Source organism: Triticum urartu, chromosome 2A, assembly GCF_056163025.1.
Source record: "Triticum urartu cultivar PI428250 chromosome 2A, HENAU_Tu73, whole genome shotgun sequence".
NCBI classification, from domain to species: Eukaryota; Viridiplantae; Streptophyta; class Magnoliopsida; order Poales; family Poaceae; genus Triticum; species Triticum urartu.
Genome location: NC_141874.1, coordinates 739,237,478 through 739,298,473, shown reverse-complemented (window position 1 = coordinate 739,298,473; position 60,996 = coordinate 739,237,478). Strand labels below are relative to the sequence as shown.

General features: G+C 44.9%; 3 protein-coding genes, 1 long non-coding RNA gene and 2 pseudogenes across 5 annotated transcripts; 1 reads left to right on the top strand and 5 right to left on the bottom strand.

The window, feature by feature from the left end:
* Positions 1–9,550: 9,550 nt before the first annotated feature.
* On the bottom strand, positions 9,551–11,139 carry LOC125538315 (uncharacterized; annotated as a pseudogene).
* Positions 11,140–12,467: 1,328 nt separating this feature from the next.
* On the bottom strand, positions 12,468–18,970 carry LOC147987482 (uncharacterized). Its single transcript, XM_087545323.1, has 3 exons — positions 18,450–18,970; positions 17,052–17,270; positions 12,468–13,041 (listed from the first exon to the last, which is right to left on the bottom strand). The coding sequence occupies exons 1-3, from the start codon at positions 18,769–18,771 to the stop codon at positions 12,902–12,904; spliced, it is 681 nt and encodes a 226-aa protein (XP_087401449.1). The 5' UTR covers positions 18,772–18,970; the 3' UTR covers positions 12,468–12,901.
* A 520-nt stretch (positions 18,971–19,490) lies between these two features.
* Positions 19,491–23,242, bottom strand: LOC125534452 (putative disease resistance protein At1g61300; annotated as a pseudogene). The gene is made up of 2 exons (XR_015617665.1): positions 23,074–23,242; positions 19,491–22,441 (listed from the first exon to the last, which is right to left on the bottom strand). The product of XR_015617665.1 is annotated as a putative disease resistance protein At1g61300 (transcript).
* A 1,014-nt stretch (positions 23,243–24,256) lies between these two features.
* LOC147987481 (large ribosomal subunit protein uL14mz-like) lies at positions 24,257–24,511 on the top strand. The gene has a single exon (XM_087542394.1). It carries the CDS (start codon positions 24,257–24,259, stop codon positions 24,509–24,511), a length of 255 nt encoding a protein of 84 aa, XP_087398520.1.
* A 705-nt stretch (positions 24,512–25,216) lies between these two features.
* LOC125540231 (uncharacterized) lies at positions 25,217–27,846 on the bottom strand. Its single transcript, XM_048703807.2, has 7 exons — positions 27,644–27,846; positions 26,897–27,250; positions 26,409–26,589; positions 26,078–26,297; positions 25,777–25,913; positions 25,663–25,698; positions 25,217–25,571 (listed from the first exon to the last, which is right to left on the bottom strand). The coding sequence occupies exons 1-7, from the start codon at positions 27,784–27,786 to the stop codon at positions 25,488–25,490; spliced, it is 1,155 nt and encodes a 384-aa protein (XP_048559764.1). The 5' UTR covers positions 27,787–27,846; the 3' UTR covers positions 25,217–25,487.
* Positions 27,847–33,162: 5,316 nt separating this feature from the next.
* Positions 33,163–37,517, bottom strand: LOC125534451 (uncharacterized). The gene is made up of 3 exons (XR_015617664.1): positions 37,108–37,517; positions 36,388–36,566; positions 33,163–34,016 (listed from the first exon to the last, which is right to left on the bottom strand). It is a non-coding gene; the product is annotated as an uncharacterized LOC125534451 (long non-coding RNA).
* Between the last annotated feature and the right edge of the window lie 23,479 nt (positions 37,518–60,996).

The window sequence follows — 60,996 nt, the reverse complement described above, 5'->3', positions numbered from 1 at the left end:
CTAGAAATCTTCCTATGTACGTGTTGGCTTCGTCTCATCGGAATCTATTCGTTGTCCACTCCAGTTGATTGTCGGCAAGGCTCAACCGACTCCGATGAGCATGCTCAGCCTAAGAAGAAGAAGACCACCACCAAGAGGAAGAAGCGGGCACCATCCACAAGTCCGTCGGCCTCGGATCCAGATGATGCGGACTATGTTGGCGAAGAAGAGGATGACAGTGCACCAAGACAGTCTGTTGGACAGTCCAAGCCCGGTACTCGGAGGGCACCGGTGCCTCAAGTTCGTGGCTCTGCGATGCCCATTGTGCATGGTCGTCGCATCTCCATGGAGCTTCCTGACAGTAGAGGTCGCCCCATTCACGACTTCACAACTGTGGGTGCGGGACAATACCTTCGTTTTCGTCGGGATGTCAATCAATATGAGATGGTGGCTGATGCCGAAGATCCTCGGTTCCGGACTCGTATGCAGCAGGACCTCTATTCCAGTTTCGTCCATGGGCGTGGCCTTGCTTCTCACTCATATGTGGATCTCAACTTTCTGCGTGATAATCCTGCCATGTTCCCTAACAATCCGGTCCAGATCATTGAGGATATGACTCTTGCTTCCGCAATGACTTTCAAGTGTGATTGGAGTGAAGCTGCCATTCTACAGTTCTATGCTACCTGTTTCTTTGGTCCGGATAACACTCTCACTTGGATGACCGATGACACTACACTGAGCATCACCTATGACAGGTTTGTTCAGATTTTGGGTCTCTCCGGTGTTGGTCACTGCATCCACAGTATGGATCCAGAGTACAAGCCCAAAGGGATTGATGCTTGCATGGCACTTGTAAAACCTCCATCTCAGCTCACTGACGAAGAAAAAGAATATCCAGTCAATGAGGTTTCCATTTTCCGTGCTCCCTTCTACATCCTCTATCAGTGTGTGCTTCGCACTCTCTACCCTAAGAAGGGAGATCGCTCGAGGGCACGCAACTATTGCATTGACTTGATGGTTCGTATGCATGACAAACCTACCGAGCCTCTAGACACAGCCAATTTCATTTGGCATGAGATCCGTCTCTGCAGTTTCATTCAGACACGCTAGTTCCCTCATGCTCCATTTATTCAGGCTATAATTGATCACACTGCTCCCTTCGAAGTGGTTAAGACAGCTGTGCACTCCATTTGGAAGCCCCCTCCTCATATGCGCGTGGTAGCTGTTGCTCCTACTCAGCCTAGGAGGTCTGCTAGTGGGAAGACAGCTGCTCCTACTCAGCCCACTGGTTCTCTATTCCATCTTCATCGTCTGCCCCTCGTGGACGCCTTGCCTCGTTCTTCGGCAAGGCTTAGTCTGCTATCATGAAGGCAATCACCTTCAACTGTCAGCAAAATCATGATGTTCAGAAGCGCCTCATCATCTCCAAGAATCAGCTCAAGCAGCGCCTCCATGACCGTGGCAGCCCCGTGAGTGAGGATGATCCTCTTCTCGTGGCTCCATCCACTTCCACCTTCGGATTCCCATCTCGCGCTGACTACCCCGAGTTCTTCGCTGATGATGATGACATCCGCCAGGAGTGACCCAGCCCGTTTTCCCCTCTTTTTCCTTGTTGATGTCAAAGGGGGAGAAGTAGTATCTTAGTATGGTCATGCTATTTGTGTTAATGTGCTACCCTTATCATGGGAAACTATGTTATGAGTTGGCTATTTGTGTTACTGTGCTACCACTGGATCTTGATCATGTGAACCTATATGTTATTATCTTGTGGTTATGAATTATATTGTGGCTATGAAATGTTTTTAGTTCTAGTCTATGAGTTATTATGGTTTCATATGTGCTACATATCCATCTCATGCTCACAATAAGGGGGAGCTAAAAGCAAATAGAAACATTTACGTGTTTTGTACCTTTTTGCTCTCATGATTGTCAAATGCTAAGACTATTTATTGCATCTATGATACTACATGTGTGATTGTCATCAACAAACAAAAAGGGGGAGATTGAAAGAGCAATCATGCCCTTAAATTATGTTTTGATGTTGATGACAATGTACATGTTGGGGGCCTAACAATGTTTGTCAAGTAAATCTCAGGTGTTAGCCCCGGGGTCATCGAAGTGTGTGGATCAAGAGCATACAGAGTGATTTTACTCAAGGATGAAGCATAAAAGTTGATTACATATTTTGTTTTCTTGAGTATAGGATCCCGCACTATTAAGAGGGGATCGATTGGGATAGTTAAAAGCTTGCTCTTGCCACCAAATACCCATGCCACATTTACTCATGACAAAATCTTCATGGCTCTGTTTCTGGGCTGCCGGATGTCCGGGCTTAAGGCCGGATGTCCAGACATCACGCCGGATGTCCGGGCCTCCCGCCGGATATCCGGGCCAGCCATTCCAGAATGCATTTTTGTGCAGCGCCGTGGCCGGATGTCCGGCCCTCTACGCCGGATGTCCGGGCTCCCCGTACTCCCTGGATGTCCGGGCCTCTCGACCGGATATCCGGGCTGTGCCATCCAGGAGCTGCTGTGTTTCGATAAAACATGCCGGATGTCCGGGCTCCTTGCCAGATATCCGGGCATTGCTGTCCAGAAGATGTCTTTATGCTGGGTGGCGCGCCGGATGTCCGGGCACCTGCCGGATGTCCGGGCCTTCCTGTTATGCCGGATGTCCGGGCTTGTGCCCCGGATGTCCGGCCCCTCTGTTCTCGCAGCGTATCATGCCAGATGTCCGGCTCCTTAGCCCGGATGTCCGGCCTGCTCACTCAGTTACACTGCAATGGCCATATTCAAGCTCACACTATATATAGCCCCTCTTCTCCATAAGAGAGGGTTGACCATTCACTCTTGAACAAACCCTAGAACACATCTCACTCTCTCTCATACACCTCCACACCAAATCTTAGATCCCCAAGGGATTTGAGAGCACTTGAGAGAAGTTGTCCACTTAAGTGATAGATCCACTCCTTCTCCATCTTTGCACCAAAGGAATTTGTGATTTGAGCAAGTCTTGAGCTTTTCCCCATCGATCTTGTTACTCTTGAAGGTTGGAGACTCCTAGGCGGTAGGAGTCTTTCGGAGAGGAATCGATCTTTGTGATTACCCCCGGATAAGTTTGTGAGGGTTTGGAGACCACCCCAAGGTCTACCACTAGTGGTTGAGAAACGCCTTCGTGGTGTTGTCTCAAAGGGAGAATAGGGTGAGCCTTCGTGGTGTTGGTGTGCCTTTGTGGCAACATCCACCTCTCTAACGGTGACGTAGCTTCCCTCCAAGGAAGTGAACATCGGCATACATCCTCGTCTCCCAGAGTTGCGGTTATCCCTAACCCTAACTCTCTACTTGTGGTTACTTGTCTCTTAAGCACTTACTTCATCACTTTGTATTTGCCTAGTTCCTACTCGTGTTACCTGCTTAGTACTTAGTACTTCACTTGCAATTGTTAGGCTCACTTTCACATTCCGCATTATTGCCTAAAATTGCTAAGTAACAATTAAAATTTGTAGTTGTACCTATTCACCCCCCTCTAGGTCCATCTCGATCCTTTCATCAATGGCGACGGCGAATCCGGGCGGTGGCTTGAGCATCGGTGGCGGTGTGGGCGGGTACGGAGATCTTCCTGGCCTCGGGGCCGATGCGCACCCAGGATTGGCCGAGGGCGACGACGACAGTTCGTCGTACTACTCGAGCGGCGAGGAAGAAATGGAGGAGGCCCCGCTGACCATGGAGCAGCGCCTGCGGATGGCAGAGATCTGGGTCGCCAACCCTTTCATGAGCCATCACTGGACCCATGGATGTGGTGGGGTGCTGTAAGTCTTCCTCCCTCTCCTCTATTCTTTCTTCCAGTTTGGGGGCTAGGGTTAGTGTTAATGAAAATGTCCAAATTTGCTGGCACTTGTAGTGTGGAGGAGGCTATCTTGGATGTTAGGATTCACTTTGATGCCCTACATAATTTGGATAGGAAGATATGCAGTTCCGATGTCACTTTTCTCAATCTGTATGCACTGTTGCATACACAAGGATTTACTTTCTCTGATGAATTGTATCACATGGAGAGCACATGCATAGGAGAGCAGAGAGAGCATGGCCTATACTTGATTGGCACAAACATTAAATTGCAGCAAATTAAGAAGCAGCATGAGCATACTTTAGTTTTGAATCTGTTAGTTAGAGCAACAGCCACTAATAGTGCTGCAATTCAGAGAAATGCTGAACTACAGACCATTCTTTATGCACCACTAGTTGTGTATGATCTCAGTGAGCCAGTTGTGCTTGCTGTTGATGACCAAGGGGTTGTTTTTAATAGTCAGGACAGTAGTAGTACCAATGTTGAAGCTAGTGGCTTTTGCACACAAGAGAGCAAAAATCTAGGTAAACAAAAGCTGAAATCTGTGATGGAGGATGAAGTTTTGTTGGAGGAGGGATATTACAGTAGTGATAATTCAGAAGGGGCATATGACAGTGACAACTACTTGGAGAAGTACAGGATTTCTCAAGACACAGAGGTAATAGATGGAAAGAGACAAGCAGATAGGAACAACTAGCAGATGATCAAGATGAATATTCAGATGATGAGTCAGAAGAGGAGGAACAACTGCATTATGAGGGTGACACTGAGGTTGAGGATCTGTTTGAGAGGGAGGAGGAAGAGAGTGGGGATGAAGAGAGGGAGGAGAGCTTGGATGTGGAGTTAGCTCAACAGTTGCAGGTAGAACCTCCAAAGAAGAGACAGAAGCTGCCAATTAGGAGGTGCCCCACCACTAGAACACATTCTAGTGTTTTAAAGGAGGTGAAGAAAGATTTCATTCCTTCATCAGATGAAGAAGAAACTGGTTGGCTGATGGATAGTGAAGACGATGGTCATGAGCCACTGCAATTTGTCCTAAAGAAAAGCAAGAAGAGTAGGGCACAGAAAAGAAAACCTAGGATATGGTTCAATGAACAAATGGAGCACCCACACCAGCAATTATGTAAGTACATGTGCTTCACAAATCAGCAACAATTCAGAGATGCTCTGTTGAGCTTGCACATTTCACAAGCAAGAGATTTCAGATATTATAGAAACTCTGACCAAAGGATCATTGCATGTTGCAGAAATGAGCACTGTCAGTTCCACATTGTTGCTGCTGTGATCAAAGGTGAAAAGACTTTTGCTATAAAAAAATGAACCTGGAGCACACTTGCCCTACCACCACATAGTCTTCCATGGTTAGTGCAAAGTGGCTTGCAAAGACATATGAGTCATTGTTCAGGTCTGATCCAACCACTAGCATACAAACTCTGATTGATGCCTGCAATGAGAAGTATGGTGTTGAGTTTCCTAAGCACATGGCCTATAGGGCCAAAAACTTAGCTGTGGAAGCTGTCTTAGGAGAGCACAAGAAGCAGTATCCCAGGTTAAGGGACTATGCAACAACCATCATGCAGACAAACCCTAGAAGTAGGGTTGTAATTACAACTCTAGTTCCTAAAGCAATAAAAAAAATACCACATCCAGGGCCAAGGTTTCATGCAATGTTTTTCTGCTTAAATGGAGCAAGGGAGGGATTTCTCAATGGATGCAGACCTTTCATTGGTTAGTTAGTTGTTTCTTTGCTTTAGTTTCATTGCTATGTACATGATCACACCTTTGCTATAGTTTCTTTGCTATGTATTGACTTAATTGGTTCTTTTTTTTGCAAAACAGGTGTTGATGGATGCTTTACTAAGCTGACCACAGGTGCACAGATCCTTGCTGCCACTGGCAGAGATGGCAATAACAACATTTATCCAATTGCATTTGCCATTGTTGGTCAGGAGGATACACCAAATTGGTGTTGGTTTCTGCACCAACTCAAGATATGTCTAGGAGGAGAAGTTGGCCAATTTGGTCCTTATACTATCATGTCAGATAGACAAAAGGTAAGTACTTAGTTTGTTGGTTTTATTCAACTATATCTGTAGTCAGTAGCTTAGTTTGCTGTTGTAATTTCAACAGGGGCTACTCAATGCAGTGAATAGAGTATTTCCAAACTGCCACCAGAGATATTGTCTTAGACACTTATATGCAAATTTCCAGAATGCTGGTTTTAGAGGGGAAGATATAAAGAAATGCATGGATAATGCCAGTTATGCTTATAATGAATATAAGTTTAATATTGCTATGAATGATTTGAGAAATGAGTGTGAGGATGCTTGGATCTGGTTTAATGCAATTCCTAAGAAAACATGGGCAAGGCATGCTTTTGACACTAACTGCAAGACAGATTTGGTTGTTAACAACCTATCTGAGGTGTTCAACAAGTATATCCTTGATTTTAGGAAAAATCCTATTAGGACTATGGTTGATGGTATTAAGGACAAGCAAATGGTGAGGTGGCATGAGAAGAGAGAGAGAGAGAGAGGAAAGACATCTTTCTGGGAGATCACACCACACTATGCTGAGAAGCTAGAGCTGGAAAAGGAGAGGGCTAGATACTGCAAACCCATTCAAGCCGGTGTTAATTTATGGCAAGTGACCAGTGGGCAGCAAACACACCCTGTGAACTTGGATAATCATACATGTGGTTGCAGAAAATGGGATCTTAGTGGCCTACCATGCAACCATGCAATTTCAGCAATTAACAAGGCCAAGAGGTTTCCAGAGGACTTTGTTTGTAAATTCTTCAGAAAACCATTTTATGTGGCAGCATATGAACCTATGATCTTTCCTGTTCCTGGTGAACATGACTGGATAAGGACACCTGGACCAGACATAGAGCCACCAGAATTTCATGTTAGGAGAGGAAGAAAGCAAGAGAAGAGGATCAAGGGCAACTTTGAAGTGCCAAAGCCAAAGGACAACAGTAGAATGGCCACAATAACATGCTCTAACTGTGGTCTCCAAGGCCATAGATACACCAACTGCCTGAAACAATTGAAACCAGATTTGGCTATAAGGAAAAACAAGCATGTGGTAATACCAAATCTCACTTCTTTTGTATTAGTTGACTAGTGCATTTGTTAATATTTTAATGTTGTCCACTAATACCAATCTCACTTCTTTTTGCAAGAGCAAGAGGTCACAACAGCAACCTACACCTGCAAGATCATAGCCCCCACCTACAAGATCACAACAGCAGCCTCCACCTGCAAGATCACAACAGCAGCCTCCACCTGCAAGATCCCAGCATGCACCAAGATCGCAGCCTCCACCTGCAAGGACTGGTGCAAGATCTGGAGCAAGGTCTGGTGCAAGGACTAGTGCAAGATCTGGTGCAAGTTCACAGCCATCAACTAGTGGTGCAAGGCCATTCACTGCCCCAAGATATGCAACTCCTTCTACATCTTCTGCCCCAAGAAGTCACACTGGTTGGATGACCTGGTTTTCGCCTAGTGGTAATAGATGAGTGTAATGAGTTGTTGTTTCTCAAAACTATGGTACTGATCAATGTTTTGTGTCCTGAACCATGGTTGGATGCTTAGGTTTGATTGTACTGAACCAACAAGTCAAACTGGTTGGATGATTATGTTTGAGTGTACTGAATTGCTATCAACTATCTTACTGTTATGGGCAATGTTATGCTATCAATTTGGTGATTAGTGTTATTGGCAATGTTAAGGTTTGATTATGAGATTTGATGATTACTATTATTGGCAATGTTAAGGTTTGATAATGATTTGATGATTAGTTTTGTTGGCCTTGTCAATGTTTAGGGGGTTCTCGACGTCGACGGAGCCTAAATGCCTAACCACTTTGGTTTAGGGGGTTCTCGACATCGACGGAGCCTAAATGCCTAACCACATTGGTTTAGGGGGTTCTCGACGTTGACGGAGCCTAAATGCCTAACAACTTTGGTTTAGGGGGTTCTCGACGTCGACGGAGCCTAAATGCCTAACCACTTTGGTTTAGGGGGTTCTCGACGCCGACGGAGCCTAAATGCCTAACCACATTGGTTTAGGGGGTTCTCGACGCCGACGGAGCCTAAATGCCTAACCACTTTGGTTTAGGGGGTTCTCGACGTCGACGGAGCCTAAATGCCTAACCACTTTGGTTTAGGGGGTTCTCGATGCCGACGGAGCCTAAATGCCTAACCACTTTGGTTTAGGGGGTTCTCGATGCCGACGGAGCCTAAATGCCTAACCACTTTGGTTTAGGGGGTTCTCGACGTCGACGGAGCCTAAATGCCTAACCACTTTGGTTTAGGGGGTTCTCGACGCCGACGGAGCCTAAATGCCTAACCACTTTGGTTTAGGGGGTTCTCGACACCGACGGAGGCTAAATGCCTAACCACATTGGTTTAGGGGGTTCTCGATGTCGACGGAGCCTAAATGCCTAACCACATTGGTTTAGGGGGTTCTCGATGCCGACGGAGCCTAAATACCTAACCACATTGGTTTAGGGGGTTCTCGACGCCGACGGAGCCTAAATGCCTAACCACATTGGTTTAGGGGGTTCTCGACGTCGACGGAGCCTAAATGCCTAACCACTTTGGTTTAGGGGGGTCTCGACGCCGACGGACCCTAAATGCCTAACCACATTGGTTTAGGGGGTTCTCGACGCCGACGGACCCTAAATGCCTAACCACTTTGGTTTAGGGGGTTCTTGATGTCGACGGAGCCTAAATGCCTAACCACTTTGGTTTAGGGGGTTCTCGACGCCGACGGAGCCTAAATGCCTAACCACTTTGGTTTAGGGGGTTCTCGATGTCGACGGAGCCTAAATGCCTAACCACATTGGTTTAGGGGGTTCTCGACGCCGACGGAGCCTAAATGCCTAACCACATTGGTTTAGGGGGTTCTCGACGCCGACGAAGCCTAAATGCCTAACCACATTGGTTTAGGGGGTTCTCGACGTCGACGGAGCCTAAATGCCTAACCACTTTGGTTTAGGGGGGTCTCGACACCGATGGACCCTAAATGCCTAACCACATTGGTTTAGGGGGTTCTCGATGCCGACGGACCCTAAATGCCTAACCACTTTGGTTTAGGGGGTTCTCGACGTCGACAGAGCCCAAATGCCTAACCACTTTGGTTTAGGGGGTTCTCGACGCCGACGGAGCCTAAATGCCTAACCACTTTGGTTTAGGGGGTTCTCGACGTCGACGGACCCTAAATGCCTAACCACTTTGGTTTAGGGGGTTCTCGACGTCGACGGAGCCTAAATGCCTAACCACTTTGGTTTAGGGGGTTCTCGACGTCGACGGAGCCTAAATGCCTAACCACTTTGGTTTAGGGGGTTCTCGACGTCGGCGGAGCCACAACACCATAGAGTTCAAGCAACTTTGGTTTAGGGGGTTCATAAAAGAGTTCAAGCAACTAAGACAAGCAGCAACTAAGAGTTAACATACTGTTTCACAACAAACTGGTTCACGACAACAACATATTGATTAACATAGTGGTTCACAGCAACTAAGAGTTAACATAGTGGTTCACAGCAACAACATAGTGGTTCACAACAACTTAAAGCAACAACATAGTGGTTCACAACAACTACACATCCATAGTACATAACTTAGTTCAGAACAATACCATACTTCACAAAAGGTCAGCAAAGCAAGCATTCTTCTTCTTCATGTTGATTTGGATCTTGCTCTTCCTCTTCCTCCACATCTTCATTCTGACAAGACGTCCAGGATCCCCTTCAATTTCTGCTTGTTCTTCTCCTCTGACTTCAACAGTTCAGCAATCTGAATCTTTAGCCGATCCCTCCTTGCTGTGAGCTTGTCATGCCCTTTCTTGAGATCATCCATGTGAAGGAGCAGCTGGGTGTTCTCCTGGGTGAGCTTTTCCTCAGATTTTTTGAGTTAATCAACATGGAATTGCAGGTTCCTGGTGGATGTACTAAGCACTTCCTTCTCTTTTAGATGATTAAACTTCAGGTTCCTGATGCAAGTGCCTTGAGATTGTGTCAAGTTCATCAGTACTTTATACTTCTCCTGCAGCTTGAAGATCTCTGCATCTTTCTTCCCCATCTCTATCTTCATGTCAGATACAACTGAATCGGAAACATGCACATTCTGCATCTTAGCCTGCAAATAGCTGAAATCTACCATCCTATCCTCTTGAGCATTGAACAATTGGTGCACATCTTCAACCAATTTGTCATAGTTGGCCTCTAGATTACTTTTTTCTTCAGTCAAATGGTGAATAGTGAGTGAACTCTCCAGGTTATCCTTCCTCCTATCACTCTTGCTGTCATGATACATTTCCCATAGCTTCAACAAGGCATTCTGCAATGTAGGAGGCCACTCTGGGTCAACCCAGAGAACAATACCACAGTTGTCATCTTCCTGCAATATAAACAACCATAGCATGTGCAAAATCAATCTCCTAGGCAAATTATTTAAGCAATAAACTTTGAGCAACTGGCTTTAAACAATGAACTTTGAGCATCTTTAAACAATGTAGGACCCTAAATGACTAGCCACTGAATTAAAAAAAATGAACTTTAAGCATCTTTGAGAAACAACTTTAATAATATAGCCAACTAAAGAATGAACCTCTGACATAAACACTAACTGAATTTTGAGCTTTTGACATTGAATCTCTCTGACCTTAAACAATCAAATAATTTGCAAAGTGAGTACTCTTGTGAGCTAAACAACGATTATCTGCACTGCAAACTAAGTTGTTGATCAATTATAAAATTACTGGCCAAATTAAATATACATGGCAAGCAACAACACATTTTCTAATCCACTGATTAGCATCACAGCTACAAAATGACCATCACAGCTATGGTACAAGAGTACTCATTAAACAATGTGCATCAACACATGGCTAGATTAAAGAACATGAATTCTATGCACTGGACTGGACAATTCTATGCACATGGCTAGATTAAAAAATACAATTAACACAGAATTTGGACAGAATCTTACACTCATAGGACAGACTAAGAACCTCCTGCCCGTGTTAAATGCTTCGAATGCTACACGCCTCTCAGCCGCCACACCATGCTGATGGCAAAGAACTCTGGGTGCTGTCTCAATGCCACTGTAGTCTTGGTCTTCAATGCTAGCAGGGATCTACATGAATAAAAGGAAAACAAAATCCCCAAATCAAATCAAATCCCCCCAAATCCCAAATCTGATAAACCAACCCTAACTCTAACTCTACAACTCACCCGATAATGCATGGCTTCGTTGTCGGAGAGGTTCATGTATTGCACGCTTGAGTCCTGGCTGCTCTCGTCCTCCATGGCGCGACGACGAGCCGGTTGAGGTGGCGGCGGCGGCTGGCGGCGAATCGGAGAGAGGAGGGAGAGCGAGAGTGAGAGTGAGGTCGAGCAAGAGTGAGGCCAGTCCGACCAAGCCCATGTAACCAACCGCACCGGTCTCGTCCTAGTCGGCGCACCGGGCACGCGCCGATTGGCCACCGTGTCACCTGACATGTGGGCCCGACCTGTCGGATACGCGGTCAATACTCACTTATATGGCTGTCAGTCCGTTATGCACCACTTAGGCCCTGAGTTGGTATTGAACTGCGACATGCACGAGTTGTGGTATTGATTCGTGAGTAAGTGCGCAAGTGTGGTACCAACGTGCAATTAACTCACCCTCCTGTTGCACGCCGCAGCAATCGCCGCCGCAAGCAAGCAAGCACTCCTTGCCGGCTTGCTCGTCGCCGTCCCAATCGATGTCGCCGCCGCCAGAGACAAGCCCCCAGCACGCCAATGCTCGCGGGCTACAGATGCGGCGGCCTTGACAGGTCAGCGACGGCGCACATCGGCGTGCTGCTTGAGCGTGAGGGCGGGGAAAGCATCGAGCAGGCGGCCATCCGGCGGGGGAATGCGGCAGGCGGCCGTCGCAGCGCCTTGTGGAGTACAGAGGAGAGGAGGAGATCCATCTCGAACGCCTTACCATGAGCAGACTGCTGTGATTCTTCATAGGTGCTTCCACTGACTGACAGAGGTAGGTGAAAAAGGTCAGGTATGCCATCTTGCTGCGCTCGCTGCATCACTAAACTGAAACATCTGCAGATTTCACAAAGGTGAGAAAATGGTGGTATGATGTCTCGAGGTCTGCCTGAGACCATGAGCGCTTCCAGAGCTTAATTGTTTTTGCTCTGCTGAGACTGCAAGATGCCTAGGCCTTACACTTCTTAGTAAGTAATTTAGGACAGTCTCTCAAGTCTCAACCAAAAAGGGCTACCATTCTGCTTTTGCACGGGTAGGTGATTTTGATGATATAGTTACCATGTGGGCTTCATCCAATTTTGGTCAATTTGGTTAAAGAACATTTTGAAGAATCTCAAATGGAAATCAAGGGCAAAGGGCCAAAGGCCATGGGTGCCCGTGGACCTAAGTCAGCCTAAACATAAATTAACCGGGATAAGGTTCAGGTTAAATAGTTTCACGTTCGATGTAAGATTATAGTTCAGTGTTCACGTCAGTTCAAGAACATAAATACTCCTTTCGCTTTATATTTCTCTACTTTGTGAAGTTATGCCACTCTTTTTGTTAAGGTGTCACTCAACTTTGCAATCTTTATATGTACCAAAACCAAATCTCTGTTTTATCTCGAAATAAAAGTAAAAACAAGACATATAATTGACATATTTTTTTTCCAACCGGGCTCACAACCCCTTTCCATTAATTTCGCAATCAACGGAAATACATCAGTCTGTATCCAAGTTCTTAGAGTCTAACCACTACATTTAGCAGAATGAAAGATAAAACCTTGAGACTCCAATGAGACTGAAGGGGGGGGGGGGGGGGGGAGCGAGTTGGCACATCATTAGGAAACCCACCGGAAGATGATCCTGGAACGGACCATCCGCCATGGGGCGAAAACCTGATGACACTCACAAGCTATAGCCCAATGAAAACAAAAGTTCCCAGGATGAAAACGCTTTGGAAGACTTCTGCGACTAAGCGAACCGCTACCAGGAGACATAATTCCAGCCGGCATCAAACCCCAGTGGGAAATGGAGAGCAAAAGGAACCGAGCACTGAATCACACCTAACCAATCTGGACCCCATCTCTGTCTCCTAAGAGAGGTCTGCCTCGAGGAAGAGATCTGTCCGCCAGCGCAGCAACCGCGTGAGCCAACCTCTTCACTCCAGCCTGTAGCTTCACCTTCTCTTCTTCCTTCAACAAACCTGCCCAATACAACATAAACAAGCAGGCAGTGAAAACAGCCTCTAGAGAAGAACGAACAACATGTTTATCAAATGTAACTTTATTGTGGAGAGTCCAAACCCCCCAGCATATTGCGGCAATGATCATCATATAAAAATGCTTCCCACCCGGAAAAAACTTATAAAGCCAAGCGAAGCTTTGCCAAAGAGAACGAGGACAGCAGGATGCCCCAGCCGTCATGCCCAACACTCCCCACACCGAACGAGCAAGTGGGCAGGTAAAGAACAAATGATTTGCCATTTCAACATCAGTACAGAAGGAGCACATGGGATTTTCAGGCCAATTCCTAATACGCATGTTATCACGAGTAAGAACTGCATTCTGAAACAACTGGCAAAGGAAAATTTTAATCTTCAGCGGGATGGGTGCTTCCCACACCATCTTATAGTTAAGACCTGATAGATTCCTTTCCAACCATTCATATAAGGATTTAGTCGTAAATTTCCCTTTACTGTCAAGGACCCATAAAATCCTATCTGGGGAGTCGTTCAACGACAGTTTTTTAGCTTCCATAACCATCCAAGCCCACTACTCGCCCAACCCCCCAACCAGTCTACGTCTGAAGCCAAGTTCATAATTGCTTGCAGCCCAGGATGCAACAGTGCATTCCTGTTCCTGACATATACTAAAAAGATCAGGGAAATGGTCTTTCAATGCACTATTCTCAACCCAAGGATCATACCAAACCCTAGTAAGGTTTCCACTTTCGATCTTAACTTTTCTACCCACCATATATGATTCCTTGACCTTCATAATCGCTTTCCAGCAGGGGGAGTCTGAAAAGCGACTCTGGATGTTAGCCACTGTTTTATTCCTGAAATATCTAGCTCTTACTATACGTTGCCATAACCCATCACTCGTTTCTAATTTCCACCACCATTTAACGAGAAAGGCAATATTTTGTTTATGAAGATCTTTAATCCCTAGTCCCCCAATTTTTTTAGATCGACATACTCTTGTCCACTTAACCATGTGGTACCCATGTTTCTTATTTTTTTTTCTCCTCCAAAAGAAACGTCTGCGATGTTTATCCAACTTCTCAATAAAAGTTTTGTTGAAGAGGAACATCGACATAAGGAAAGATGGAATCCCATCCAAACTGGACCCTAACAAAGTCAGCCTAGCTCCAGAAGATGCCGCATAAGCTACCCAGGCATCAAGCTTTTTGATCATTTTACCGTCAAGGAAATCTAGATCCGCATTCTTGAGGATAGAGTAAGTAACAGGAACTCCGAGATATTTCATAGGAAGTGTGCCCCACTTGGCATCCAAACATGTTGGCATAGACCAAATCAGTATCATTATCCCTCCAATACTAAATATCTCACTCTTCTCAAAATTGATCTTAAGCCCAGACATAAGTTCAAAGAGATATAGCAATAGTTTGATATTTACAGCTTTGTCAACATCATGTTCAAAACAAAGCACCGTGTCATCCGCGTATTGCAGGATGCCAACACCATCCTCAATAAGATCAGCAGCTAGCCCTTTAATGAGACCATTCTTTTGAGCTGTAAGTACCATTTTGGTCAGGCAATCAGCCGCCAGATTAAATAAGAAAGGGGAGTGAGGATCCCCCTGCCTCACCCCCTTAGCACTTTGAATGTATGGTCCCACCTCATCGTTGATCTTGACACTAACCGTGCCATTTTTTAGGATTTGAGAGACCCATCCGCACCACTTAGGACTAAACCCACGCTTCCTATGACAATAAAGCAAAAAGTCCCAATTGACTTTGTCATACGCCTTCTCGAAATCAAGTTTGAGAACCACTCCCACTTGCTTTTTAATGTGAGTATAGTGTAGAACCTCATGTAGAGATAAGATTCCATCAACTATGTGCCTCCCCTTAATGAAGGCATTCTGTTGAATACTAAACAACTTATGAGCATATTTGCTAGCTCTAATATCCATGGCTTTGGTGAGTAGTTTGTATGGGCAGCGTAATAGACAAATGGGCCTATACTACTGGATTCTTTTAGCATCAGTCGACTTAGGCAACAAAGTTATGATGCCATAGTTAAGTCGTTGCACATCCAACTTGCCTTCATGAAACCACTCAAAAAGGCATAAGATATCATGAGCTACTACATCCCAGCAGTGTTGATAAAATTCAACAGGAATATCGTCTGGACCGGGGGCACGGTTAGATTTCATGCCAAATAAAGCTTTTTTGATCTCTTCCAATGAAAAAGGTCGAGTTAAGTCCTCATTATCACCAGGGGTAATCATCTCTTCCTGAGACCGCAATGTTGCATCGATCTGGCAAATGTTGCCAGGAGCCGGTCCAAATAAGGTTTTATAGTATTCAGTAGCATGGGCGAGTAGGTTTTTAGTCCCTTCAATAATAGTGGACCCACACTCCAGGGAGATCATGGAGTTTTTCCTACGACGACCATTAGCTACTTTATGAAAGAAATCAGTGTTATTGTCTCCTTTCAAAAGCCATCTCTCATTATAAAACTGGTGCCAGTGAAGTTCTTCTTCAACATACATCTTATTAAGCTCTACTAGAATTTCCAACTTCCTAGTGTATGCTTCCCCGCATAAACCATCAGCCTCCTCCAGCCTTTCAAGCTCCTGAAGCTCGAGCTTGATGATTTTCTTTCTAATCTTATTGTGTCCAAACAAATTGGACCCCCAACCCTTAAAAAATTTCTTAATTCTCTTTAGCTTAATATTCAAGGAGTCAATAGGGTTTAAAGTGTATACTGGTCTAGACCAAATCTCAGAAACCAGAGGAAGAAAATCTGGATTACTGAGCCAGGCATTATCAAACTTAAAGCACCTGTTACTTGGTGTTCTAGAGGGAGCTCTCCCACCATCCAACAACAAAGGATTGTGGTCTGATATTTCCTTGACCAGTTTATGAACAGAAGCGAGAGGATATACATCCTCCCAATCAGGAGACATAAGAACTCTATCCAATTTTTCCAAAGTTGGGTTTTCTTGTTTATTGGACCAGGTATAACAACCACCAGTCATATAAATCTCCCTCAACCCAAGCAAGTGTATAACAGAATTAAACACCTCCGAGAAGTGGGACATAGATGTTTTTTTGTTTTTCTCCCCACTATGTCGAATGATATTAAAATCTCCCCCGACCAGATAAGGAATGTTAATACTATGACACATGGACGATAGTTCAGCAATGAACTCAGGTTTCTGTTCATCATGTGCAGCACCATACACAATCATCAAGACCCAGCTACAGTTTTTGTTCTTATTGAACAAGTTCAACTATAGGATGTATTTACCACATTTGGTCATAAGGATATCGAATTTCTCCTTATTAAGGCCACAAAGAATGCCACCAGATTCCCCCCCCCCCAGAAGGGGCCCATTCCCAATGAAATTTATGATTCGGGTCAATTTGCCTAAAAAAAGGCAGGATTATAAGACTTCTTCATAGTCCCCTGAAGCCCAATAAAATCTAGTTCATTGGCACTCATCATGTCAATGAGGCAGGTAGACATGCCTTTTTTACCCACCCCCCTACAATTCCAAAAAAACCCTTTCATTTATATCGTTTGGGTTTATCTCTCACTCTGGTAGGTCTGCCAGGTTCCATAGCAGCCCTACCCGCCCCTTTTTTCTGTTGACTTCTAGTCACAGGTCTACTGGACTTATTAGGAGATAATACCACCACTGATTTCCTGTGTTGATTTTTCTTTTTTTTTGTTTTTAGATTGAACCAGGATGAAAGATTCCTCAATATCTCTACTATCATCATCCCATGTCAAAGAGAGGGGCACATCATTGCCCAACCCATCATTGATGGTTATATTTTGTGGGTTAATATCAATATTTTTGTCATGTAACATATTTCTAGAAAGTTCTAATTCACGCAAGATATCAATAGTTGCAAATTCATCATTCGGGATTTGCACTCCCATCAAAGATGCACGCAATATAATGGCAGAATCAGACAAAGCAGAGAATTGATTTTTCGAATTGGGCATATTCATACCTTCCAAATTACGCTTCCTCATCCTGTTGGCAGCCACATCACCCACCATCTCCAGCTTCTGCTTCTGTCTGCGCGGGACATCCTCATCTTGGTTTGTGCAATCATGAATTGGTGATCCAGACGGAGATTCAACTGTATAGACACTACAGTTTTCTCCTCCTTCCATGGATCCCTCCTCAAGAGGCACAATATGAGGCAGGGAAGGCCAAACCACATAGTCTGACAAGGGAGGAAATGCATTCCCATAAGTATTCACATCATGACAGACAAACATAGGTGAGGGTGGAACAGGAGTAATCATCCCCCAAGCACCTTTATGTATACTGATCTCATTACTGGGAGACTCAGTCATCTCTTCCACATCCAGGTCATCAAAGACATTCTCACATGATACTTTACCAGATTGAGAACCACAATAAGACATTTCTCATCTGCGTGTTCTCTGGCCATTGTTTCAATCAGCAACTCCGTATTGTTACCTTCATCGCTTTCCTCTTCTTCTTCACTTTCAGCTACAACAGGAAGCCTCTACATACCTTTATCACAGTTCTGAGAAGAGAAGTTACCAGTCATAGATGCACTCGTACCCCCTGCCCCATAGAAGAAGCAGGATATGAGTCCATCCTCGCTTTCTTAGGGAAGGAAGGAGACGCACTGCTATCTACAGCAGTATAAGATTGGCTTTTCTCAGCACCCATAGTCACAACTTTTTCAACCTCATAAAAGAAATCATAATAATGTTCTCCCAGCATTCCTTCAGCCGAAGGAGGAATTTTCTCAACATCTCTACAACCAAGGAGGATTCTAGCATATTTGGGTTTATGAACAGTCGATTCATCAACTTCCAATGTAATTCCCATCAGGGCCCCAACATAAGCTATATGTTCAGTGCATCTTTTCTCTATGGGAATGTTACGCACCCTAACCCATGCTTTTTCCATGATATACCTTTAGCTCCAAGCGAAGCAGTCCAAGGAGTAATACAGACCACAATATTCCCCTCTTTCAGAGGCAAGCGTTTCCCATAACAACATGCTCTCTCTATCTCACTAGCATTAGGGAATCGCATCACATATTGAGCAGGGCCAATAGAGCGGGCCGTACAATGCCATTTCTTTTTCCCAGGTTTTTTGGCAAATATAGCATTGAATTCCTGCTCAATATCTTTCACAGTAGCATCCCCCTCAACTATAGTGATCATCACATTATTAGTTTTCTCAACACTATGCTTAGCAGCACACATATCAGGTATATAGAAAAATCCCTAACCAGGCGACTGAAAACCACACATGAATGGAATGCATTCCCAAGGCCTCAGAGACTGGCAGAGCTGGGCTATATGACCTAATTTATTGCATTTTTCGCAGCGAATAGTGGGGCACCGAGGAGCAAAATGACCTGGGAGGCAGCAGTTGATGCAGATCTCGGCGTTGTTCTTGGTCGCCGTTTGCCGAGGCGCTGGAGGCGGAGGTGGCTCCTTGATGCTCGTCGTCTTCTCCTTGGTCGCGCCGCTCATGGCACGCGCAGCAGCTTCCCATCTGTCCGCAACTTCACCACCACCAGATCTGGAGTCTCCCGACGTCGCCGGCGGCGGATCTGTCCGCTGCCATACCATGTGTCGAGACTGGTTTGGCAGCGGAGCCTTTCGCCCACCGCCGAACCCTCCCCGCGCTGTGTTGTCGCGCCATCCTCCAGATCTCCCCCCGCCACGATCTCCCATCGCGGTGCGTGGCGCACCTTCCGCCGCAGCAACTTGGGCGAAGGAGCGGTCGTCGCCGCCGGCTTTGCCCCGCCACCAGCCGAAGAAATCAGGAGGGGATGGATTGGGGGAGCAAACCCTAGGACGCTCCCATAGATGCTTAAAGAGGGGAGCGAGATGCGCATCCCGCGTAGTGGTGGTAGGTGGGGAAAGTGAAGCGGCTCCCCCCGCCTCTCTCACTCTAGAAGGCACCACGCCCGGTTCGGTGCTGGACCCCGCATGGCGGTCAGGCAGCCATGGAGATGCTCCCACGCGTCCATCCGCCATTAGCGGGCGGTTGGTGTGGCTCGGGGCCACCCCAACCCGGCCCGCTTCGCCTGTCTGGAACTCCGTACGCCTCCCGTGCGCCGCACCTCGAGACGTGCCATGCGTAGCGCCCGCTGGAGCCGAGTACGTCGCCGGTAATCAACCCCGAATCCTCGCAAAATGGCATGGCAGCGAGATGATGTCGCCGATGTTTATGTACTCCCCTGCGCGGAGAAATCGCGCGTCCACCGTGACTCCACGGTCATCAATCAGGATGAGGCGGAGAGCATCTCGCCGTCGTAGAACGTGAGCGAGCGCGTCTGTAGATCGGCGGCGTAGGATACACGCCACCTCTCGTGGGCGCGTCACCCTGTGTGTCGCGCGAGCACGACGCGTGAGCCATCAGTCGACGCAAAATGACATCAGGGTCTGCTTCTTGTATATAATTGACATATACAAGTGTGGAACACAAACATGCATGGTACAACTAAACACGAGAAGGCATCTTGTCTTTCAGTGTCAAACTGATATGTAGAACATCTCAAAAGAAAAAGAGAAAAAAAGAGATGAAGGGCTCATGATGGTCTTTGACTGAAAGAACTAAACACGTAAAGCCTTGGACACTTCTAGTTGACTTCCTCTGAAGCCTGCAGGCACTTCTCTGAAGAAAGGAAGGAGAGAGGACTGTGAGCTAGCATCCTCCCATTCTAAACTTTCCCACCATTTTCGCTCGCCAAGTATCAGCGGTGAGCTCTTGACGCCCACTAAGTTCTGTGGCAGCTGCATTAGCATGGGGCAACCATAAACGAGCAAGCGCATCAACGATGGGAATGTGATTCTGGCATCACAGAGGCTATGCAGGTTCTTCAGATTGACTAACACCAGAAACTTGAGTCGAGGGAAGGAGCTTGTGGGAGACAGCACAGCTTCTTCATCGTTAGCCGCCAACTTAGTTATTTAAATATACGATTTCAAGGCAAGGCAGCCATGTGATCCATGTAGTCGACATCAGATTGTCGCATTCTGAGATGTTCAGAAACCTGAGGCCTGAAAGGCAAGTGTTGGGTTCAATACCTTTAAACTCGACCCTCTGAAGTGCTGGCCAGACTATGTAAGAGTAATTGTTCTAGTCTTGGCAAGCACCGACCTGAGTTTATGTCGGTCTGGGCTATCACTAGCTCCTCCAAAAGTTTTATGCGTTCCAGTGACAGAGCTTCCATGTGTCTAGCCTTACTACTTGTAAGGAGCAAGGGTGATATCTGAAGAGATTGCAAACCTTCCAGAGCTGTAATGCTGAGGCGGCTTACCAAGGCTCTAGGCAAGTTAGAGATCTTCCACATGGAGTCTGAATCATGTACTGTAAAACTAATATCCCTTATCCTCGTTAAACTTTTGAGTTCTTCGATATATCCTGCTGAACAATCAATTCTCAAACCACAGCATCGATATAAATTTAACAGCCTCAACATCTTCAATCTAGATAGCAAACCATTTGGTATATTCCTGAGACCGAAAGCGTCTTCCAAATATAAGTACCTTAGATCTTCCAACAGTCCCAGCTCCACTGGCAGTGAACGTATTGGTGTCCGAGAAAGATCAAGGAACTGCAAGCTCGTTAATGCTCCGATTTCTGATGGTATTTCTTGGATCCATGTTCCAGAAATATCCAAATAAATCAGCAATTTCATGGCAGAGAAAAAACCAAATGGGAACTCAGAAATATGCTCATTGTTTATTAGCATTAGTGTTAACAGGTCTGGGCAGCTGCAAGAACTAGGAATTGTCTTAATATCATCACCATAGAAGAAAATTCTATCAGCGGTGCTCCAGACGTCTGGTCGGGTGTGTTCTCTTTGGTCCACCAGCCACTTCTCTTTACGCACCCCATTCTGTTTTGTCGCTACAATCCACAAGGCCAGATCTTGAACAACATGGTGCATTTTCACAAGTTTATCCCCTTTGTCAGAGGATTCAAGCAGGAATGCTCTTTTCAAAATTTCAACAATTGAATATCCACTCAAGTAAGTTCTTTCAATATCATCATCCTCGCCTAGCAGTCCATGGCCCATCCAAATTTGAATTAAATTAATAGTGGACCAGTCACGATCTGGCTCTTGTGCGGCAATCCCAGCAAATAGTAGAAAGCACATTCTAATCACATCACTTTGCAAGCTATCATAACTAATTTTCAGCATAGGAAAGAGTTCGTTATCTGAACCAGAAACCTCATGGAAAACTGAATCTTCTACTAACATCAAATTGTATTCCCATTCTTCTGAAGCTACCTTGGAAGCCATAGCCTGCCCAGTTATCTTAATTGCTAGTGGAAGGCCTCCACATTTTGCCGCAATCTTCTCGGCGCATCCCCTGATTTGAGCATCTTCCATCTTTGTTCCACCAACAATCTCTTTAAACAGCTGCCACGAATGATCAGAACCCAAGCATTTCAACTGTATAACATTTTCAAAAATATGCATTCTACCACACACATCCAAAGATCGTGTTGTGATCACTACAATCTGGCTATTTGGGAGGGAACACTTCTTCGAACCATGCGGTATACCAACTTTCACTAGGTCCAGCATGTCCCAAAGATCATCAATCAACAATAGGAATTTCTTTTCCTTTAAAAAGTTGAAAATAGCTCTAGCTCTGTGTGTTGCATCTCCTCCATCTGTTAGCAACAGTCCTAGTGCAGAAGCAATGTTCTGCTGAACTGCCATCAAGTCTAGCTGCTTGCCAACTTCAATAAACACGACATGATCAAATCCAGACCTTTCAGAACAATAGTAGTTGTTGATTTGTTTAAGGAGAGTAGTCTTTCCTGACCCTCCCATGCCACATATGCCAATGATGTTTCTAGTGCCTTCTTCAATGTAACCAAAAACCTTGTTTCTGTAGTGTTCTTGGCCTACGATGTTTGCTGGTAATTGGTAAAGGCAACTCCAAACCAACTGGTGGGAGCAAACTTAATATATCATCCTTTTGAAGTGATCTCTTGTTAATATCTTCAATATCACCTTTAACTTTTGCAGCAGATTTGCTAATTTTATAGTTGGACCAACAACTCCAGGAGCAGCCAAAGATATGTATGGTCCTTGCCTCATACTCAGTGCTGATGTTGCAAGCTTCTGCTTCAGTGGATCGAGCACTCTCTGTCCACCTTGTTACTTGTACCTTTGGTCTCTTGCCTTGGCATTCACCTAACTGGATGGTCTCGTCAATGGCATGTATGGAGCTCCTCAATTCATCAGCAGCTTTTGCGAGATTGCAGACATTGGTTTCAGGCTTCAGACAGTAGCCAATATGCTTCTTGATTGGCTCCCATAACTCTTTTACCAAGAGGGTGATAACCGGGGCGAGTATGCCAATCTGAGCCATGTGGCTGTAACAATTAAATGAAGGTGTAATTAATAACAGAGTTGGGACTAGATTTATTTAGGTAAATTGTACCAGATTTAAGTAAGCTTGATTTGAAGCACGGAGAACTGGTAAAATCATCTAAATTTGTATATTATCTCTGGTTGCTTTCTTAGAAAAATAGGCATTGGCCAAAAATACATGCAATATCTATCTCATAAAATTTGTTGTCTGCTTCAGGAACAAAGCAAGTGTGTCTTTCTTTCGCCTACATATAGAACTATAGAGGAGGGCCATTCGCACTACTCAAAGTCTCAAAATAAATATGCTTCATATAGTATTGATATAGGAACAGGGGTGATGTCTACAACTTAAAGCCTATTGTAGAGCTATTTGTTGGAATTGTGATGATGTTTAAGCCAACTTATACTATTTGCAATGTAATTTTCACAAAATTTGAACATATGTGCTGAAGTTATGTTGTCCATACATCATGCATGTAAAAGATCTTAAATCTTCTACTGTATAGAAGCCATGAACTTTGAGGAAAATATTTACAGTTTTGCGCTCCGGCCTGAAAGACGTCAAATAGAACAATTTTGGCAGATGTGGATGCGGTAAGCGAGAAAAGAAGGATCGGAATCAGTAGTTCAGTACCTATTTCAGGAAGCTGGGAGTCGGTTCTTTACCTCCTCCGTGCCTTCAGATTTGTGGTAAAGCTTTGGTCACCTAGGAGATGGAAGTAGTCACGATTGACTTCCCATCTTACCAATACCGGAGGTAAGGAGGAAGAGGGGAGAGATCAGCAATCTAGAGGTGCATGCTGTGTGCCTGTGTAGTCTAGTCAACCAGAGTGGTTGTAGCAGAGAAACCATTTTCCTGCACAAGTTGATGTCACTAGAATTTAAAATTGGCTACTTGCATTTGTTTTAAATCAGCACCCCCAATCTGGTTTATTTGGACTCATAATACAAAGATACTCCCTCAGTTTCAAATTACATAGTTTATTAGCACAACTTGATGACACTATAATTGGATATCAGCTAGTTGCATTTGTTTTAAACCAGCCTCCAATCTGGTTTATTTGGACCATAATACAAAGATACTTCTTCCGTTTCAAATTACATAGTGTATTAGGTTTCACTAGTACAAACGGTTGTGCAACAATTGCATTATTAGTATATTATTTTTGTGATACCAAATTATAACAGAAGTGAGTAATTTGGAATATGATCTAATGACATCAACTCTATCTCATATAGAGTATTCACTATAAGGCTATCGTGCACACCATCTACTCATTAAACTTTGTGTTATAACTACGATTAAGAGATACCCCTGCCACGAGGACAGCAACTGCGTACTCCGTAGGTTTTTTTTTTTTTTGAGAAAACACAAAGGACTTTTGTGTTTCATTTAATTGAAAAGAGGGGGCTTAAAGTTACAGTCCTCCTAGGAGGGATTTTTACAATCGTGAAGCAGTCACTAGTGCACGTCCCAGGTTGTTGGGAGAACTACTCTAAGTCCATTGGCACCTGCCCTGGCCCAAAGCCAGGCTTCATCCTTTATGGTGCCAACAATGGAGTGAACGGACAGGGAATTGACAGGGTAATTTCTTAAAGTGTCTAAGGAATGTATAATTTTCTTGAGGTGCTTGTTTACCTAGTCACAGATGTTCTCCAAGTAGAGAGTGGTGGTAACACGTGTTCCTGCTCTGGTTTCAGCAAATCAGAGCATTCATCCAGATGAGAACAAACCTCAAGGTGGTGGACAACTCCGGAGCCAAGCGGGTTATGTGCAGACAGTCCCTTAGGAGAAGAAAGGAGCGAGGCTCGGGGACATGATCATCGGTTCTGTCAAGGAAGCGCAGCCTCGCTGCAAGGTCAAGAAAGGAGACGTGGTCTACGGGGTGGTTGCCCGTGCTGCCATGAAGGGGCACAGCAACGGTAGTGAGGTCCAATTCGACGATAATGCGATTGTCATCGTGAACAACAAGGGTGAGCTGATTGGCACCCGCGTCTTTGGTCCCGTCCCCCACGAGCTCAGAAAGAAGAAGCATCTCAAGATCCTGGCACCGGCTGAGCACATAGTTTGAGATTTCTATCAGCTTACTTGTATCTACTCCCTCCGTTCCGAATTACTTGTCTTAGATTAGACAAATCTAAGACAAGTAATTCGGAACGGAGGGAGTAGCTGTTAGTTCCGTGGAATGAAACAGACATCTCCGCTTTGGTCATTTCTACTCCCTCCGTGGAGGGAGTACTTGCCATAGTTTTAAATAAAGACTATGGCGAAGCTATAGCCCGCTATAGCCTTTTCAGCAGGGTGCTGCTAAATGGTCGCCTTCACAAATAGCCCGCTTGAGCCCGCTATAGCTGATTTGGAGGTCTGCCGTTATTTTTCATAGCCCACTATTTAAAGCATTGGTATTTGCCAATAATCTCTGTTCTCTGAACTGTAATGTAAACAGCTGTTGACAAACCAGACAAGATATGTACTTAGTCTCCACATTATATTCCTTGTGTTCTTCTACATTCAGTACATACATTCATCATTCATGGCATCATAACCCATTTTCTGCGATCTCTAAATGCTTAAATCACGTTATTTTGTTGTTTTGTGATCCCTAGAAGTTCCTATTTATATACACCTTGAAGATGGATGTACACCGAGGATTAGATATTCTTGGAATGATCTCTAAGCTTGAGATGGATCTCTAAAACAAGTTGCTAGGTTAGTTCAGTAGGGTAAAACAGGTGTAATGCGGCAGAAATTATCTCGATTTGAGCATGCACCAGTGTAGTAAAAGCTAGGACTGATCATCTGAATCTGAGGAGTGTTTCAAATTTGACAGCTGTTTCACAACTCCTTGCAAACAGATTTGTGTAAAACAAAAGACAAGCACAAGCTACTTGTACAAATTGCTTATTTAACTGTAGCATGCTGTAATTAGGTCATCCTCAAACTCTAAAACATTGAAGGGGCCCTTACAACATTACTATAACTGAACCACAAGGTAAAACAGGCAATGCTGTTTCACTCCGACGCCCCTTGAGTCCAGTCTTCCGAACTCAGGTTCCCTTCGTGTCTTTCCTCAGAGTTACATAAGTGGGAAATGTGAAGAGTTTCTCCAGAAAGTCTGGCTCATCAAGGCCCTGAAGATACACGAGCAGGCAAATTGTGATAAGTATATAGAACCAGAGTTGATGCTACAAATGGTAGAATGCAGCACAAGACATGCCGTACCTCATACATATCTCTTAGCTTAGCCTCAGCTTCCTCCTGTAAAAGGGGACATGTAGTTAGCAATGGAGCAAGAAAAATAATGCTAGGCTCGCCAGGAAATAAACCATATCATACCTCATCATCAGAGTCACTAAACTCCCTACGGCATCCAAATGGCAAATATCCGTTCAAGTGACCAGCAATGTATTTATCAGTGCTGCTGGGGTGCTTCATATCAGGAGATCCATTGTTGGTACAGCCATAGCAGCAACCTTTATTTATGAACACAAGGAGAGAGTTAATTGGCAAGTAACAAACAAGTACAAGCAAGGGCGCATGAACCAGTTTGAGATGTTATAAACGCAAATCCAAGTTTAACCACCCACAAACTGCACTAAGCAATTCTTAGTTTCAGATATGAGTATATATACAATACCGTTATCAGTCGGTTTGAGCATGCAGAAACAGCTGACCACCAATTCCTCATGTTGTCCCTGTCGCACACGTTTGACTTCCGTGAAGAATAGATCGTCGATGCCATGGGAGAAACCATCAGCTCCTTTAGCCCTTGTAGTGATATTGAGATGATAGTACCACACACGGTTCTCGCAAATTGATTGATATTGCACAACGTCCTTGAACTCATGTGCAAGATCCTAAACGAAGAAGCATATCTCAGATCAGCAATTCTCAAATGAGCAAAAAGACATACTGCAATCCTGGTAGCAGGACAGAAAAAAGGAAGTAGAGAGGGATAGTGAGCATACCCCCAAAAGATTGTGATTCTCGTTATACTTGTCTACTAGAGCTTGAGCCAATAGGCACATTCGATTATGACTTTGCTCAATCACATGAGATTTTGAACGCTTCTTCCTTCTGCCATCGGGCCAGTAAAGACATTGTTGTACGACCTTATCCAGTCGAGAAACGCTGCCTTGCTCCGGGCACCTAGTTTAGATCAGAGCATTGGTTGGTATGTTGCACTTTCTCAGTACTGAAAAAAAAAACAAGTCTACTATGTGTGTAAATACTCTGCCAATGTTATCAATAAAACTAGTTTCCATGGAACTTTCTTGAATAGGGGATCAAACAGCTCCCATGTTACCTTTAACATAACTCATGGTACCCCCCAAAAAAAGCACAAATGGATTGTTTACATGCCTATAAGCTCTGAATCAATAAACTTAGTTGTGCCTAAAAAAAGGCATCCCTATCCCAACTCAGTGAAAATCTAGAACGAAGTTGAAAAACTTACATTTTGGTGACCCGGCGGTCGTGCAGATGGCGATCAATAGCACTGTCGGCTTCCTGTAAGCTCTTGAATGGCCCACCCAAATGAGGATATGTGTGGAAAGATCCAGAAAGATCCACCCTGATGTAAAATTGGAGCCCCCAGTCACGCGGTAGCCGGGACAAAATAGGTGAACCAGGGGCAGGAACAATTGTGTATTGTGCTACCGCCTCTGACTGCGAAAGGGCGGAGGAAGTGACAGTGACACACGATTCATCCGACACCGAAGCGCCGAGCGACTCATTCAAGGACGGTGCTTGCAGAGTTTGTGCAGATGATGATGATGCAGGTTCAGCAAGATGCTCCTCCTCCTCGTGCCTGAATTTGGAAAACAACTTGTCTCAGAAAATGAATGGATAGTGAAATACAGAACACGCCCTCCCAAACCTGTAGTTCCTAGAGGCTAAGTAGGAATATTCCGGCAACTCACCACATGGATGAATCCATCCGACTAACATAAGAGGAACTTCCCGAACCCGTAGTTCCTAGAGGCTAAGAAGGTTCCGGGAACTCGCGACATGAATGAATGAACTCAACTAAAAAGCAGAGGAATTTCTTCCTCGAAAAAAGAGAGGAATTTCTACACGAACACCTCCAGACTGATTTCTAAAATCCCCGGCGGTCGACAAATACGGCAGACTGATTTCCAATAGATCGCCCCGAGATGTAAAAGAACTGGGGATGGGGCGAGCGGGGGAGGGGTGGACATACGGTGGAGGGGACGGCGGGTCGCGGGGTCTCCGGCTCCGGGGGAGCTCGTGGGCACGGGCTGCACCATGGATCAACCGCGCTGCACCGCCGTGTTGAGTCGGGAGGTCCTTGAGCCGGGGGCTGCTTGGGGGACGGAGGGGCATGGGGGCGCCGGGAGGGATTGGATTAGGTCTTGATGATTTCCGTTCCGCTTGGGGGCAGAAGGGGGAGGAAGAAGACGACGACGACGCTAAGGGCCCGTCCGTTCTCGGACCAAGGGCCCATGGAAGGCCTGCTTGGCAGAGCTGAGTAGGTTTTTTTTTTGCCTCCAGCGTACATCAGTGGGCCCTCATAGAAAATTAAAAATATATGTGAGACAACAATTTATCACACTAAAAAACAATTTATCTTCTTTTTGCGGGAGAAAAAAAACAATTTATCTGCCAATCATGAAAAAAAACTCATAGCATGTATGCTGATGGCACTAGCAATATGATTTTTTTTGGGTATTAGAGGGAGATTAGTACCACAAAAAATGCCAAAAAATTAATTAGAAATGACATTCACATTCAGCCCTTATGATCACTTACTTAAGAATCTAAACTAGGATTTCATAGAATCATATTGCAAATATGCCACATATATTTACTGATTAAAACGTGTCCTAAATTTTATATATCTACAGCAAAGTGACAGAAAGAGTGGAGGTACCTAATAAACCACTCTTGTCCTCAAATGAGAGCAAGAGGGAGAGAAATCTGACCACACAAGATGCAACTTCTCATATGCTTCCACGAAAACAGAGGAAATTAGATACTCAACAAGTAAATGTAATTCAACATCAAGTTGAAAGACATTTCATGGGATGCTCATCATCCAAAGCCCGACATAAGTATGCACAATATTTTTAGTGTTGGGACATCAAAACACCTTGACTCCATTGTTGTAAAAAATCACAAGGAAATAAAAGGAATAAATACATTTTCACAAATTTCATTGATTCCACCTAGATCATATAACATTTTTTTAATTTTTTTAGAAAAGGAGGATGACCTCCGGCCTCTGCATCTAGGAGATGCATACAACCACTTTATTGATTATTCTCGAGGACCTTACAAAGTATTACAACAATATGCCTGAAACCGCCATCTTGGCAACATATGCCACTACTCCTATCCATATGATGAAGGGGTGCTACTTGGGCCAAATACCCGGACCACTCACCTAAGCCTATCATCAAAAGCCAGAAACCTCAGCCGAGCCACATACCGGGTCTGGGGCATAAACTGGTCTGACGCACTCACATGTGTCGTTGCCGCCATCTTCCACAGGTCCGTCTTCAGAGCAGATATTGAGGCTTCTACCTTGTCAGGCCACTCTGCCATCGACGCCACCATGACGCCAGACATCTGCCTCCACCTGCGCGAGTCCATCACCGCGCATCGGGCGCCGAGTCTCCACTGCACCACGCCGCCGAGATCTGCCATCATCAATGTGTAGGATGAAGCACCGCTCCACCAAAAAAGGCGCCCACTGGTCCCTCGATCCTCGCCTGCTGTCACCGACCCCATACTGAGTCCGCCACCACACTGCCCTCAAGGCGACGCCTTCAAGAAGGTCACGGCGCCAAGGACGCCGCCGCCGCCCCCCGGAGTTAGGCTTTCACCCGAGAAGCAAGGTGGTGGGGTGTGGAAGGGCAGACCTCGACCGACGTCTCCATGAAGAAATCGGCGCCCGCGGACGTCGTCGTCGTCGCGGCCGGCTGGAGCCGACCAGGGGTTTCCCCCAATCTGGATCCCGACCACCAGAATCACCTGCAACCCAGAGGCAGGCCAGACGCCTGCACAGCCAGGGACCGTCGAGGGTGAAATGCACCGAGCAGGGGAAGATGGCCAGCAGCCAGATCTAACGCCGCCAGCCACCAGGGCAGCTACGCGAGGTCCCAGCCCACCGAAGATCCACTGGCCACCCGACCAGATCGCCGGCACCGCGCCCACCCCACTGCTCACCGCAGGTGACAAGGGGCCTCGCCGGGGGCCGCCGCCCAGATCCAAGACCCTCCGATGTGAACCAGAGCAGCGCATGCCCCGCCGCCGCAGTCCCCGGCTGCGCCATGGGCCTTGCCCGGCGACAGCCTCGTGCGGCGGCGAGGGGGAGAGGGGAGGGAGAGGGGCTACTCCGGCGAGGGGGGAGTTGCCCCCGAGACGCCCAGGTAGAGCTTAGATCATATAACATAAAAGACTACATTTGTCGACATATATTTCTTCTCAAAATTGCTAAAGTCTCTTAGGCCCTGAACCAACATCCATGGCAGAGTACCTCTTGCACTCATATTAGTTCACATAGAAGGAAGCAAGAGTTCTAAAAGAACATAGAAGGAAGCAAGTAATCAAGAATAGCACTTGCTCAACAAAGGATTGATATTTACCGCAGTAATACATACTTCTCATAAGTATCTTTCATATGGAATAAAAAAACTTCTCATTTTATAAAAAAAAGTCAATGAGATGGTGAGAAAGCCAATGAAAAGGATTCACGCAGAGACCCGACATCGATTATGATGTGACATACCCTCCTGGTATGAGTGAAATTATGTTTCGATACTAAATATCATTGGCAATACAAATAATATTATCCATGCATTTAATGGATGCAAGGGCTACATACTCATATGGATCACTTGTTTTAGAAATCTATATTGAGGTCCCTCAAAGGCTTACAATTCCGAATCCAAAAATAAACCACAACATGTTTTGTGCAATATTTCAGAGTCACTCCATGACTCGAAATAGTCGAGAATTCTATGGTACTACCGACTGAGCAAGTTCCTTTTTCAAAAGGATTACTCAAACAATGATGATTGTTTGTGTGGTTAATAAATGAATTCTAAATTTGATTTCCTTACATCTCCTCAGTGTATACCGATGACCTCATCATCAATGCTTTTACAAGATCTAAATATACACAAAATCATCTCACCAACATTAGTTGAAACACCAAGGGACGACCAGTCTATTCCGATTGGTCTTGATGGCACACAGATTTTGCATCAGCTGCTTCAATCTGGCCCACTTAAACATAAGAAGGTAAAAACTACGGATAATGGGATAAAAAATTTCAAATAAGGAAGTTGTTCAAAAGCACAATAATAATGTTCTTGAGGGCGAAAATTCCATGCAATGAAGACGCCAAGTACTGCAAGGCAGCAAGCAAATCCAAAGGTTGATGCAAGCAAAGCAAAAGAAAACAAGGGCCGAAATAAGCACAAGGGCAAGAAATCAAAAGTTACTTTCGCAGAGTTACTAGCTAAATGTCAAAAAGTGAGTGAAGAAAATGTGCTTATCGGCCAAGTAATTCAAAAGCATCGAGATCATCCCTAGGCGCAAATCTGAGGATCGGTATTGGGCTATTGGCAAAGTGAGAATTCCAATGTAGCATATTCATGTCCTTATTTTGGGCAGCCAATGCTAATGTCGTGGATGCCTCCTTATGCTCATGTAAATTTATATCCATCATGGGACAGGGATGATATAGGGCACATTATCCATCTTATTTTAGACCATCTCACCAACATTATGCAACTCCAAGAAGATCAACATTTGATGAACAATCACATGTCAAAGAACGTTTCAATCATAAGGAATCGGTCTAGAGCTCAAGAAAAAAGAAAGAGGTGGTCAAACTAGCTTACCGCATTAAAAGAGATGGTCGTAAGAGTGCTACTTCAGAATTGATCTCAAATGAGAAAGAGCAATTAAAGTGTTGACATTGGCTACTAAAGGCAATGAAACAAGTCAATCAAGTGTCAAATCTGAAGAAAATAAGTTGAGAGTGCACAAGGTAAAACAAGAATTTCCATTAGTTCAAACAAAATCACAGCCGGGGCGCCCACTCCGCTTATCATATTGGTAAAAGAAGAAATTGAAAAATTTAAGTGCACAAGAACTTGAAAAGAGGAACATGCCATGGGTTCCCAAATGAAGTACTCTAAACAAGAATAACGTGCAAGCGTCCATTGCAAAATGTGCGGCAAGGTGAAGAGGGAGAAGAGTGAATGTTATGAACAACCAAGCCGAAGGTTTGTGCATCAAAAAGTTCGGTCCACACATCATCTATATTCTTCAGCTATGACATTGATGCCAATGCCATGTAATTCGTCCTCAGGTATGATTGCTCACTCTCCATGGGCTTATTTTGATCCATTGATGCAATATAATTTCTTACATCATGCAAGGGTATTACCACACCATCATACTTTCGATTAGCTGCACTTTTGCTGCTAATCTAAATGGACGATATATAATTAGCGCCCTGAGAGTACATATGGCTGATATATACTTATCGCCCTAAGCACACGCAAAATGGCCGATGGAGTGTCGACATCATCCTTAGAACAAACTCCGTGCAGGTTATTTTTCAGCGCGCAAGCTTTGCTGAGAAGAAGGGGGCATGTGTTGATACAAGTTTTTGGCACAATAGAAAACATATACAGATGACCTCAAATGAAAACAATTTCGACAACTGGAATCTGCGTATCATCTAAATGAACAACTTTGATGTTTGAGTCATCTTCAAATGAGGTCATATGCAACCTTGAGAGCCAAAACAGTGTGCTGCTGAAGTTTGCCCAGGATATTTTTTACCATTTTGCAGGCCAATTTTCTCCCCCAAGATGAACCTCTGATTGCGAAGTGTACAACATGACTTTTTTTCTTCTCTTTGAGCTAAACAATTTCTCTTTTGGGGTCATCGTGATCGAAGCTCATATGCGACTTGCATGGAGCGTCAAAGATACCTACCGGATGTAATTTGAGCCCAGAAGTTCCAGACAAAACTTCTGGGGAGGTTCCGGGGTAAACAGAAAGTTTGCACATGATGCACCCTCAAACCTGGAATTTTAATATTATTTGCAGAATTGTGGGCCCAAATTCAACCACAAGACGATGACCTCACATGGAAAAGTGTTTAACAGATGAATTGTTCACCATTTCAAGATGAACAACTTTACTTTCGGCACCGTCGCAATCCGAAGTCATATACGCCGTGGAACGGTTTTGTTCCTGAATTTGGAATGGTTTCGACAGCACAAACAATAATGCGTCCAACTAGTTGCAGCCCTAGCGCAGGAGAAATCGTTCAAATCGATGGCCCGATCCGTGTAGCACAGGAAGTGGAGAGCAAATTCATTGTCCATCTTACCAATGCTACATCTTTTTTTGGTTTTGCATCTATATCTATACCAATATAAAAAGACCCAAAGGGGCAGATCCAACTGATCTCGGTCATCGAACTAAGTCAATCCAACGATCTAGACTGCTCCAATGGCGAGCGTTAAACGTGTTTAACATGCAATTAATAGCATACCAAATATTGCACTAATCACACGATTAATACACAAATAATAGCATACCCAATATACGCGTGCAATTAATATAACGTGCATTGCACGTTCGCATTTACTAGTCCAACCAAACATGTGATTACGTAACCACAACTTTGATTGCACATGTACATCTTATGTTGGGCGAACCAATACCTGCAAGGTGGATGTTACTGCAAATTTAACATCTGATGTTGGGCGGACGAAACCACAAATTTAAAAATTTAGATAGTTTAATACTACCATTTTAACATTGTCAACCCAAATTCGATAAACAGGGAAAAAACTACTGAACATAATTCATCAGAAAAGGTTCATTTAACAAGGGAACAAATTCAGATAAACAGGGGAACAAATTACTTAACATAATTCATCAGACAGAGCAGGCTCATCTAACAGAGCAAATTCAGATAAACAGGGGAACATATTACAACCCGACTTCACACCCCTACTGATGGAAATGACATTGCAGTAACTTGCTTGCGTCCACATTGCAATAAAACACGACGGAAATGACAAATTGAGAGGGGAACAGTAGAAGCTATCGATCAAGTAGTCGTAGCCATCGAAGGAGTGCCCGTCGAGCGATAGGTCATCCTGCTGGAGTGGGGCGGCGGCGGCGAAGGTGCTAGGGCCGACGAGCTGGTCGACCCTCCACTTTCTTCTTCAGCTTGTGGTTCCACACGTTCTTCACCCAATTCTCGGTCCTATGCAGCCGTCATGCGATCTCCGCCCAATGATTGCCTTCCAATTCATTCCTCAGCACATGATTTCCAGCTCCTCCTCCCCAGGGATCTTCCCATTCTTAATGTTCAGCTTCAGGTAGTTCTAACATTTCCTGCACTGCTTGGCGTCCCGCTTCAATCCGGTTGCTTGAGGAACATTGACCAAAGGCACATTCCCTTCCGAGAACATCTGAACGTAGGTGTGCATACAGAGTCCTCCTCCGTGCTCCACTTGGTCCTCTTTGCAGCCATCAAGTCACTGCAGCCTACCATTGATCATTCACCATCCCTAGAGTAATTTAACACATACATGTTAGATACAATTTAACATCTTCCCTAGGGTAAAAGGGGGCCATCCCCCCCCCCCCCCCCCCCCACCCCCCCCCCACACACACCCACTCTAGAAATCCATTATGTATACCCTTTTTTTTTGTGAGAACCATTGTGTATATCCTTAATTTCTAGGCTAGCTTGGGTTTATAGATACATGTTAAGTTTTGTCAACTTTGATTTAGAGTACGTGTGGGTAGCAACTTCAGAATTTATGAAACTAAGTTACTTTGGTTTAGAGTTAGAAGAAGAAGAAGAAGAAGATATAAAACCAGATATAATAATTTGGAAAAAGGGAAAACAGTTACAAGAATGAATGTCTTAGTTGGTGTAACCAAATATAATAGTCTTAACTAGCTATGGATATTGTGTTGTTGCAAAGGCGGAGTGTAATTGGTGTCAGCTTGATATTAATGTATTACCCTTTTTATCATAAAAGCTGTGAAGACTGCGATCATTGGTATAAAGAGCAAGAGGAGAAGGTGTCTCTTAATCCATTCTTTTTATAGAAATGGGATGTTCTTTATGTACTGAGTAAGCATCATCTGAATTATAGCTCTATGACTGGCTGGTTTTTTGGGTTTTACACATATTTGTTACCTGCTAACCATCTAATTACCTACAAAGAAACCTTCCATATATACAGGTGCTTATCCCCTTGATGCCACAAAAATGGAGATGTTGAAAGAAAGAAATCTGGATTTTCCATAACCTTATCATGTCAACTAGTTAGCTCTTTAGGCATCACAAAAAAAAAGTCTGCATACGACTTATGGGCAGCAACAGTATGTGTTTGCTGTACAGATTAGTATTGCCTTCGGTCACAAATAACTCCCTGTTTTTGCTTTCAAAAGTTGCTGTATATAGATCAGACAAAAGTTTACCATCATTTGCCAGCTTCCTTTAAGATATTCATAGATGGAAGAGTTGAGATACTCAACTGGATGCACATGCGTACTTTTGATTGCTCAAGAACTTGCATCTACCTTTGCTGGGTTGTCTAGTGTGGTAAGCCCACAAACAGAAATTTGCTATAGCATAAAAGACAATCACAAGAGATCTGTGCACATGGCAACTGCTTGGTAAAAGCATGGGTACCAACGATGCACACGTGGTGTACAAAATAAGTATCCGTCCACCAACACCATTGTGCATTTCACAGAGGCATATGCTGACTGACATTCTGTAAACGGTAAATGCTGCTCTAGTCAAATGTACGCCTAAATGCTATTCCTCCATTTCTATGTGCGTGGGGGTCAAACTATCTGAAACGAACTTACTGATCTCCAAGAAAAAAAAACAGGAGATATGTTTGTGGCACCCGTCAACCATGGGTGTCGTCGAAGTCAGGGTTATCATAGGCAGCGTCAATAGCAATGCCAATGAAAGTTTCGAGGACGGCCATCTATGGCAGCAGCAATGGTGAGTGGATCCAGGACCTCGTCGCTGCATGGGCCAGCGGAGGAGCTGGAGCTCCCAGGATCTCCATGGCCCTGAAAGGGAGGACGCTGTGGTGGTAGGGCTGGGGTCGCAGAGGAGCTGGAGTTTCCAAGGTCTTCAGGACGAGGAGGAGGAGGAGGTGGTACTGGAGGCGAGGTGGCAGAGGAGCTGGAGCTCTGAGGATCTGCACAGCTGCGTGGTGGTGGCGGTGGTTGTGGGGCTTCAGCGGTGAGCGTATAGAGCCTTTCTCGGACAATCTGATCAAAGAAAATCCGACCGAAGCCATTGTCTGCAAAGCCAGTCCCAGTGCTGCTCTCAAATACTAAGTAAGGCCTCCCTGTGCCATCTTGAACACCAAAACCTACAAACAGTACCATATGTGTGGTATCAGCCTCCCTCCCATAGGTCGCCTCCAATGGGTAAAATTGGTATATCTCAGCAGCCCCCAGTTCTATGAGTTCATCGCCAGCTGGTATGACACCGACAACAGCTCTCCCCCTCGAGAGGAACCTGGCCACTTGTAAGAAGTTGAGGTACCGATGCACCCGATAACTTGCGATTCTGACCCTTTGCTCACCACCCCAGTCTGCAGAGCGTGCAACAACGCCATTACTCCGGAACAACCGCAAGCCCACATCTTCACGACGATCCACCAGGCGTAACTCTCTTTCCTCACCTATGGACAACCTGATCTCCCTCTCAAAATCAATCACAAAAGATTCCGCATCGAACGTGATATCGCTTGTGCTAGGAGGATCCCTCATGGCCTGGCCTCTCCGTATCTCCATCTCGGCCGCTGCGCACAAAGCGTGGAAAACGCATGTTGGTCGTCCTATTCCTTGGTCGCGCACTGCTGGAAGAATATTTTGCGCATGAAGATGTGCCCTCACCCAGGAAAATTCCAAGTTACCATTTGGCATAGTTTCCATTAGCTGCCGGAAAGCTTCCCAACCCGAACCGCCCAATTCATTCTTCCCCTCTATTTTTTGACTCGGTCCTTTGTTTTTGTTGTCTTGCGGCGGCTTCCTTTCCATTGTTTTTGGAATTGGTTGTTGCTCCTTTCGATTTTCTGCAAGAGTTTCAGATAATGGTTGTTAGTTCCACAATGGGGGAGTAAGAAATACAAGTATGAGCATGAAAAACTTCCAAGAATTGCTTGGAGGCAGAGTTTGAAAGATATTATTTCGGAAGAGCAAAGAGCTTGTTGCTGGTAGACAAATCGCTGATAATATGCTATTCCTATGAGTGCATCCACAACCTAGGGAGCTCGACAAAGGGAGCTTCATATGCTCTTCCTATGAGTGCACCCACAACCTAGGGAGCTCGACAAAGGGAGCTTTTGAGCCAGAAAAGAAGAACATACAAATCAGTGCTATCTTTGATGGGAAGAGTGTTACAAAATGGCAACCATAAAGCACATAGGAAATGGGAAAAATACTAATCCAGAATTTTCACAACAAAAGATCCTAGTACTAATCAGGGTCGATGACGTGCAAGCATTACATCGAACATGTCATGTGCACTGTTCACTGCCACTACTTCACAAGCAAACTCGACGAGGGCCAGGCATCGTCGGTCAGATACATTTCTCCGGGAGGAAGAAAGATGACCTGGTTGGTTCGGTCAAGCTGCTGCCCTCCGCCCCTGAGCCGTTCGCGACGTGGGGTTTGCCGTCGATCAGTCTGCAACCATCCGCCACGGCCGCGAATATGGTCGCCCACTCGCCCAGGCCTCCGCGCCTCGCCGCCACGCGCCGATGCTCGCCCCGGTCACCGTGCCTCGCCGCACCGCGACAGTGGTCGCCCCGGTCGCGGCGCACCCGTCGCTGCGCGCCCCCGCGCCTCGCCGCACCACGCCGGTGGTCGCCCCGGTCGCGGCGCACCCGTCGCTGCGAGCCCCGCGCCGCGCCGGTGATCACCCCGATCTCCGCGCCTCGCCGAAGGACGCCCGTGGTCGCCCCGGTCGCGGCGCACCGGTCGCCGCGCGCCCCGCGCCGCGCCGGTGCTCCGATCTTGTACCGTTTATTGGGGGTGGTTCTATTTGCCGCCCCTTTGTGTGAAATATAAGGGCCCTGACGCCGTAAGCGTTTGCACACGGGCCATATTCGGTCCGGCCCATTAACTGATACTTTTCTTTTCTACAACACGTCCAAACTTACATTTACTTTTTAACTAGTTTATATGAATTTCCTAAAAAAACTAGTTCATAAATCAGTTTGACAATGGGAAAAAAATGTTATTTTCTGTGAAAAATGTTCACATATAATAAAATAATTATTCTCATATTTGACACAATATACTTAATGTATTAAGAAAATATGTTTGGCGGAATTTGGTCCGACTAAAATAGCAAAATACTTTTTTATTTTAGTAAAAATAGCGTCCTTTTATGTGCTTCCATTTTCATTTTCACTTGCATTAGTAGAAGGTAGAGTTCCAGCTCTCAAGTATGTGATTCCAGTGTGTATGCATTCCCTCCTATCATCAATGTTACTATCTGATATGCCAAAATGCATACTTACTGTAAGCATGACCATTTAGCTTAATTATGAAAGTTAAATCCACATTAACTTCCATTTGTTTGGTGTGGTGCTTGTATGTTTACAATGAACTATATGCAAAGAAAAAAAATGCTAATGGTATTGGATATGAAATACAGTCTATGGATGGACAAACATGTGTGTTCTTAAGTGTATGGTGTTCATAACTTTTCTCATTAGCTTCTATCATTTTGTTATGTTGTCGATGCTTACAACAAAATGTGTATATGAGCAAGAGGTTAATGTGTCTCAAAATCCATTCTTTAATAGACTAGGTAATTGCACGTGCATTGCAATGGGGGCATAAATATTCTAGTGGATATCAATACTAATCTTGCCAAACATATACATTCAAGATCCTCATGCACATGAAGTACATTGTTTAATTTTTTTAGAGTAGGGCATTTTGGAGACTAAGCTCCATCGAGGCCTTTATTTAAAAATATTCAAAATTTTCAGTTTAAAAAAATCATGAAAAAAATCACATGTATACAAGGATGTAATGTGTATATGTATAAACTGTTAGTATAAAATGCATTGAATTGTGAGCTGCACAAAAAATAGGGACTTTGAAGATGAACAGTATATTTGCTAAAAAGCCACATATTTGACTTTTTTCTGTAGCTCTCATTTTAATGTCCCGAGGATTTTCAGCGTTTTTTTAGGAAAAATGTGATTTTATAGCCAAAGGACGTCGAGAAAGGGGGAACAGGGCCACACACGGCCACATAGCACGCCTAGGGGGGGCGCCACCAGGGCGTGTGAGATCCTAGTGGGTCCCCTCTGGCCCATTATTGCTCCATAAATCTTCATATATTCTGAAATAATTCTCCAAAAATCCACGCTGCATTTTGAGCTCCAACGAATTGATTTTTCTTCTGTTGCATTTTAGGTCCAGAAGTCCATTTGTCTGATGACCCCCATCTCTTTGTATTCCTTGCATCATATTGTGAAATATATATCATTCAAATAGCATAAATTATAGTAAAAAATTGATGCAAAATGGATGTATCACTCCCGCACCCGCAGTGCAAGAGGGGCCACTTGGGGCTCGGTGCTCCGATCTAGGCGCAAATTTGTTGCTGCCGCAACTGTCTGTTGCCTCGGATCGCACAGCCGATAGCTCACGGGATCCCGCGCCTGACAGGGCGGGAGAATCCTCCCTGGGACATTTTGCACCATTATTTCACCCTCTGCATAAAATCATCTTCATACACACTAGGTAGCTCTGAATTTTGGTCAGGAAAATACACTTTCTTAGTATGCACGTCATCCCCATGATGAAAGGTAGGAGGAGGAAGCAAATTTATTTCTGGACGAAGTTGGGCACTGGCATTTTTGTGGACTTCAGAAAACATAAAGATACTCATTGAAAACAACATCACGAAAGATGTTCTAATGGTGTCTCGGATTGAATAACTTTACTAGGAAGGCGATTGATAAGATAAATAATAGTGGTAAAGGCTTCATCCCAAAATTTTAGTGGCATGGATGCGTGAGCAAGTACGGAAAGACCAATCTCAACAACGTGTCTATGGAACCTCCAAGTTCTTCGACGCTACCTACTTGATTGCACACTCCCTCATGGATAGCCCATTCACATTGATACAAGCGCTCCTTGCGCCATGACTTGTTCGAGTCTTGGAACACTTGTTGCCACTTATCTTGGCAATGATGTAGCATTCAAGACCATCATTAGTGTCATCGTCAACATAATCTTCACCTCCCCCCTCTAACTGTGTGAATCAATTACCCCATCTTCAAGAGTGTGGTTATTATGATGTTCTTCCAAGTTTGGGCTGAAACATCATGCAGATTAGTTTTTGACTTGAGTTGAGATGCACTCTCTCACCCCTTTTGTGAACTTGGTCCATCTAGATCGACCTAGTAGAACAAGTGGAGATCTCCAACCTATCATTTGTGCCCTACATATCAACATCCACCTCCGTGTGGGAGATCTATCTGAGAAACACATCATCTCCACAACACCTTGATCCACAAAACCTTCTATCTCCTTGATCACGGAAAATTTGATCTCTAAAAATATTCTATCAATGGGATATCTTCGAAGCAAAGACACAAAGTCCTCATTACCCCCTCACTTCTCGTGCTTAGTCCCTGAATTATGTTGGCACACTGCTAAAGAAGAACCAACTTTACCCTTATTTTTGGAAAGCTTCACCATCTCGTGCCTCTTCCAAAGTCTTCTTCGAATCCTCCTCGTCGCCTTCTCTAGAATATTCATGTTTATCATCAGATTGTTTAAGATTAGAGTCATCAGGCTTCACATTAGGACCGCAATCCACTCCCATGGCCTCTATTATGAACTATTCAAGCCCACATTGTTAAGGAAAATATTTTTAAACCTTCCTTTATGTTTCTACTTTCACCTATGTTGGTCCATCTCTAGTGGGAGAGGTGAGCTCAATGAGCTTTGCTTTTCCAGAAGTTTTGGTCACCTACTTCATGGCTTCATTTTCCTGAGTGGACAATAAGGACCAAACACCTCGATCCAAACTCCTATTAGCATAGAGCTAGAACTAGATCAAAATGAGATTCCTAAAACTTCAATTTTACTTTGTACATAGGTGGTTCAATGTCAGTCCACTACGCATGCAAATCCTTAAACTAGCATTGGAGGGGAAACTACCAAGTATTCAGAATCATCCTTAGTACGTTAACACAGTATGATATCCTTGGGGTGAAAGCATACGTCACCCAAATAAGAACTTCATGTCCACTCAAAAATATGTGCAAAAATAGAGCAAAAATATATGATTTTTTTGGAGCAAAAAAAAATGGAGAGTTATTCATGAAGACGGAAACAAAATGGTGTTTTTGAGTGGTGCACCAGGGAAATGGAACTTTGGTATCGGCATGGGTGAAAGTTTCCCTTTTCGGTCTGCATGGCCTACTATTGCCCAAACATATATACACATTTGGCCCAACCCAATCGTAGCATCATGATCCTCCTCCTGTTGGAAATATGCCCTAGAGGCATAATAAAATGGTTATTATTATATTTCCTTGTTCATGATAATTGTCTATTGTTCATGCTATAATTGTATTATCCGGAAATCGTAATACATGTGTGAATACATAGACCACAACATGTCCCTAGTGAGCCTCTAGTTGACTAGCTCATTGATCAATAGATGGTTACGGTTTCCTGACCATGGACATTGGATGTCATTGATAACGGGATCACATCATTAGGAGAATGATGTGATGGACAAGACCCAATCCTAAGCATAGCGCAAGATCGTGTAGTTCGTCTGCTAAAGCTTTTCTAATGTCAAGTATCTTTTCCTTAGACCATGAGATTGTGCAACTCCCGGATACTGTAGGAATACTTTGGGTGTGCCAAACGTCACAACGTAACTGGGTGACTCTAAAGGTACACTACGGGTATCTCTGAAAGTGTCTGTTGGGTTGGCACGAATCGAGACTGGGATTTGTCACTCCGTATGATGGAGAGGTATCTCTGGGCCCACTCAGTAAGACATCATCGTAATGAGCTCAATGTGACTAAGGGTTGGTCATGGGATGATGTGTTAAGCAACGACTAAAGTGACTTGCCGGTAACGAGATTGAACGAGGTATTGGGATATCGACGATCGAATCTCAGGCAAGTAACGTACCGATTGACAAAGGGAATTGTATACGGGATTGCTTGAATCCCCGACATCGTGGTTCATCCGATGAGATCATCGTGGAACATGTGGGAGCCAACATGGGTATCCAGATCCCGCTGTTGGTTATTGGCCGGAGAGTTGTCTCGGTCATGTCTGCATGGTCCTCGAACCCGTAGGGTCTACACACTTAAGGTTCGATGATGCTAGGGTTATTAGGAAGATCTGTATGTGATTACCGAATGTTGTTCGGAGTCCTGGATGAGATCCCGGACGTCACGAGGAGTTCCGAAATAGTCCGGAGGTGAAGATTTATATATGGGAAGTCATCATACGGTCACCGGAAATATTCGGGGGTATACCGGTATTGTACCGGGACCACCGGAGGGGTTCCGGGGGTCCACCTGCCCCGGAGTGCCTTATGGGCTGTAGGTGGAAGGGAACCAGCCCCTAGTGGGATGGGGGCCATCCCCTCCTAGGGCCCATGCGCCTAGGGTTTGGGGGGACCCTAAAGGGGGGTGCCCTCCTTGCTTGGGGGGCAAGCCCCCTCCCCCTTGCCCGCCGGCCCCCTCTAGATCTCATCTAGAGGGGCCGGCCCCCTTCCCCCTTCTCCCTATAAATAGAGGGGTGAGGGGAGGGCTACAACACCACATCCAAGGCGCAACCCCTCCCCTCCCCAACACCTCTCCTCCTCCGTGTGAGCTTGGCGAAGCCCTGCCGGAGAACTGCCACTCCATCACCACCACGCCATCGTGCTACTGTTGGAGCCTTCTTCCTCAACCTCTCCCTCCTCCTTGCTGGATCAAGGCGCGGGAGACGTCACCGGGCTGCACGTGTGTTGAACGCGGAGGCACCGTTGTTCGGTGCTCAGATCAGATTCGGCCGCGATTTGAATCGCTACGTGTACGACTCCTCCAACCGCGTTCTTGCAATGCTTCCGACTCGTGATCTTCAAGGGTATGAAGATGCACTCCCCTCTCATTGCTAGTTACTCCATAGATTGATCTTGGTGATGCGTAGAATTTTTTTAATTTCTGCAACGATCCCCAATAGTGGCATCATGAGCTAGGTCTATGCGTAGTTTCTATGCATGAGTAGAACACAAGTTGTTGTGGGCGTCGATTTTGTCAATTTACTTGCCGTTACTAGTCTTATCTTGATTCGGCGACATCGTGGGATGAAGCGGCCCGGACCGACCTTACACGTACGCTTACGTGAGACTGGTTCCACCGACTGACATGCACTAGTTGCATAAGGTGGCTAGCGGGTGTCTGTCTCTCCCACTTTAGTCAGATCGAATTCGATGAAAAGGGTCCTTATGAAGGGTAAATAGAAATTGGCATATCACGTTGTGGTTTTCGCGTAGGTAAGAAACGCTCTTGCTAGAAACCTATAGCAGCCACGTAAAAACTTGCAACAACAATTAGAGGACGTCTAACTTGTTTTTGCAGCATATGCCGTGTGATGTGATATGGCCAAAAGGATGTGATGGATGATATATGTGATGTATGAGATTGATCATGTTCTTGTAATAGGAATCACGACTTGCATGTCGATGAGTATGACAACCGGCAGGAGCCATAGGAGTTGTCTTAATTTATTTATGACCTGCGTGTCAACATAAACGTCATGTAATTACTTTACTTTATCGCTAACCGTTAGCCATAGTAGTAGAAGTAATAGTTGGCGAGACAACTTCATGAGGTCACGATGATGGAGGTCATGGTGTCATGCCGGTGACGACGATGATCATGGCGCCCCGAAGATGGAGATCAAAAGGAGCAAAATGATATTGGCCATATCATGTCACTATTTGATTGCATGTGATGTTTATCATGTTTTTACATCTTATTTGCTTAGAACGACGGTAGCACAAATAAGATGATCCCTCATTAAAATATCAAGAATGGTGTTCCCCCTAACTATGCACCCTCGCTAAGGTCCGTTGTTCCGAAGCACCACGTGATGATCGGGTGTGATAGGTTCTAACGTTCGCATACAACGGGTGTAAGCCAGATTTACACACGCAATACACTTAGGTTGACTTTACGAGCCTAGCATGTACTAACATGGCCTCGGAACACGGAAGACCGAAAGGTCGAACATGAGTCGTATAGAAGATACGATCAACATGAAGATGTTCACCGATGATGACTAGTCTGTCTCACTTGCTGATCGGACACAGCCTAGTTGAATCGGATCATGTATCACTTAGATGACTAGAGGGATGTCTATCTGAATGGGAGTTCATTAAATAATTTGATTAGATGAACTTAATTATCATGAACATAGTGTAAAATTCTTTGCAATATTTCTTATAGATCAAATGACCCACGCTAATGTTGCCCTTAACTTCAACGTATTCCTAGAGAAAACCAAGCTGAAAGACGATGGCAGCAACTACATGGACTGGGTCCGTAACCTGAGGATTATCCTCATAGCTGCCATGAAAGCATATGTCCTTGATGCACCGCTAGGTGAAGCACCTGTTTTCCCAGCAGAACAAGACGTTATGAACGCTTGGCAGACGCGTAGTGATGATTACTCCCTGGTTCAGTGCGGCATGCTTTACAGCTTAGAACCGGGGCTCCAAAGGTGTTTTGAGCAACACAGAGCATATGAGATGTTCCAAGAGCTGAAAATGGTTTTCCAAGCTCATGCCCGGGTCGAGAGATATGAAGTCTCCGACAAGTTCTACAGTTGTAAGATGGATGAGAATAGTTCCGTCAGCGAGCACATACTCAAAATGTCTGGGTTGCACAACCGCTTGTCTCAGCTGGGAGTTAATCTCCCGGATGATGCGGTCGTTGACAGAATCCTTCAGTCGCTCCCACCTAGCTACAAGAGCTTTGTGATGAACTTCAATATGCAGGGGATGGAAAAGACCATTCTTGAGGTATATTCAATGCTGAAATCAGTGGAGGTGAAAATCAAAAAGGAACATCAAGTGTTGATGGTGAATAAAACCACTAAGTTCAAGAAAGGCAAGGGTAAAAGGAACTTCAAGAAGGACGGCAAGGGAGTTGCCGCGCCCGGTAAGTAAGCTGCCGGGAAGAAGCCAAAGAATGGACCCAAGCCTGAGACTAAGTGCTTTTATTGCAAGGGAAACGGTCACAGGAAGGGGAACTGCCCCAAGTACTTAGCGGATAAGAAGGCCGGCAATGCCAAAGGTATATGTGATATACATGTTATTGATGTGTACCTAACCAGCGCTCGTAGTAGCTCCTGGGTATTTGATACCGGTGCAGTTGCTCATATTTGTAACTCAAAACAGGAACTGTGGAATAAACGGAGACTGGCGAAGGACGAGGTGACGATGCGCGTCGGGAATGGTTCCAAGGTCGATGTGATCGCCGTTGGCACGCTACCTCTACATTTACTTATGGGATTAGTTTTAAACCTCAATAATTGTTATTTAGTACCAGCTTTGAGCATGAACATTGTATCTGGATCTCGTTTAATGCGAGATGGCTACTCATTTAAATCTAAGAATAATGGTTGTTCTATTTATATGAGAGACATGTTTTATGGTCATGCCCCGCTGGTCAATGGTTTATTCTTATTTAATCTCGAACGTGATGTTACACATATTCATAGTGTGAATGCCAAAAGATGTAAGGTTGATAATGATAGTCCCACATATTTGTGGCACTGCCGCCTTGGTCACATTGGTGTCAAACGCATGAAGAAACTCCATGCAGATGGACTTTTGGAGTCTCTTGATTATGAATCATTTGACACATGCGAACCATGCCTCATGGGAAAAATGACCAAGACTCTGTTCTCCGGAACAATGTAGCGAGCAACCAACTTATTGGAAATCATACATACTGATGTGTGCGGTCCAATGAGTGTTGAGGCTCGCGGTGGCTATCGTTATGTTCTCACTCTCACTGATGACTTGAGTAGATATGGGTATGTCTACTTAATGAAACACAAGTCTGAGACCTTTGAAAAGTTCAAGGAATTTCAGAGTGAGGTTGAGAATCAACGTGACAGGAAAATCAAGTTCTTACGATCAGATCATGGGGGAGAGTATTTGAGTCACGAATTTGGCACACACTTAAGGAAATGCGGAATTGTTTCACAACTCACGCCGCCTGGAACACCTCAGCGTAATGGTGTGTCCGAACGTCGTAATCGCACTCTATTGGATATGGTACGATCTATGATGTCTCTTACCGATCTACCGCTGTCATTTTGGGGTTATGCTATAGAGACTGCCACATTCACTTTAAATAGGGCTCCGTCAAAATCCGTTGAGACGACACCGTATGAATTGTGGTTTGCTAAGAAACCTAAGCTGTCGTTTCTGAAAGTTTGGGGATGCGATGCTTATGTCAAGAAACTTCAACCTGAAAAGCTCGATCCCAAATCGGAAAAATGCGTCTTCATAGGATACCCTAAAGAAACTATTGGGTATACCTTCTACCTCAGATCCGAAGGCAAGATCTTTGTTGCCAAGAACGGATCCTTTCTAGAGAAAGAGTTTCTCTCGAAAGAAGTAAGTGGGAGGAAAGTAGAACTTGATGAAGTATTGCCTCTTGAACCGGAGAGTGGCGCAGCTCAAGAAAATGTTCCTGAGGTGCCTGCACCGACTAGAGAGGAAGTTAATGATGATGATCATGAAACTTCAGATCAAGTTGCTACTGAACTTCGTAGGTCCACAAGGACACGTTCCGCACCAGAGTGGTACGGCAACCCTGTCCTAGAAATCATGTTGTTAGACAATGATGAACCTTCGAACTATGAAGAAGCGATGGTGGGCCCAGATTCCGACAAATGGCTGGAAGCCATGAAATCCGAGATAGGATCCATGTACGAAAACGAAGTATGGACTTTGACTGACTTGCCCTATGATCGGCGAGCCATAGAAAATAAATGGATCTTTAAGAAGAAGACCGACGCGGATGGTAAGGTGACCATCTATAAGGCTTGGCTTGTCGCTAAGTGTCGTGGAATTGTCACGGCAGATGTCCTCATGGAAGGACTTAGTCGTGGAGCCATCACTACGAGTTAGCTTGAAGGGGTTAAACCGGACAAAGGGACACGAGAGTTTATACTAGTTCGGCCCCTCCGAGGAAGGTAAAAGCCTACGTCTAGTTGTGATTGGTATTGCTGAGGTTTCGAAGACCAGGGAGCGAATCCGCTTTGTCTGGCTTCAAGTTGTTGTTTTTCCTGTCCCTGAACCGCCGCCGGGTCACCCCTTTATATATTCAGGAGGATCCCGGCCGGTCTACAGAGTCCCGAGGCTGTCTCATACAAGTGTCCGCCTCGGTCTCTTCTTTCTTATCTTACAATGCAAGTTTATACAATCATGGCGGTTTACTATCATGGGCCCTAAACCTCCTGCGGGCTCTGGGCCTCTAAGATTCATACGTAAAGCGCCATCTTCTAGGTTTCCTTGAGCTTCAGTATAACTGAAGGTGAACCGGCCCCTCCTGGGTGGTTTACCCTCGTGGTTATATCCTCAACATTAGGCCCCAGATTGATTTGAACCTGTTCATGTCAGTCTTCAATCCTTGAACTTCTGGCAATTCTCGTAAACCGCCATATTGTCTTCTCCCTATGAACTTTGATGAATCGCCATGACGTCATCTTTTGTTACTGTAGTAAATCATTGTGACGTCGTTCCTGTATAAAAAGTTTTATAAAGATTCCCTTCTCTTTAATTAATTCTCGAAGATCGAGGCGACAGCTGCATCCTCTTTTGCCGCTTTCGATTCCTTGATTTTTGCGCCTGCCGTTTTATCCCACTTCCTTATAAATAAGACCGAGGTGCCTTCCATTTTCCCTCTTTCCAAACCACATCATCTTCCTCCTCGCGACCTAAAGACCTCAAGTATCGCCGCCGCCGCCGTTGTTGATCTTCCAGTCCGCACCGACTCAGGCCGCTGCATCGACCTAATTCTGACCAGAAAATGACGGCGAACCTCCGCAGCTCGTCCACATCCGTGAGTTCTTCTCCTCCCCCTTCTCAGATCTGCATTAGAACTTTGTTTGAGTTCGTCGGCGGTCATCACCGCCCGATGCAAAACCCTTGTTAGTTTTCACCTCCAATGCCTTGTTTAGATTGTAAAAACAACGCAGAACTGCTGCGGCAACTGTTTGTGCTTATATTGCATAAAAATAGATCTTATTTCCATTGTTTGGAAGCCCTCTTCGAATGTATGAACTTCTCTGCACTGTTTTAGGTCTAGAAATTTTTCCTTCCAGAGCGATCGTTTGATCCAAAATAATAATTGCAATTTGTCAAACCTGTTTGTTCCACACTTAACAAATTTCCAGCTTGGAGTTCTGCCTCAAAAAGGCGGTTTATCCTTTAGTGTTGATAATCCGTTGTATGTCATTAGCCCTCTCTTAAATCGCCATCTAGACTTTGAACAGCCATGCCCAGTTCACTTCATACGTATACCTTGAATTGCCGGTTTAACATTTGACAAACACATACAAATCGCCAATCGTAAACCATCCATTTTCCTTTTACATACTTTGTAAGATGACGAAGCAATTTGCTGCTTGCAATTGGGTTCCGTCTCGGATCACAGAAACGCAAATCAATGAATATATCACCACTGGCGCTTTGGCTTCAAAAAATGTCCTCCGTTGGCGAGTTCGTGGCCCTGAGTGCCCCCCTGAACCTCAAGATGGAGAAGTAATTGTATTCTTGCAACATTTAGCTCGAGGTTTCAGTCCTCCCGGATCAAAATTTTTCCGGGATGTTCTTGCCAGGCTCCAACTTCATCCTCAAGATATTGGACCAAATTCTGTGTCTAACATATGCAATTTCCAAGTATTCTGCGAAGTTTATCTGCAAGAAGAACCAACTGTCGATCTCTTTCTAGATCTCTTTCACTTAAACCGCCGGACGGAATTTTCTGATGGACCTAATACTGAACTTGGCGGTGTGTCAATCCAAAAAAGGAAAGAGGTTGATTTTCCTCATGCCAAACTTCACAGCCATCCAAAAGACTGGAACCAAACCTGGTTCTATTGTCAGAATACCGCCCCTGCTGAAGAGAATCCCTTGCCGGGCTACCGTCCGCACCGGCTCAGTAATAATCACCCTTTACCTCAGAGATTGTCTGCCAAAGATCGACAAGCCTTTGCACCTCAACTCGCCAAACTTTGGGCTCTGCTTGCCAATGGTTTAACTGGTGTTGATCTCGTCCGTTGCTGGATTTCATGGTGCATTCTTCCTTTAAGCCGCCGGCCCGGATTGATGTTCGAATACACCGGCAAAACCAATGATCCTCAACGGTTTAATTCAATAGCACTGACGGATGACGAAGTCAGTGAAAGTGTAAAGAAAATACTCGACGAACCGCTCGCCGTATGTACTCAAATTGGTCTGCGTCCTTTTTACGCCTCCAACAAACCGCCCGGGGTAAATATTTTAACCTTGTACTTTTCCTTATCCTTCTCCGCTTTGACACTGCTATAATAATACCTTTGTGCAATCCCACAGGCCAGTAGCTCTTTTTGGAAAAAGAAAACTCAAGATAAAGTAGCTAAGGCTCCTCGTAGTAAGACCAAGGTCATCAAGAAAGCTGCCAAAAAGAAAACTGCTGAGTCTTCAGAACCACCAGAAGATGTTGATGACTCGGCTGAAGAGGTAAAGTTTGATCTCCCTTGACTTCTATCCATATATTTTACTGACAATGATTATTCCCAGGATGATGCGGAGGCCAGCCATGCAGATCATGATGAGGTAATTTGTCTTTCTTCTGACTCGGAACTTGTGCTGGTTCAACGATTCCGCCATGCAGTTCGAAAAGTGAAATGCTCTCACCCTGTTTCTCATTTGGATCAAAAACTTTCTTTGAAGACACAGCAAACCGAAGGGCATCGCACAACCCGGCATAGTGGTCAACAGGTCACTTCTTTCGGTTTACCTCATACCCCAAACCAGAAACGTCGTCCAGAGGTTGCTTGTTCTTCTGAAAAACATTATCTTTTGAAAGGTTTCTTCCGATGCCCTCTCAATTCATCTGATTCAAATTATCAGGCATCTTCTAATTCGTCTGGCGGTTCATCGACCACTCAGCTGCCTCCCCTGAAAACCGTCCCTGGGTAAATGTGTAGTCTTCCCTTCTCTTTCATAACTCAGTTGACCATGCTAATCTTTGTTTTAATATTAGTGCCCAAGCTCGTTTGAGTAAGAAGGCCAAGACCAGCGCCCCTATCGGTGAAGTTCAGCCGGAGAAAACTCCCGAGGATGTTGATAAAAATCTCGATAATCTCATGGATGATTTTACTCTGCCAGAGCCAACTATCAATGTTAATCCGCCGGAAGCTGATCCGGCCATGCATGAAGATACCTTAAGTCCACATGCTATGCCTGCAAGTCCGGCTGCTGATCCACTGAAGTCAAGTGCTAATCCGCCAAGCCCAGCCAAAGACGATGATGTTATTGTTACTGGCACTGCTTATACCGCTCCGGGTGATCCAGTTGTCTTGGCAAAACATACCGCTAAGGATGAGTTTATTTCAATGGGCAAGAGGAAAATGGAAACTGATATGTCAAAATATGCTAATATTTCTGCCCAGGATCTTCATTCCGGTTTCTTGAACCGGCTTTATACAAGTCGAGATACTGAGGCTGACTTGGTAAATCTGATGAAGGAACGTTATGAGGTAAACATCTTCCTCCTTATCTTTGTATTTTCACTGCCTTGTATCCTGTAGCCCCCAAGGGTCGGTTTAAATTTGTAAAAACAAACCGGGACTTTGAATTTCCAAACTGCACATTGTTGATTTTTAAGTGTTTTGAACAAACACACATTAGCCCCCAAGTGCCAGGATTGAAACTTGTATGAATCCTTGGGACTTTGAATAAGCAGTAAGAACGAATTAATCCGCATTAGCCCCCAAGTGCCAGGATTGAAACTTGTATGGATCCTGGGACTTTGAATAAGCAGTAAGAAAAAATTAATCCGCATTAGCCCCCAAGTGCCAAGTGTAGAACCAGTTGTATGCTTGGGACTTCTGATAAAATATTGAAATGCTCCTCTTGTTTGTGGCAGGCTGACATAAACCATCAACGGACGAAGATTGCTGATCTTCAAGAAAGTATCAAATCTCACCAAGAAGAATCCTCCAAAGCCAAAGATGAGCTTCGAGCCGCTTTAAGTTCCATAGAACGACTGAAAGAAGAATTCAAAATGGAACGTGCCAACTGGGACACTGAAAAAAGGGGACATTGCTGAAACGGGCTGAAGACGCCGAATCTGCACTTAAACCGATGGCAGAAGAGCTTTCTGGGTTAAAGAATCAAGTGAACGCCATGACCTCCGCAGTATTTGGTAAGTATTCCTAGCAAAGTATTTGAAATACCCATCTTGTAAGGTGCCGGTTGAAATATGAAATTCTTAAACCGTTGCAGGGAGCCGCATTACTCATCTGGGCTCAGATGTACGGATGAAGCTGAAAGCAGCGTATACTCTTCTGGAACAACTTTACACCGGTGCTCAACGGGTTATCTGTGCAGCCTCCTATGACAATCCGGCCCCAACACTGATCAAGGATACTCTGACAAGGCTATCCATGGTACTAGCACAGCTAGAAGAGTTGAAGCGATCTGCTGCTAGGGCCGGCTCTTTGTTGGCACTTACCCGAGCCAAAGCATGGATAGCTGACTTGGATCCGGTTGACCTTGCCAAAGGCTTTCCAAGCACACAAGAAAACGGGGCAGATTTTGATGATGCAGCCCTTAAAAGAGTGACAAGGGAGATGCGTCCTCTGGCGAGTCGGCTGGCAGAGGATGCTAACTTGACGGTTCACCAGTCTTATTATGATGCCAACAACAAACGGGTTAACCCTGTCATTCCGGAGGCGCAAAATCTTATTCCATGAATCTGTAGGCACACTTATGCCCCTGACATTAATCCGTCAGAACCTATCAGTGAAGCAGCTATCTTTCAGGCATTAACCCGGATTGACTGGACCACCGCAAACTTCCAGCCGCTAGGTGGGGAAGAGGAAGCTGAACCGACGCCATATGACCCATCAACTTCGCAGCAACATGGTAATGAGACTTGATCCGACAATTAGAATGATGCTCCAGAAACCTTGTTCTGCTGGAAACACCATATTTTGGGCCTTCAAGCGCCTTGTAATAAGCTAGTGCAAATACTTTGATCTGTTGCCCTCGTGCAACGGGATACACTTTGCATTGATTTGTCATGAGAATTTCAGTACTGGCTTATGTATTTTTACAATATTATGCAATCCCTGTGTCTGCATACGGAAAATCTGTCCAGGCGGTTTACCACCGGACGGGTCAAAATATCCCACTTGATAAGCAACTATGGTTGCATCAAATAATAAATTATACCTGTGATATAAAACATTGCTGTCAGTTTACCAACTGTGATTTGAAGAAGGGTGAAAACCCAAACTCCACCGTACCATGTTGGTATATATATATGATATAGAACCGGGTTGTGATGAACGCCGGCCGATTGCTGGAGACAAAGCGTCAAAGCCAGACCAGTTTTGAAGGATGCCGGATTACCTTTAATTGTATACTTGAACAGAAGATCCGTAAGCCATGCCGGGTTAAAAAAACTCCGGTTTAACGTAGACCTCACGAAAAACAAAAACTTGGCAGAAAAAAGCAAACAAAAAAAACTGTAGTCGAGGCTTTTCGAGGGCTGCCAGGCCCAAATCGAGGCTTTTCGTGGGCTGCCAGGCCACTGAGTTAAACCATTTTGGCAAAGCCTTTTAAGATGGCCCTCCAACTAACCAATCATCGTTTTAACTTTGACAAGTTCAGGGTCTCAATGAGAGTAACTGTCAAACGTTCGAAGGGTCGTGCTAGGATTACCTGGATAGGAGTGGCTTACTTGATGAAGGCAGGTTAACCCGGGGTTTTAGGTGAATACACCAGGCTTCCAAGACGTGGGTCGATACCCAGCTACAAGGGTCCTTTCAAACTCTTTGGTATTTGACGCAAAGAGCCCCCAAGTAACTTTGTGAGCTGTGCTCAATGGGTGCCTATGTTTGAGTTGTGCGTAGCAACAAGACTCTCTTTGGCCCCTTGGGTGTGAAGCTCCCAATCTTTGTTGTGGCGTGATAGCCGCATCAAGAGGGTAGTAACTCTATGTTCTCTTTGGTGAATACACCTATGTTTGAACAGGAAGCCCCAAGGCGTGATAGCCGCATCAAGAGGGTGGTAACGCTATGTTCTCTTTGGTGAATACACCTATGTTTGAACAGGAGGCCCCCAAGTTAACAGATATTTGAAGGAAGAAAAATGGCGGAGGCCCTGCTTGATAGCAAGGATGCCGGTTTATTATATTGATCATAATATATACATTGTTGAAATATGTACATATGAAAAGCCTGTGACTTTAAGTGTAATAAGGCCGTAGGAGAGCTATGTTCCATGGCCACAGGGTCTCCTCCTCAGAGCTACGTGAGTCTTCTCGAACGTCAATGAGGTAGTATGATCCGTTGTGCAGATTTTTGCTGACCACAAAAGGCCCTTCCCAAGGTGGGGATAACTTGTGCATATCAGTCTGGTCTTAAATGAGCCGAAGTACCAAATCACCTTCTTGAAAGGTTCTTGTCTTAACCCGGCGGCTGTGATAACGCCGTAGGTCTTGTTAATAAATCGCGGACCGAGCCAAAGCCATGTCTCGCTTCTCATCTAACAGGTCTAGCGCCTCTTGGCGTGCTTGCTCGTTGTCCGCTTCAACATAATTTGCGACCCGGGGCAAGTCGTGACGAATATCACTTGGAAGGACAGCCTCAGCCCCATAGACCAGAAAAAAGGGCGTATATCCCGTAGATTGGTTTGGGGTGGTATTTATGCTCCATAACACAGATGGTAATTCCTCCACCCAACAACCCGGCGTCCGCTTCAAAGGGACCATGAGCCGAGGCTTGATGCCCTTCAGGATTTCTTGATTCGCCCTCTCAGCTTGACCATTAGACCGGGGGTGAGCCACGGACGCTACATCAAGCCGGATGTGCTCTCATTGGCAGAACTCCTCCATCTCACCTTTAGAAAGGCTCGTACCATTATCTGTGATGATGCTATGTGGAAAGCCAAAACGGAAAATAATCTTTTTGAGAAATTGAACCGCCGTGGCTGCATCACATTTACTGACGGGCTCCGCTTCAACCCATTTGGTGAACTTGTCAACCGCCACCAACAGGTTGGTCTTCTTGTCCTTAGAACGCTTAAAGGGTCCAACCATATCAAGCCCCCAAGTGGCAAATGGCCAAGTGATGGGAATCATGCATAACTCCTAAGCAGGAACATGAGCACGACGTGAAAATTTCTGACAAGCGTCACACCGCTTTACCAAGTCTTCCGCATCAGAATGAGCTGTCAACCAGTAGAACCCGTGTCGGAAAGCCTTAGCAACCAAGGACTTTGAGATGGCATGGTGACCGCAATCCCCTTCATGGATTTCCCGTAGAATCTCTTGTCCTTCTTCAGGAGAAACACAACGTTGGAATACGCCTGAAACGCTAGAACGGTGCAACTCGCCATTGTGAACAACCATAGACTTGGACCACTGGACTATCTGCCTGGCGAAAAGTTCGTCTTATGGTAATTCGCCCCGGTTCAGATATGCCAAATATGGAACCGTCCAATCCGGAGTGGCATGTAAAACGGCTACCAATTGGGCCTCCGGATCAGGAACAGCTAAATCCTCCTCTGTAGGCAACTTTACAGACGGGTTATGCAAGATATCTAAAAAGGTATTAGGTGGTACCGGTTTACGCTGAGATCCCAGTCGGCTTAGAGCATCTTCTGCTTCATTCTTGCACCGGTCGATGTGCTCCACCTGATAACCTTTAAAGTGACCTGCTACAATATCCACCTCGCGCCTATAAGCCGCCATGAGCGGGTCTTTAGAATCCCAAGTACCAGAAACTTGCTGATCCACTAGATCAGAATCTCCAAAGCATCGAACCCGGCTTAAGTTTCCTTAGCTACACGAAGACCGTGGAGCAAGGCCTCGTACTCTGCTGCATTGTTAGTACAAGGAAACATTAAGCGGAGAACATAACAAATCTTGTCTCCTCGAGAGGAAGTGAGGACAACTCCAGCCCCCGAGCCTTCTAGCTGCCTGGATCCATCAAACTGAATGGTCCAGTATGTATTATCTGGTTTGTCTTCTGGTGCCTGTAACTCGGTCCAATCATTGATGAAGTCCACAAGTGCCTGAGATTTGATGGCTGTTCGGGGTGTATACTTCAAACTATGGGGACCGAGCTCAATCGCCCACTTCGCAACCCGGCCAGTTGCCTCTCTATTCTGGATTATATCACCCAAGGGAGCAGAACTAACCACTGTAATAGGATGGCCTTGAAAATATTGCTTGAGTTTCCTACTTGCCATGAAAACTCCATACATTAGCTTCTGCCAATGCGGATATCTTTGCTTTGATTCGATCAGTACTTCACTGATATAATAAACTGGTCGTTGAACCGGATATTCTTTCCCAACCTCCTTACGCTCAACCACAATCGCCACACTAACCGCTCGGGCATTGGCAGCCACGTACAACAGTAGAGGTTCATTATCAACTGGAGCAGTGAGGACTGGCGGTTCAGCTAGCTGCCGCTTCAACTCCTCGAATGCTGCATCAGCGGCATCACTCCAGACGAATTTTTCTGTTTTCTTCAACATCTGATATAGGGAATCGCTTTTCTCCCAAACGTCTGATAAATCGGCTGAGGGCTGCAATCCGGCCTGCCAGGCGCTGAACATCATTGATACATGCTGGTTTAGCCAAGGATGTGATGTTGGAAATATGCCCTAGAGGCAATAATAAATTGGTTATTATTATATTTCCTTGTTCATGATAATCGTTTATTATCCATGCTATAATTGTATTGATAGGAAACTCAGATACATGTGTGGATACATAGACAACACCATGTCCCTAGTAAGCCTCTAGTTGACTAGCTCGTTGATCAATAGATGGTTACGGTTTCCTAACCATGGACATTGGATGTCGTTGATAACGGGATCACATCATTAGGAGAATGATGTGATGGACAAGACCCAATCCTAAGCCTAGCACAAAGATCGTGTAGTTCGTATGCTAAAGCTTTTCTAATGTCAAGTATCATTTCCTTAGACCATGAGATTGTGCAACTCCCGGATACCGTAGGAATGCTTTGGGTGTATCAAACGTCACAACGTAACTGGGTGACTATAAAGGTGCATTACAGGTATCTCCGAAAGTGTCTTTTGGGTTGGCACGAATCGAGACTGGGATTTGTCACTCCGTGTAAGCGGAGAGGTATCTCTGGGCCCACTCAGTAGGACATCATCATATGCGCAATGTGACCAAAGAGTTGATCACGGGATGATGTGTTACGGAACGAGTAAAGAGACTTGCCGGTAACGAGATTGAACTAGGTATTGGATACCGACGATCGAATCTCGGGCAAGTAACATAACGATAGACAAAGGGAATTGAATACGGGATTGATTAAGTCCTTGACATCGTGGTTCATCCGATGAGATCATCGTGGAACATGTGGGAGCCATCATGGGTATCCAGATCCCACTATTGGTTATTGACCAGAGAACGTCTCGGTCATGTCTGCATGTCTCCCGAACCCGTAGGGTCTACACACTTAAGGTTCGGTGACGCTAGGGTTGTAGAGATATTAGTATGCGGTAACCCGAAAGTTGTTCAGAGTCCCGGATGAGATCCCGGACGTCACGAGGAGTTCCGGAATGGTCCGGAGGTAAAGAATTATACATAGGAAGTCCTGTTTCGGCCATCGGGACAAGTTTCGGGGTCATCGGTATTGTACCAGGACCACCGGAAGGGTCCCGGGGGTCCACCGGGTGGGTCCACCTGCCCCGGGGGGCCACATGGGCTGTAGGGGGTGTGCCTTGGCCTATATGGGCCAAGGGCACCAGCCCCAAGAGGCCCATGCGCCAAGAGATGGGAAAAGGGGGAGAGTCCTACAAGGGGAAGGCACCTCCGAGGTGCCTTGGGGAGGATGGACTCCTCCCCACCCTTGGCCGCACCCTTCCTTGGAGGAAGGGGCAAGGGCTGCGCCTCCCCCTCTCCCTTGGCCCTATATATAGTGGGGGAAAAGGAGGAGCAAACCAATCTAAGGCCTGGCGCCTCCCTCTCCCTCCCGTGACACATCTTCCTCCTCCCGCAGCGCTTCGCGAAGCCCTGTTGGAATCCCGCTACTTCCACCACGCCGTCGTGCTGCTGGATCTCCATCAACCTCTCCCTCCTCCTTGCTGGATCAAGGCATGGGAGACGTCTCCGTTCCGTACGTGTGTTGAACGCGGAGGTGCCGTCCGTTCGGCACTAGGATCATCGGTGATCTGAATCACGACGAGTACGACTCCATCAACCCCGTTCACTTGAACGCTTCCGCTTAGCGATCTACAAGGGTATGTAGATGCACTCTCCTTCCCCTCGTTGCTAGTTTCTCCATAGATAGATCTTGGTGACGCGTAGGAAATTTTTTGAATTTATGCTACGTTCCCCAATAGTGGCATCATGAGCTAGGTCTATTGCGTAGATTCTATGCACGAGTAGAACACAAAGTAGTTGTGGGCGTTGATTTTGTTCAATATGCTTGCCGTTACTAGTCTTATCTTGATTCGGCGGCATCGTGGGATGAAGCGGCCCGGACCGACCTTACACGTATTCTTACGTGAGACTGGTTCCACCGACTGACATGCACTAGTTGCATAAGGTGGCTAGCGGGTGTCTGTCTCTCCTACTTTAGTCGGATCGGATTCGATGAAAAGGGTCCTTATGAAGGGTAAATAGCAATTGGCATATCACGTTGTGGTTTTGCGTAGGTAAGAAACGTTCTTGCTAGAAACCCATAGCTGCCACATAAAACATGCAAACAACAATTAGAGGACGTCTAACTTGTTTTTGTAGGGTATGCTATGTGATGTGATATGGCCAAAAGGATGTGATGAATGATATATGTGATGTATGAGATTGATCATGTTCTTGTAATAGATGATCATGGAGCCCCAAGATGAAGATCAAAGGAGCTATATGATATTGGCCATATCATGTCACTATTATTTGATTGCATATGATGTTTATCATGTTTATACATCTTATTTGCTTAGAACGACGGTAGTAAATAAGATGATCCCTCATTATAATTTCAAGAAAGTGTTCCCCCTAACTGTGCACCGTTGCTACAGTTCGTCGTTTCGAAGCACCACGTGATGATCGGGTGTGATAGATCCTTACGTTCACATACAACGGGTGTAAGACAGATTTACACACGCAATACACTTAGGTTGACTTGACGAGCCTAGCATGTGCATAGACATGGCCTCGGAACACAGTAGACCGAAAGGTCGAGCATGAGTCGTATGGTAGATACGATCAACATGAAGATGTTCACCGACGTTGACTAGTCCGTCTCACGTGATGATCGGACACGGCCTAGTTCACTCGGATCATGTAATCACTTAGATGACTAGAGGGATGTCTATCTAAGTGGGAGTTCATAAGATGAACTTAATTATCCTGAACATAGTCAAAAGGTTTTTGCAAATTATGTCGTAGCTCGCGCTTTAGTTCTACTGTTTAGATATGTTCCTAGAGAAAAATTTAGTTGAAAGTTGATAGTAGCAATTATGTGGACTAGGTCCGTAAACTGAGGATTGTCCTCATTGCTTCATAGAAGGCTTATGTCCTTAATGCACCGCTCAGTGTGCTGAACCTCGAACGTTGTCTGTGGATGTTGCGAACATCTGACATACACGTTTTGATAACTACATGATAGTTCAGTTAAACGGTTTAGAGTTGAGGCACCAAAGACGGTTTTGAAACGTCACGAAACATATGAGATGTTTTGAGGGCTGAAATTGGAATTACAGGCTCGTGCCCACGCCAAGAGGTATAAGACCTCCGACGATTTTCTTAACCTGTAAACTAAGGAGAAAAGCTCAATTGTTGAGCTTGTGCTTAGATTGTCGGAGTACAACAATCGCTTGAATCAAGTGGGAGTTGATCTTCCAGATAAGATAGTGATGTTTCTCCAAAGTCATTACCACCAAGCTGCTAGAGCTTCGTGATGAACTATAATATATCGGGGACATGTATGATGATCCTTGAGATGTTCGTGATGTTTGACACCACGAAAGTAGAAATCAAGAAGGAGCATCAATTGTTGATGGTTGGTGAAACCACTAGTTTCAAGAAGGGCAAGGGCAAGAAGGGATACTTCATGAAACAACAAATCAGTTGCTGCTCTAATGAAGAAACCCAAGGTTGAACCCAAACCCGAGACTAAGTGCTTCTGTAATAAGGGGAACAACCATTGGAGCAGAATTACCCTAGATACTTGGTAGATTAGAAGGCTGGCAAGGTCGATAGAAGTATATTGGATATACATTATGTTAATGTGTCCTTTTACTAGTACTCCCAGTAGCACCAGGGTATTAGATACCGGTTCAGTTGCTAAGTGTTAGTAACTCGAAATAAAAGCTACGGAATAAATGGAGACTAGCTAAAGGTGAGCTGACGATATGTGTTGGAAGTGTTTCCAATGTTGATATGATCAAGCATCGCAAGCTCCCTCTACAATCGAGATTGGTGTTTGCGTTGAGCATAGACATGATTGGATTATGTCTATCGCAATACGGTTATTCATTTAAGGAGAATAATGGTTACTCTGTTTATTTGAATAATACCTTCAAATGGTCTTACACCTGAAATGAATGGTTTATTGAGTCTCGATCGTAGTGATACACATGTTCATGCCAAAAGATAGTAAGGATAGTACCACCTACTTGTGGCACTGCCACGTAAGTCATATCGGTATAAAACGCATGAAGAAGCTCCATGTTGATGGATCTTTGGGCTCACTCATTTTTGAAAAGTTTGAGACATGCGAACCATGTCTAGTGGTGTATATGCATGAAGAAACTCCATGCAAATGGACCGTTTTGTACTCGCTTGATTTTGAATCACTTGAGACATGCAAATCATACCACATGGGCAAGATGACTGAAAGCCTCGTTTTCAGTAAAATGGAACAAGAAAGCAACTTGTTGGAAGTAATACATTTTTGATGTGTGCGGTCCAATGAGTGCTGAGGTATGTAGTGGATATCGTTATGTTCTTACTTCACAGATGATTTGAGTAGATGTAGAGTATATTTACTTGATGAATCACGAGTCTGAATTATTGAAAGGTTCAAGTAATTTCAGTGTGAAGTTGAAAGATCATCGTGACAAGAGGATAAAAGATCTATGATATGATCATAGAGATGAATATCTGAATTGCGAGTTTGGCACGGAATTAAGACATTGTGGAAATTGTTTCACAACTAATACAGCCTGGAACACCATAGTGTGATGGTGTGTCCGAACATCATAACTGCACCCTATTGGATATGATGCATACCATGATGTCTCTTATCAAATTACCACAATAGTTTATGGGTTAGGCATTAGAGACAACCACATTCACTTTAAATAGGGCATCACGTAATTCCGATGAGGTGACACCGTATGAACTATGGTTTAGAGAAACCTAAGCTGTCATTTCTTAAAAGTTTGGGGCTGCGACGCTTATGTGAAAAAGTTTCAGGCTGATAAGCTCGAACCCAAAGCGGATAAATGCATCTTCACAGGACACCCAAAACAGTTGGGTATACCTCCTGTCTTAGATTCGAAAACAATAAGGGATTGTTTCTAGAATCGGGTCCTTTCTCGAGGAAAAGTTTCTCTCGAAAGAATTGAGTGGGAGGATGGTGGAGACTTGATGAGGTTATTGAACCGTCTCTTCAACTAGTGTGTGGCAGGGCACAGGAAGTTGTTCCTGTGGCACCTACACCAATTGAAGTGGAAGCTTATGATATTGATCATGAGACTTCGGATCAAGTCACTTCCAAACCTCGTGGGATGACAAGGATGCGTACTACTTCAGAGTGGTACGTAATCCTGTCTTGGAAGTCATGTTTCTAGACAACAATGAACCTACGAGCTATGGAGAAGCGATGGTGGGCCTGGATTCCGATAAATGGCTTGAGGCCATATAATCCGAGAGAGGATCCATGTATGAAAACAAAGTGTAGACTTTGGAAGAACTACTTGATGGTCGTAAGGCTGTTGAGTGTAGATGGATTTTAAAAGGAAGACGGACAATGATGGTAAAATGTCACCATTAAGAAAGCTCGACTTGTCGTTAAGATGTTTTCTGACAAGTTCAAGGAGTTGACTACAGTGAGATTTTCTCACTCGTAGCGATGCTAAGAGTCTGTTGGAATTATATTAGCGATTACTGCATTATTTATGAAATCTTGCAGATAGGATGTCAAAACATTGTTTCCTCGACGATTTT

Coding starts and splice junctions, on each gene's coding strand:
- LOC147987482 (XM_087545323.1), bottom strand. CDS start 18,771: ATGGGAGATCGTGGCGGGGGGAGATCTGGAGGATGGCGCGACAACACA. Junction 17,271..18,449: donor CATCAACTGCTGCCTCCCAG/GTCATTTTGCTC, acceptor CTCCCTTGTCAG/ACTATGTGGTTTGGCCTTCC. Junction 13,042..17,051: donor GAGGAAGCGTAATTTGGAAG/GTATGAATATGC, acceptor TGTATTGGGCAG/GTTTGTTGAAGGAAGAAGAG.
- LOC147987481 (XM_087542394.1), top strand. CDS start 24,257: ATGATCATCGGTTCTGTCAAGGAAGCGCAGCCTCGCTGCAAGGTCAAG.
- LOC125540231 (XM_048703807.2), bottom strand. CDS start 27,786: ATGCCCCTCCGTCCCCCAAGCAGCCCCCGGCTCAAGGACCTCCCGACT. Junction 26,590..26,896: donor GACCGCCGGGTCACCAAAAT/GTAAGTTTTTCA, acceptor GATCTAAACTAG/GTGCCCGGAGCAAGGCAGCG. Junction 25,914..26,077: donor GCTCAAACCGACTGATAACG/GTATTGTATATA, acceptor TCATAAATAAAG/GTTGCTGCTATGGCTGTACC.